At 43.3% G+C, this 54191-nt stretch overlaps 1 protein-coding gene across 1 annotated transcript; it reads right to left on the reverse strand.

Annotated features, from left to right (window-relative positions):
* Window positions 1–16541: 16541 nt before the first annotated feature.
* LOC109895999 (leucyl-cystinyl aminopeptidase) lies at window positions 16542–41308 on the reverse strand. Its single transcript, XM_020490164.2, has 22 exons — window positions 40990–41308; window positions 33480–33574; window positions 33166–33359; window positions 32909–33020; window positions 29245–29502; window positions 28654–28844; window positions 28334–28472; window positions 28011–28145; window positions 27741–27861; window positions 27272–27423; window positions 27011–27124; window positions 26785–26922; window positions 26522–26653; window positions 26077–26231; window positions 25838–25926; window positions 23596–23779; window positions 23035–23191; window positions 22738–22922; window positions 22427–22588; window positions 21848–21988; window positions 20186–20267; window positions 16542–20079 (listed from the first exon to the last, which is right to left on the reverse strand). The coding sequence occupies exons 1-22, from the start codon at window positions 41009–41011 to the stop codon at window positions 19948–19950; spliced, it is 3090 nt and encodes a 1029-aa protein (XP_020345753.1). The 5' UTR covers window positions 41012–41308; the 3' UTR covers window positions 16542–19947.
* Window positions 41309–54191: the final 12883 nt, after the last annotated feature.

Genomic DNA, 54191 nt, shown 5'->3' on the forward strand with positions numbered 1-54191 from the left:
AATATCTGTGTGGAGAAAAATTGTGTTTATAAATTAAGGACCATGACAAGAAAACCTGCCGATGAAAAGCAGAAAGTTTCACTGGAACTTTGTCAATATTATAATTGCAAAACAACATGAAGTTAAGGCCACCAAAAGTAGAGAAGACATGATGAGGAATAAAATTCCAGATAGAAGTGGGTCTTCTTAGGAATTGTTTTATCCAAATGATCTTGAAAGTATTATTTAAAGTAGTAAAATCCAGAAAATTCAGTCCACCATTCTCATAAGTGTTCATTACAACAGTTTTCCTAATGTAATGGGTACGGTTTCTCCAAAGAAAGTTGAAAAGCATCTGGTCTATCTCCTTGCTTATTCTACGGTCAAGATATAAAGATAGAGCACCATATGTTAGTCTAGAGATACCTTCAGCCTTGGTTATCAGGACTCTACCTTTTAAAGATAAGTCCCTCTGTAGCCATTGATTTAGTTTCTTCTGGGGTTTTTTAATAAGAGGGTTAAAATTTAGTAAGCCTCTAGACTTCTGATCCTTTGTAATGGTAATGCCTAAATATGTAAGTTCTTCTTTTACTGGAATACCATAATATGAAGGTGTCACACAATCTTTGACAGCCATGAGTTCACATGTATTAATGTTAAGATATAGACCAGACACTTTGGAAAAGGATTGTATCACATTGATCGATATGGGAATTTGATTAGCGTCTTTCAGAAAAAGTGTAGTATCGTCAGCCAGCTGGCTTATAATAATTTCTTTACCAGCTATGGAAATACCTTGTACAGGACTATTATTTAAAGAATTTGCAAGAAGTTGGGTGATTAATAAAAACAGGTACGGAGAGATAGGACAACCTTGCCTAATTCCTCTCTTTAACTCAAATCTAGGTGAGGTGCCATATTTCAATTTGATAGAGCTGTTACCATTTGCATAGAGAGTCTTAATAGCCTTACAGAAAAAATCCCCAAAGCCAAGTCTCTCAAGGGAGTGGAAGAGAAACTGATGCTCTACTGTGTCAAATGCTTTATAAAAATCTAAAAATAATATGAAGCTATCCTCAGTTATTAGGTCTGAGTAGTCAAGTACGTCTAATACTAGTCTGACATTGTTAGAAATATGTCTGTTCCTCATGAAGCCAGACTGTGTTTCATCAATGATTGCATCCAGAACTTCTTTAATTCTTTTTGCAAGTAGTGAGGCTAATATCTTATAGTCATTATTAAGAAGACAAATTGGACGCCAGTTATCGATGAGCAGCACTTCTTTTTTAGGCTTAGGTATCAGTGTTATTAACCCCTGACTCATTGTAGGAGGGAGAACATTGTTTTTAATACTCTCTAAAAAGACTTCAAATAGGAAGGGAGCTACTTGTTCAGAAAATAATTTGTAAAATTCTGATGTAATTCCATCAACACCTGGTGATTTATTGTTCTTTAGATGTTTGATAGACTCTATAATCTCTTCAACTTTGATGGGTTCATCACACTGTTTAGATTATATATCACTGATAGAGTGAACATTATTCAGTGAGTTAAAAAACATATCTGTGGATTCCTGACAGTACGTAGAGCTATACAATTTTCTGTAAAAATTGCTGCAGTATTTAGCGATTAATTTTTGGTCATCTGTAATAACACCATCAATGTTTAACTTATGGATAGTGTTATTTTTAGAGTGAAATTTCTCAAGTCTAAAGAAATAGGATGAATTCTGTTCTCCCTCCTCAATCCATTTTTTCCTAGATCTAATAAAGGCTCCTTCTGCTTTTAATTTATATATATTATCCAGTTTATTTTGTAACTCAATTAGTTCCATCTTCTCCTCCCCCAAGAGGTCAGCTGGGGACCTCTGAGAAAGGGAAGTTATCTTAATGATCACCTTTTCCTCCTCAGCTCTTCTGGTCTTAGCAAGATTACTACCATATTTTCTAAGATATTTGGACACCTCAAATTTAAAGAGCTCCCAGTTCTTGCAATAAGATTTTTCTTCACAAGCCCTTTTCCAAAAGTGTGAGAGCAGATCTTTAACCTCAAATGTAACTATATCATTATTTAATAATGAGCCATTTAGCTTCCAGTAGGATGTTCTACCAAGGTTCGTATCAGGGGTAAATATTTTGATATCAATGTAAATAGCCTTATGGTCTGTGAGGGGAGTAGTACAAATATTTGTAGTAACACACTCACTATCAATACATTTGGATATAAGCCAAAAATCTATTCTAGATTGTCTGGAGCCTGTTTTGTTACTCCAAGTGAAAGATCTTTCGGCCGGAAACCTCTCTCTCCATATATCAGTAAGATCAAACTTTTCCATAAAAAGTATTAAACCCAAATTCTGATTGGTTGGCCTACCTGGGGGCCATCTATCAGTTGAATTATCTATTGTAATGTTAATGTCCCCTCCTATCAATAATAACGAATTGGGAAATTTAGATAACCAATGAATATATGTTTCTCTATAGATTCAAGCAACTCATCATTCTCATGTTTGGTGTTGTACCCGTAGAAGTTTACAGTAATGAGTGTAATGTCATTGTAACTGATCACAAGACAAATAAAGTGACCAAAGGGGTCACATTCCGAGTGTAGAATATTACCACCAAAGGTATTTTTCATTGTAGTGACACCAGCAGAGCGTTCAGATCCATGGGAAAGCCAAATATCGTTGCCCCACTGTGACCTCCAGAAGTTGGCATCAGCAGAAATTGAGTGAGACTCTTGAAAAAAGCAAAAATCTGTTCGAAATTGTTTAGCAAATAGAAATAAGGCCTTGCGCTTCACACTGTTTCGTAACCCCCTAGCATTAAGAGATAATATAGACAAAGACAAAACAACAAAGATTATATAAAAGTATAAACTGTAGTAGGATGAGTCAAAGACGTAGGAGCAGTGAACGTAAACGATAAGGAACCGAGATCTGCACCATTTAAGTCAATTTAAAGTGAAAATAGCTTATTCCATAACCTTTGAAATTCAACTCAACTGGAAATTATGTTCAAGACCAAGGGTTCTTGTAGTAAGAGAGACTAAAAACCCTCTTTAGTGTAATCAGGAACTATTTAGAGAAATAAAACAAATAATAATTTAAATAAAAGGGTACCTACTATTTTAAGTACATATGAAAACTGATCATAAAATAATTGTATAACAAAATGTTTTACATATAAACGTTCCTAAGACCTTTTTGGAAATAAGTATTAATAACTAAATAGAACAATAACCATGTAAAGTCAGAGCAGACCTGTATGCCATTTAGGACAGTATCTTAGTTACTGTATACATAAAACATAAATTCAGCTTTCAATCTTCTTCGTAAGTTTATAAACAAAATAGGACTTCTGGTCATACAAGAACAAATTAATGAATTGAAATACCTGAGTATTCCTTTAAAATAGTCACCTGATGCTTGTTAGGTAAACCACATAAGGAAAATGAGAATACCATGGCTGAAACCATCAACCTGTTCCTTCTGGTGAGATTTTAGGGAGGAATATGGATTTCTGAACCGTTGATGAAACCTCGTCCTCCGACGAAGTAAGCAGCCTTCCCCTCACTTCGTGCTATCTTGATCGTTGGCCACAACTTGTTCCTTCTTTCTATGTCTTCCGGGCTGAGATGCTCGGCGAAACGCATACCATGGCTCTGAAGGAAGGCGTTCTTCCTAGCAGCTTTCCAGACAGCATCCCTGTAGAATCTGGTAGTGAATAGGATGATGATACCCCTGGGTCTTGAATCGCTTTGCTGTTGCTTCTTGCCGAGGCGATGTACAACGTCGATGGTATCACCAACTTTGTTCTTCTCTGCAGGCAAAACTTCTTGGCAGATACGGTTAGCCTCTCCTCGCACATCTTCATTCTCCACCTCTGGCAAGCCGTAGAGTCTCAGGTTTCATTTTCTTGTGTATTGTTCCAGATCAGTGAGACGTCTATGGTAGACATTGTTATTCTTTTCCACAATTTCCACATTTTTTAAAACTTTTGCCACTCTCGTTTTCACATCATTAATTTCACCACATGCAAACTCCACAGTCTTTTTCAAGCCTTCGATAACCATGGTGTTCGCGCCTACCATTTTCTCAATGGCGTCACACCTGGAGTTGATGAGTAAGGAGAGGGTAGCCACGATGTCAGAGTTCATGTTGGGTTTTTTGGAGGGTGGAGGTTTGCACGGAGTAACCGGTAAAGAGGGGAATTCGTCATCTTCAGCATTCGAAAGCATGATATTATCCATAGGCCAAGTGTAGTTATGGCAGTTGTCTGTAAGCACGTTTCTCTCTTGTTGATTAGCAATAGAACGGCTAACTCTTTCCTTTCTTTTTTTGTCACGACTTTGCATGGACATGCTGAAATAAATTATCCAATTATCATTCCAGTCACAGGAAAGGTCTTATATCTTGAACAAATAAAAATAATAATGACTAAACTTTAAAGAAAAAAAAACATTTTCACAATCTTTCTGAAGTTTGGTACGGAGCTCGGTAAAAAATCGTCTGTTCAAGCAGCCATCTTGGCCAATCTCTACTCAATATATGCTCCAAGTGGCCAGGGTCTATGCACTACGTAATCATTCTGCGCCACAGCGTGTAACGGTTTTACCCTTAGGTGACCTGGGCTATCCACTGAACGTGGCTTCTCACTCTCTTTGCCGATCCCCGCAGAGGAAATGCGCTAGAATTTGGCGCACGGCGGAACAAGGTCGATTGTGGAGTGCACCATCGGACTGCTGAAGGGCAGGTGTAGTTGCATTGATTCATCAGGTGGAAAACTCATCTACAAAACGTACATTTATTTTTAAAATGGGTCAACTTAAAGCAACATCCAACATTTTATATTTAGCATTTTATTGAAATTGCAAAGGTTCTGTCCCAGTAACTGAAAACAGTTTTTAATTTTCCCCCTAAGGTTACTGAGATGTCCCCTTGAAGCAATGCTAGTGTAAACTAATGGAATCAGCTGATATCTATAATTTCTACTAGCATTGCAACAAAATGCAAACAGATTAAGGGGACATCTCAGTAACTGTAGTGCAGGTTTGTTTGACAAGAACATTGGTGTGCAATTTCAAACCTAAATATAAAATGTTGGCCTGTTTTAAGAATGAATGGTTTCCCTCCCCAATCAAAGGTGATACGCATAATACTGGCACGTGGTGTGCTCCACAACATAGCCCTGAAGCATGGTATTGAAATGTATGCAGAGATTAGAATGGACCCCCAAGAGCCTCCTAACCCACCACCCAATGGAGCACCTGCCCCGGCTGATGCAGTGAGGAGGAGGCGGCAGCTCATAGAGATTGGTGGTAAAGACAATATACATAGCATAGTTTTTTTTCATGTTGTGGAAAACATTCAACAATTGCATCATGTAAATGAATAAAAACCCTGCGTATTTTTCCGAGTTCAGTCACAATCTGCCGAACCAATGTGTTCAACTCAGGATGAGGCGGTCAACACGTGAACTGTAGACGTGGACTCAGACGTGGAAGCACCCTCACTCCTGGCACCTGCTGATTTGAAAACCTCACGCACTTTATCCCTGGGTGTAGGGGGAACGGGCTGCAATGCAGCTTCCCTTGGTGTAGGGGGAACGGGCTGCAATGCAGCTTCCCTTGGTGTAGGGGGAATGGGCTGCAATGCAGCTTCCCTTGGTGGAGGGGGTACGGGCTGCAATGCAGCTTCCCTTGGTGGAGGGGGAACGGGCTGCAATGCAGCTTCCCTTGGTGTAGGGGGAACGGGCTGCAATGCAGCTTCCCTTGGTGGAGGGGGAACGGGCTGCAATGCAGCTTCCCTTGGTGGAGGGGGAACGGGCTGCAATGCAGCTTCCCTTGGTGGAGGGGGAACGGGCTGCAATGCAGCTTCCCTTGGTGGAGGGGGAACGGGCTGCAATGCAGCTTCCCTTGGTGGAGGGGGCACGGGCTGCAATGCAGCTTCCCTTGGTGGAGGGGGTACCTTCTCTTCATTACTTACCGTGATCCAGTCATGCAGTCGTGGGGGTTTTGCGCACCGACTTTCCGATGTTACTGCTAAAGATGTAAAAGTTGGTATTAAACCATATGAAAAATAAAAAACATAATAGAAGAAACTCGCCTTTTTTTAAACATTCACTGTCGCCGTCAGATCATGTGCCAGTGTGTGTGCTTTCACCGATGGGCTGGTCCATTTGGGAGCGCTCCGCCGTGATCTCGTCTTCCAATAAGTTTGCTTTTCTCTTTTGGTCCATGGCTTTTCCATCGCTCATCCATATATTTAAATATACATATTCATTCCTTTACACTTGTATGTAAAAGGTAGTTGTTGTGAAATTGTTAGATATTACTGCATGGTCGGAACTAGAAGCACAAGCATTTCGCTACACTCGCATTAACATCTGCTAACCATGTGTATGTGACCAATAAAATGTGATTTGTGCTAGCACTCTAGACGGGGGAAATCGCTGATTGTAAGGCACGTTCAGGTGCCGTTAATTTGACATACAGATTACAGGCGTGTTACAAATGGGCTTTATAGAACCTGCGTAAGCAAGGTTTTTTATGCTCTGTATCTTATGAATCAAACGTAAGTAGTTTAAGTTCAAGTATAAATCTATAAATCTAACATTTTTATAAACGAGGCCCCAACAGTGCTCCTTGGTGGGTTACCACATTCTTGATCTGGGGGGGGGGGGGGGGATCTCTGCTGGGTCCATCTTTTGGCAGAAGCTTGCTGTGACATGGTAAGGTTGGACCTAGGTGCAGAGAAGAGACCAGACAAGGAATCAGTGGTTAGGAATAAACAACACTTCATTGAGAAATGGTAGCCGCAGGATCACAGTACACTTAAAACCACAACAAACACTATGTCTCGAAACAACCACACACCGTAAACAATTCAAGCTTCTGCAAAGGACAACAGAAAACACACCTCTTTTAACAGGGAAATCGTAATGAGTAAATTGGACACACCTGAGTGTCGTTAATGTCTCTCGGACAGTCTCTGGAATCCTCTGGTGACAGGTGGACCCATGACAGTGTGTCCAAACCTTTGACTGGTACTGTACATAAAATGTACTTAAGGTGCATTCAAAGTATATGTAACGGCGTTCTTCGTTTATTGAAAGAGAGGACCGAAATGCAGCGTGGTGGTTAATCATGATCTTTAATGAAACAAATGACGGAATGATACATGAACTAACTAATAAATACAAAAAACAACAAATGGAACGTGAAACCTAATTACAGCCTATCTGGTGAAACTACACAGAGACAGGAACAATCACCCACGAAATACAAAGCGAAACTCAGGCTACCTAAATACGGTTCCCCATCAGAGACAACAAGAATCACCTGACTCTGATCGAGAACTGCCTCAGGCAGCCCAAGCCTAACTAGACACACCCCTAATCATAGCAATCCCAAATCCTACAAAACCCCAATACGAAACACAACACATAACCCATGTCACACCCTGGCCTGACCAAAATATATAATGAAAACACAAAACACCATGACCAAGGCGTGACAGAACCCCCCCCCCCCCCCCCAAGGTGCGGACTCCCGGACGCACCTCAAAACCATAGGGAGGGTCCGGGTGGGTGTCTGTCCATGGTGGCGGCTCCGGCTCGGGACGTGGACCCCACTCCATAAATGTCATAGTTCCTCCCCTTCGTGTCCTAGGATAATCCACCCTCGCCGCCGACCATGGCCTAATAGTCCTCACTGTCCTCACTCATCTGGAAGAGTCTAGTTGACTGGCAGATCTGGAAGAGTCTGGTTGACTGGTGGATCCTGGCTGACTGGCGGATCCTGGCCGACTGGCAGATCCTGGCCGACTGGCAGATCCTGGCCGACTGGCACTACTGGCGGATCCTGGCTGACTGGCACTTCTGTCGGATCCTGGAAGACTGGTGGATCCTGGCTGACTTGTGGATCCTGGCTGACTGGCGGATCCTGGCCGACTGGCAGATCCTGGCCGACTGGCAGATCCTGGCCGACTGGCACTACTGGCGGATCCTGGCTGACTGGCACTTCTGGCGGATCCTGGAAGACTGGTGGATCCTGGCTGACTTGTGGATCCTGGCTGACTGGCGGATCCTGGCCGACTGGCAGATCCTGGCCGACTGGCAGATCCTGGCCGACTGGCACTACTGGCGGATCCTGGCTGACTGGCACTTCTGGCGGATCCTGGAAGACTGGTGGATCCTGGCAGACTGGTGGATCCTGGCTGACTGGTGGATCTAACTGATCCTGACAGACTGGTGACGCTGGGCAGACTGGCGGCGCTGGGCAGACTGGCGACGCTGGGCCGACTGGCGACGCTGGGCAGACTGGCGATGCTGGGCAGACTGGCGGCGCTGGGCAGACTGGCGGCTCCTTGCAGACTGACAGCTCCTTGCAGACTGGAAGCTCCTTGCAAACTGGCAGCTCCTTGCAGACTGGCAGCTCTGGCTGCTCTATGCAGACTGACAGCTCTGGCTGCTCCATGTAGACTGGCTGCTTCATGCAGACTGGCAGCTCGGGCTGCTTAATGTAGACTGACAGCTCTGGCTGCTCCATGCAGACTGACATCTCTGGCTGCTCCATGCAGACTGACAGCTCTGGCTGCTCCATGCAGACTGACATCTCTGGCTGCTCCATGCAGACTGACAGCTCTGGCTGCTCCATGCAGACTGACAGCTCTGGCTGCTCCATGCAGACTGACAGCTCTGGCTGCTCCATGCAGACTGACATATCTGGCTGCTCCATGCAGACTGACATCTCTGGCTGCTCCATGCAGACTGACATCTCTGGCTGCTCCATGCAGACTGACATCTCTGGCTGCTCCATGCAGACTGACATCTCTGGCTGCTCCATGCAGGCTGGCAGCTCTGGCTTCTCCATGCAGGCTGGCAGCTCCAGCTGCTCCATGCAGACTGACAGCTCTGGCTGCTCCCTGCAGGCTGGCAGCTCTGGCTGCGCTAAACAGGCGGGAGACTCCGGCAGCGCTGTAGAGGAGAAAGGCTCTGGCTGCGCTAAACAGGCGGGAGACTCCAGCAGCGCAGGAGAGGAGAAAAGCGCTGGCTGCGCTGAACAGGCGGGAGACTCCGGCAGCGCAGGAGAGGCGAGGCGCACTGTAGGCCTGATGCGTGGTGCTGGAACTGATGGTACTGGATCGAGGAGAGGAGAAAAGCGCTGAACAGGCGGGAGACTCCGACAGCGCAGGAGAGGAGAAAGGCTCTAGCTGCGCTAAACAGGCGGGAGACTCCAGCAGCGCAGGAGAGGAGAAAAGTGCTGGCTGCACTAAACAGGCGAGAGACTCCGGCAGCGCAGGAGAGGCGAGGCGCACTGTAGGCCTGATGCGTGGTGCTGGAACTGATGGTACTGGATCGAGGACACGCACAGGAAGCCTGGTGCTGGGAGCTGCTACCGGAGGACTGGAGTGTGGAGGTGGCACAGGATGGGCTAGACCGTGAAGGCGTACTGGAGATCTTGAGAGCAGTGTTGGCACAGGACGTGCAAGGCTAGGGATGTGCACAGGAGGCCTGGTGCGTGAGGCTGGCACCAACTTCACCAGCCGACTAACACGCACCTCAGGACGAGTATGGAGCGCTAACCCAGGTGCCATCAAATCCCCAACACGTTCCGTCGGGCGAATTCCATGTAAAAAGCACCAACACAGCAACTCCCTCATTTCTCTCTCCTCCAATTTCCCCATTAACTCCTTCACAGTCTCTGTTTCGCTCACCTCCAACACCGGCTCTGGTTCTGGTCTCCTCCTTGGCTCTTCACGATAAACAGGAAGAGTTGGCTCAGGTCTATCTCCTGACTCAGCCACTCTCCCTCTGAGCCCCCCCCCAATACATTTTTGGGGCTGCTTTTCGGTTTTCGCTCTGCGCCGCCGTGTCTTTCTTTTCTCCAACTCCATTCGCCTATAGCCTTCTTCGCACTGCTCTAGCGAATCCCAGGCGGGCTCCTGCACTCACTCTGGGTCGGCCGCCCACCTGTCGATTTCTTCCCACGTCGTATACTCCATGCCATTGCTGTCCATAACGTCCTCCTTTCGCTGCTGCCTGTTAACACGCTGCTCGGTCCGAGTGTGGTGGGTGATTCTGTAACAGCGTTCTTCGTTTGTTGAAAGAGAGGACCGAAATGCAGCGTGGTGGTTAATCATGATCTTTAATGAAACAAATGACGGAACGATACATGAACTAACTAATAAATACAAAAAACAACTAACGGAACGTGAAACCTAATTACAGCCTATCTGGTGAAACTACACAGAGACAGGAACAATCACCCACGAAATACAAAGCGAAACTCAGGCTACCTAAATACGGTTCCCCATCAGAGACAACAAGAATCACCTGACTCTGATCGAGAACTGCCTCAGGCAGCCCAAGCCTAACTAGACACACCCCTAATCATAGCAATCCCTAATCCTACAAAACCCCAATACGAAACACAACACATAACCCATGTCACACCCTGGCCTGACCAAAATATATAATGAAAACACAAAACACCATGACCAAGGAGTGACAGTATATTTGTTTAGCTTTTTATCTAATATACTAAGAATATACTTATGTACAAAAAAAGTGTCCCAATTTAGATGATTTAAACTGTATTTAATATACATACCAGCATGGCTACCACAGCATTCTACAGTGATACGCCATCCCATCAAAACACATCTCCAGGCTGTGTAAGGGATTTTTGACCAAGGAGAGTGAAAAGCAGACAAGGGCTCAGCATATGTGGGAATCCTTCAAGACTGTTGGAAAAATATTCCGCATGAAGCTGGTTGAGAGAATGCCAAGTGTGCAAGACAAAGGGTGGCTACTTTGAAGAATCTCAAATATAAAATAGTTTTATTTATTTAACACTACATGATTCCATGTGTTATTTCATAGTTGATGTCTTCACTATGATTATACAATGTAGAAAATAGTACAAATAAAGAAACGCTTCAATGAGTAGGCGTGTCCAAACTTTTGACTGGTACTGTATATTTCTCATGAGTTTGAAGTATACTGAAATGGTATTAGAATTCCTGCATTTTCTTTACAAATAAAGTGTATTTATAATGTGTTTCAAGTATATTTTTTACAGATAGACTTCTTCTCATTAACCACATTTGATATTGTAATTAGCCATGTAAAGGATACCTTGATTGACCAAGTCATCTTCTCAGCCAATGTTAACATGCTATTTACCCAGCAGTTGTAGCGGCTATTTAAAAGTAAAATTTGATAACTGTGCACGAGTGGCATTTCACACTTTTGTTGTTCACAATAAATACAGTGATAAATTAACATGTAAATAAAAGCACAACATAATTTGGTTTGAATAAGCTAAATATGAGGAACAGTGTATTATAAATCAAAACTTCAGCTGCAGAAAAGGATGCATCTTCAAGCTCTATCAAGATGTTGGGGATCATGGCTAGACAGCCATTTTCAAGTCTTGCCAAAGCTATTCAAGCAGATTTCAGTCAAAACTGTAACTTGGCCACTCGGGAACATTCACTGTCTTCTTGGTAAGCAACAAGTGTAGATTTGGCCTTGTGTTGTAGGTTATGGTCCTGCTGAAAGGTAAATTCCTCTCCCAGTGTCTGGTGTAAAGTAGACTGAAGCAGGTTTTTCTCTAGGATTTTGCCTGTGCTTACAGTAGCTCCATCTCATTTCTTTATACGGTTTGGCCTACAAACTATTACGACCCCTCTAGGGAAAGATGAGACTCATGAACACGATGGTGTTCTCCGTTTTGCTCTACGACTGAAGTTGGTACAGTCGATCTGCCAACTTGTGTCTGTGCTGTCCGAACTGTTTGGGCTACATACTAATATGACCTCTGTGGAGAGGTGAGACGCTAACGAAACACATACATGTTTTGCTCACAGGCCTCACAAGACTCCTCTGAAGGTCCTCCGGTACCAGGTGAGAAAATGTATGGAAGTATACAGTGGGGCAAAAAAGTATTTAGTCAGCCACCAATTGTGCAAGTTCTCCCACTTAAAAAGATGAGAGAGGCCTGTAATTTTCATCATAGGTACACTTCAACTATGACAGACAAAATGAGGGGAAAAAATCCAGAAAATCACATTGTAGGATTTTTTATGAATTTATTTGCAAATTATGGTGGAAAATAAGTATTTGGTCAATAACAAAAGTCTCTCAATACTTTGTTATATACCCTCTGTTGGCAATGACAGAGGTCAAACGTTTTCTGTAAGTCTTCACAAGGTTTTCACACACTGTTGCTGGTATTTTGGCCCATTCCTCCATGCAGATCGATAGACAAACATTGGCAGTAAATAGGCCTTACTGAAGATGCCACCTTACCAACAAGTCAGTTAATCAAATTTCTGCCCTGCGAGAGTTCCCCCAGGCAAGTGTAAGTGCTGTTATTATGAAGTGGAAATGTGTAGGAGCAACAACGGCTTAGCCGCAAAGTGGTAGGCCACACAAGCTCCCAGAATGGAACCACTGAGTACTGAAGCATGTAAAAAAAAAAATCTGTTCTCGGTTGCAACAGTCACTACCGAGTTCCAAACTGCCTCTGGAAGCAACGTCAGGACAATAACTGTTTGTCAGGAGCTTCATGAAATGGTCTCCATGGCCAAGCAGCCTAAGATCACTACTTACAATGCCAAACGCTGGCTGGAGTGGTGTAAAGCTTGCCACCATTGGACTCTGGAGCAGCCTCTCTGGAGTGATGAATCACGCTTCACCGTCTGGCAGTCCGACAGACGAATCTGTGTTTGGCGGATGCCAGGAGAACGCTACCTGACCCAATGCATAGTTCCAACTGTAAAGTTTGGTGGAGGAGGAATAATGATCTGGGGCTGTTTCTCATGGTTCAGGCTAGGCCCGTAGTTATAGCGAAGAGAAATATTAGTGCTACAGCATACAATACAATGACATTCTAGACGAGTCTGTGCTTCCAACTTTGTGGCAACAGTTTGGGGAAGGCCCTTCCCTGCACAAAGCGAGGTCCATACAGAAATAGTTTGTCGAGATCGGTTTGGAGGAATTTGATTGGCCTGCACAGAGCCATGACCTCATCCCCATCAATCACTTTGGGATTAATTGGAACACCAACTGCAAGCTAGGTCTAATCGCCCATCATCAGTGACCGACCTCACTAATGCCCGTCGCTGAATGGAAGCAAGTACGCACAGAAATGTTCCAACATCTAGAGGAAAGCCTTCCCAGAAGTGTGGAGGCTGTTATAGCAGCAAAGGGGGGACCAACTCCATATTAATGCCCATGATTTTGGAATGAGATGTAAAGGCCCCAAAAATATTTAAGCCCATAACCATGTGTGTAAAGTGTATACTTTTGTTTCAAAGTAGATTTGTTTAAGACTACCAAAAAACACAGTGTGACCCTGATTTAGCCCACTGCAGTAAAAATTTAATACATCATCCACAGCATAATTATTAACTTGACCATGCTTAAAGAGATATTCAAATGTATGATTTGACATTGTCACCAATCTACCAATCAATGCCTTTCTTTGAGACTTTTGAAAGGCTCCCTGGTCTTTGATTCTGTGGTTGAAATACAATACTTGACTGAGGGACCTTATGGGTGATGTACAGTATGTATGGGGAACAGAGGAAGGGTTAGTCATTTAAAAGTCATGCCAACCCCTATTATTTCACACAGAGTGAGCATGTAACATGTGAGTTAAGACAAATTTGGAACCAAAACTCATCCTAGAGCTGGCCACCCGGGGGAGAAGAGCCTTGGTCAGGAAGGTGAACAAGAACCCGATGGTCACTCTGACAGAGCTCCAGAGTTCCTCTGTGAAGATGGCTGAACCTTCCAGAAGGACAGCCATCTCTGCAGCACTCCAACAATCAGGCCTTTATGATAGAGTTGCTAGACGGAAGCTACTCCTCAGTAAAAAGGCACATAACAGCCCGCTTGGAGTTTGACAAAAGGCACCAAAGGACTCAGACCATGAGAAACAAGATGCTCTGGTCTGATAAAGTATACAAAGGAATATATTAAAATATATCATTTTTTAACTTGGGCTGCTATACAGTGGATATTACCACAGTTGTGTACTTTTATATTAGCTTGGTTTATATTCTGCTAAAATTATATATAAAAAAAAAAAGCTCAGAGTTGTTGCTCTTTGAAAATGCCAAAATATCTCCACCACACTAGTCCTCATACACCATTGTCCCTGTTCCTAAGAACTCAAAGGTAACCTGCCTAAACGACATGGTCATGGCACACACAAACACCATCAACCTAGACACCCTGGACCCCAACAGATTTGCATACCGCCCCAATAGATTTGCATACCGCCTCAACAGATCCACAGATGCTGAAATCTCTATTTCACTACATACTGCTCTCTCCCACCTGGACAAGAGGAATACCCACAGTATGTGAGAATGCTGTTGTTGCTGACTACAGCTCAGTATTCAACACCATAGTCCTCGCCAAGCGCGGGACCCTGGGACTGAACTCCTCCCTCTGCAACTGGATCCTGGACTGTCTGGCGGGCCGCCTCCAAGTGGTGAGGGTAGATAACACATCTGCCACACTGACCTTCAACACAGTGAGCCCTCAGGGGTGTGTGCTTAGTCCCCTCCTATACCTGTTCACCAGCAACTGCATGGCTATGCACGACACCAACACCATCATCAAGTTTGCTGACGACACGATGGCGATAGGCCTGATCATTGACGAAGATGAGACAGCTTACAGGGAGGTCGTCAGAGACCAGCAAAACAAAGGAGCTGATCGTGGACTACAGGAAAACTACTCTCTGTAGTGGAGAGTCAAGAGCTTCAAGTTCCTCGTTGCCCACATCACCAAGGACTTAACATGGTCCTCTTACACTAGCACAGTTGTGAAGAAAGATCTACAGCGCCTCTTTCCAGGTTGAAAAGATTTGGCATGGTAGGGTTGTGGATCAGAAAACCAGTCAGTATCTGGTGTGACCATCATTTACATAATGCAGTGCGACATTTCCTTTGCAAAGACTTGATCAGGCCATGCATTATCATGCTGAAACATGAGGTGATGGCGGCGGATGAATGACACTACAATGGGCCTCAGGATCGCGTTACGGTATCTCTGTGCATTCAAATTGCCATAGATAAAATACAATTGTGTTCATTGTCCGTAACTTATGCCTACCCATATTATAACCCCACCGCCGCCACAGGGCACTCTGTTCACAACGTTGACATCAGCAAACCATTCGCCCACACAACGCCATACACCTGGTCTGCAGTTGTGAGATCAGTTGGACGTACTACAAAATTCTCTGGCAACAGCTCTGGTGGACATTCCTGCAGTCAGAATGCCAATTGCATGCTTCCTCAAAACTTGAGACATCTGTGGCATTGTGTTGTGTGACAAATCTGCACATTTTAGTGTGGCCTTTTGTCCCCAGCACAAGGTGCACCTGTGTAATGCTCATGCTTTTTAATCAGCTGTTTGATATGCCATACCTGTCAGGTGGATGGATTATCTTGACAAATAAATGCTCACTATAAGGAATGTAAACAAATGTGTGCACAACATCTGAGAGAAATTAGCTTTTTGTGCGTACTGATAATATCTGGGATCTTTTATTTCAGCTCATGAAACACGGGACCAACACTTTATATGTTGTGTTTATATTTTTGTTCAGTGTATATAGTCCCATAGCCAGTGTACATAGCCAGTGTACGACAGGAGTTGATTGGTGCATAAACATGAAAGAAATAGTTTAAGGTTGTGTTTTCATACAATATATCTATGTTGTATTAAAATGTGCCCTCATCCATAGACATGAGGAACAAGGCTGAGGACAGCAAGGCCTCACTGGGAGAGGGAAAGAGCATCCTCTGGTGGTCTAGTTGTGCAATTAACCATACACAATCCAATAACAGAACACCAGCTCCAAAACATTTTTTATAACTAAGATAGACCACAGCCTGTCATTAGCAATGGGACAAATGAGTCATAGTGGGTAGAACAAGCAAGATGGTTATAGCCAAGCATGAGCTAGCGAGATCATTTTGGCGCATTCTAGCATATATTTGCATATTTCCGTTAGGGAACGCCTACTCTGTGATGTGCGAGTGTTCAATAACTAAATTCGTATTTGCACTCCTAAACAACACATTTTTTTATCAACTTTGGCAAAGGGTAAAGTCTACAAATCTTTATCCACTCTGTTCTGCACAGATTTTAGTTTTGGGAGCAGAAAACCGTATTGAGATCAAATGTTTCATTGATGACATCATTTGGTAGTGAGTGGGGAACCCCACACGGACGCTTCTGTTATACGTCCAGTGAAATATCTGTCTCATTGTTATATCTGTGCTAGCTCTGTATATTCTACATTACCTTTATATCAATCAAATGTATTTATAAAGCCCTTCTTACATCAGCTGATGTCAAAGTGCTGTACAGAAACCCAGCCTAAAATCCCAAACAGCAAGCAATGCAGGTGTAGAAGCACAGTGGCTAGGAAAAACTCCCTAGAAAGGCAGTACATTTGGGTAAGCCTCAAGCGAACACTAACTTCTGAACACAGACCACGCTTAGCACACAAATACAGAACAGCGAAAGTCCAGAAAACATTTTATTCGTCTTTTTTTCATGACATGAAGAGCCTGACAATATTCAGCATCATTCAACCCCAGTGCAAAACAGTTTAAAATGATGAGCAACAATCGAGGTGGACTTGGCATAGGAATACACTGACAATTCTGCACCCAAGATAGATTTCATAATAGACATATCATAACGGCCAATACGACCTAGCTGTTCCAATGTTTTCAACATGACATTCACAACATTCAGAGTGAGACGTAAAACCCTCCTTCAGATTGACAGTACCAAACAGGAGACATAGCTACAGACCTCTGAGGCTTTACATTAGAAGAGAAGCTACATTAGAAGCTCAGATATTCATTTGTCATGTTGTTATGTAATAGAAGAGCTCCTTGAGGACATTCAGTGGTTGCCAACATCTGAGCCAATGCTGCTGCAGCAGAGAGGAGGTAGTTACCTCTAGACCAGTATAGGCTGCTGAGGAGAGGACGGCTCGAAATAATGTTGTTTGGTACGGAGGAATTGGAATGGCATTAAAACACATGGAAGCTGTGTTCGATACATTTGATACCATTATTATGGTCCAGCCATTACCAGAAGCCCGTCCTCCTCATTTAACTGTGCCCTAGACACTGATCCAAGGTCAGTTTTATATTTGATTAAGGTCTGAATTGTTGTGTAACTGATCATAGATCTGTTCCGACAGGGAACTTCTACCCAGAGTCAGACGGGAGGCTGATACAATCATCTTCTACCCAGAGTCAGACGGGAGGCTGATACAATCATCTTCTACCCAGAGTCAGACGGGAGGCTGATACAATCATCTTCCACACAGAGTCGAAAACAACAGGGCTACAATAGACAACGGAGTACCATAGAGCTCACACATAGTGAGACAACGTAACCTAGCCCACTAAGCCAGGCTAACCAACGACAGAAGACTGTTGGACTACAGATACAGCTAAAACTGCACTACCCAGGTCTATAGACGCAACACTGTTAGGTCACTCACTAAACTCCTTAAATGGAAAATACAGAAACAATCAGGCAACCCTGTACCTTAAAAACTTACATTATTATTTAAAGAAGTTGTTGATTTCATTATTACCACCACTTAAATTGAAAAGAACCATGGTGCAGCCACCCAACCCTAATATGGATCTACAGTTAGCTGTGTTTCATACAAGATCCTGAGCCCTTGAAGTGACCTCACATTCATCAGTACACTTTTTTCTTTAGTAAAAACAAAACCATTAAAAGCATTTGACCAGGACTCATACGTCTGAAGCTTCACACTACACACCATATATACAACCAAAACCAAACATCAAAAACGAAAGAAAAAATCTGCACGCACAGAAAACATGATCAAAAAGCAACGTAAGGATAGTAGTAGCATTACATCTTCACAAGCATTGTGAGAATGAAATATTCTGGACAGATTGCCTCGTACGCAAAGGAAAAGCGGAAAGCGGTCTTAACTATACTACAATCTGAATAAAGCTAGACAGCAGGCCAGACAGCAGGCCAGTTACTGAAACCATTGTTAGATAAACATGAATGTATGACATTAACTGTCAAAATATAACAATGAAAGTCACGTCAACAGAAGTGCCGGGGTGTTTAGTTCACCCAACGTTTACACCAGGGGGGCTGAAACTCTTGGGCTTGGTGTACCAAAATATATTCTGAGTGATGAGCTGCAGCACAAAAAAAGAAATCTAAAAAAAAAGGTAAATAGCTTTTTAGGTTCTTGAAACATGAATCACATCGTAGCCGTATAACTTGACACCTAACAACACATTCTGATTGCCAATATTTTAAAGCAGATTTTCAGCAATTCAACATGACTAATTTCATGTGATTGTACACATTTTTCCATGGGATGGTGAGACATTTTGCCACATTTAATGCTAATTCCCTGCAGTTCTACACAGTTTGCTATGGCTTATGCCATGTTCCTATGATATCTGTGAGAGTGAATAACCAAATGAAACGAGGGGCCCCCTGGAGGTCAGGGCCCCTGGGCATGTGCCTTGGATGCCCAGTCAGTAATTTGGCTATGATTAATACAAGGTTTAGATAGCTGGCTAGACTAACTTACCTAGCAATCGATGTTAGCTGACATGGGCTAGTTGATTGACTGTCAGTGACTGACATAACGAGAGGAAAACTGCTGAGGCACTACCAAATTTTGAAATGACACGTTATGTATTCTACTATGGTATCTCGTAACAGTAAGTTGTGAACCCGACTGACTTCCTAAAAAAGTCAGTCAGTCGGGGGCCCCCTAGTGGTCCTTGCGGGCCAAACCAAACGTTGTCCCCTGGTTTATACCAACAGACCAAAACACTTCTTGAGGTCTAACTAACAGACCGACAGTGGTAGAAATGTGGTAGAGTTTCACTTTGGGAGCATTTAAACCAGGTGTCTCAAACTCATTTTACCCTAAGGGCCGCATTCGCTCTTTAAAAACAAATATTTAAAAAGTGCCAAAATCTGCAAAAAAAATAGTCCTCTATCCATCATTTTGAGAATTTTCGATGCTCCCCGACTGTCTAGTTTTCATTTCAGTTATTATTAGTGAGCTGGACAGTCAATAAACGCTATAAATATAGCGCCATTAGCATTTTTACAGTTTCAATTTGGTTTTAGTCATTTTTAGTCCCACATTTTTGGGGGGACACCACTGATCTAAACAGTAAGGTATTTTCCTTCAACATATACACGTTCTGGCTGTAGCCTGCTGAGCGTGTCTACTGTACACTGTCACCTAACCCCTTTGTATTGTGTGTCAGCTCTGTAGCCTTACTCTGGCCTTCAACAGACATTCTCCCCCTCCTCCCCCAGACAGTAGGACAGTCATGTGGAGGCTGGAGTCAGGGCCAGGGCCTGAGAGAGCACAATTAGTCACTGAGCCATGAGAGTTTCACAGGTGACACATACTGATGACATGTTGCCAGCGCTGATTACACAGCATGTTCTCTTCCTGTATTCCTTGTCCTTTCTCAGGTGGATTCTACAGCACTAGGGGGTGGTGGAAGGGGTGAGTTGCCTCCATACAATGTGAAGCATGTTGAAAGATAGACACTCTGTTGTGTGTCCAGGCATGCTGTTGTGATGAAAGCGGTGTGAAGGTTTGGTCGACAGCATAGAGAGAGAGGAGTTAGAGTCTGATTGATACGGGGTCAGATACACAATCTCTAGAGCAACCCTGAGCTGGCTACTACAACTCATAGGACACCCTGTTCCCTATATAGTGAACTACTCTTGATCATAGTGAAAAAATAAAGTAGCCACTATATGGGGAATATGATGTCATTTGAGACACAAGCCCTACTATAGTGCAAACACTGTGGTTGCCATGGCAACATGCCCCTCGGCGCAGGTTGCCGGGAGCGACAGTTGCCAAGCAGCCATGTTAGAGCCATATTCTGAGTGTTGGGAGGTTCCTGTCCATCCAGAGCTGGTTCAGTCTGATGGTCTCTAAAGACTCCTGGACGCTACGCATCTGAGACCCCCGCTCCTTCAGACTGGAGAAGAAACCCTGGACCTACACACACACACACAGTTGACATGAGAGAAGACCAACATGCACTAGGCATCTGATACACAGACATATGATATAGAGTCGGCATGGTTCTGAGGTGTAAGCTCACCTCCTCCAGGTGTGTCTGAGTGGAGAACTGGGAGGTGGTGGACTTGATTATGCTTTGGATGGGATAGGACCCCACTGGGAACCTACACACACAGCCAATCAAAAACAGGCCATTACTTCACAACAGCCAATAGAAACTAGCCACTTCTCCACAAGAGCCAATTGAAACAGGCCCACTGCTATCGATTGGGAAACTATTGTTTTTGGGCCCATTGTTCTGTCGGTTGATGCTGTAAGTATGTAAATGTACACTGACTATACCAAACATTAGGAACACCTTCCTAATATTGAGTTGCCCCCCCTTTTGCCCCCAGAACAGCCTCCATTCATCAGGGCATGGACTCTACAAGGTGGCGAAAGCGTTCCACAGGGATGCTGGCCAATGTTGACTCCAATGCTTCCCATAGTTGTGTCAACTTGGCTGGATGTCCTTTGTGTGGTGGACCATTCTTGATACACACAGGAAGCTGTTGAGCATACTCTGTCCCAGATGCATATTATTATTAGTACGGGATAGAAAACACTCTGAAGTTTCTAAAACTGTTTGAATGATGTCTGTGAGTATAACAGAACTCATATGGCAGGCGAAAACCCGAGAGAAATCCAACCAGGAAGTGGGAAATCTAAGGTTTGTAGTTTTTCAACTCATTGACGCGACCTGAATGCGCTTTTGGATTTGTTTACAAAGCGCCCGAACAAAAGAAGATATTTGGACATAACTGATGGACATTATCGAACAAATAAAACATTTATGGTGTAACTGGGATTCCTAGGAGTGCATTCGTGTTGAAGATCAAAGGTAAGTGAATATTTAAAATGCTATTTCTGAGTAATGTTGACTACCCAATATGGCGGGTATCTTTTTGGCTGCTTTGTTGTCTAAAGGCTGTACTCAGATTATTGCATTGTTTGCTTTCTCCGTAAAGTTTTTTTGAAATCTGACACAGCGATTGCATTAAGGAGAAGTTTATCTAAAGTTCCATGTATAATAGTCGTTTCTTTATCAATGTTTATTATGAGTATTTCTGTAAATTGATGTGGCTCTCTGCAATATCACCGTGTGTTTTAGAACTACTGAACGTAACGCGCCAATGTAAACTCAGATTTTTTTATATAAATATGAACCAAACAAAACATACATGTATTGTGTAACATGAAGTCCTATGAGTGTCATCTGATGAAGATCATCAAAGGTTAGTGATGAATTTTATCTCTTTCTGCTACTCCTTTCTTTGGCTGGAAAAATGGCTGTGTTTTTCTGTGGCTTGGTGGTGACCTAACATAATCGTTTGTGGTGCTTTCGCTGTAAATGCTTTTTGAAATCAGATATGGATTAACGAGAATTCTATCTTTAAAATGGTGTAAAATACTTGTATGCTTGAGGAATTTTAATTAAGAGATTGTCATTTTGAATTTGGCACCCTGCACTTTCACTGGCTGTTGCGGGGGAAGGGTGGGGGGGGGGGGGGGGGGTGTTCCGCTAATCCTAGACAGGTTAACCGGTCTCCTCCCCTTCATCAACACGTATTGAAGTGGATTTAACAAGTGACATTAAAAAGGGATCATAGCTTTCACCTGGTCAGTCTGTCATGGAACGAGCAGGTGTTCTTAATGTTTTGTACACTCAGTGTATAATTGAGCTTATGAATAAGGTGGCACTCACTTCTCTATGATCCTGTCCCAGTTCTCTTTGACAAAGTCCCAGACGAGCAAGTGGCCAGCGAAGCCGTCACTCACGGTGCTGATGACCAATGGCAGCTCCTGGGTCTGGATAATCCCTCCCTCGAGCCCCGTGCTCAGAATCCTGAAGGAGGAGGTGTTTAGAGTGATGCAGAGACACACACCATAGGCCGCTACAAACATATCTGGGCACAGCTTAGGCACATTTGACATTTTAGTCATTTAGCAGACACTCTTATCCAGAGCGACATAGTTAGTCCATTCATCCTAAGATATGTGGTTGTCCCACCTACCTATCTCAGTCATAGTAAGTGCACTTTTTCCCCAATAAAGTAGCTATCAGTAAAGTCAGATCTAGTAAGGGAGCAAAAAGTGAAGTGCGAATGTTAGTTCACGAAAGCCTCGGGCATGAGGAGAGGGTGCGAGGAGGGGGTGCGAGAAGAGGGGAGAGGGTATTTAAAATACTCCTTGAAGAGGTAGGGTTTCAGATGTTTTCAGGAAGATGGGAAGGGACTCTTCTGTCCTAGCTTCAGGGGGAAGATCAGCTTGAGTACACCCTTACCATACGATGCTTCGTGGGTCCTGTGTGGAGGCCAGGGCCTGCAGTATCTTGCGTTTCTCAGAGTCATATGTGGTGGAACTGTATGCCTCCATGAGAGAAAGCCATCTGAGGTCAGCCTGGGCCGCTGTAGAGAACACCACTTGCTGCAAATCACCTGGGATCCTGGAGGAGACAACAGAGCACCACAAGATCACTATAGAATAGATATCTAGCTTTACTAGATTTTTTAAAAGTATATATATTTTTTAAACCAGCAAAAGTATATATATTCTTATATATAAACTCTAAAGTCAATTGGTGTGTGTACCTACTGTTTGGTTTGGTTGGAGTTGGTCCACTGGTCGTAGAGGGCAGTGGCCTGGTCAGTACAGTTCTGCCGTCCCAGACTACAGGCCATCTCTAGCAGGACTGACCTCAGCTCCTGTCTGGACACACTCTCCTCCTCTCCCCAGTCCTGACTGTCCATCAGCTGGCCAAAATGACCCCAAATGTACACCTGAAACACACATTACAAAGTGAAAGCACAGTCAGTGTGTCCCAAATGGTGAGACTAGGCTCCAAAACAAGGTACCTGACAATCTAGTGTGTGTGTGTATGTGTGCATTTACCTTCATGCGGGCCAACAGTCTTTGCTCCTGTCTCTTGTCCAGTAGTCTGTAGACAGAGCTGAGCTGTGACAGGGCCTCTGTCAGAGGAGCAGTCTCAGTCTCATTGGTGGTATAGTCCAACAGATTTAAAACTTGACGGAAGGACACACGACCCAGTCTGACGAGGGGAAGAGAAAAATAGACAATAGATCTGAATGAATTCTGTCTATTTGAGTCTGTTTTCTGTGGAACTAAAATGCAGACATTCACGCAATTGTACAAGTCCAGGCAGAGTATTAAGACAGGCCTCCAATTGTGACTTCTTTTTTTTTTAAAGTGGTCATTGCTGTTAAAATAATGTGTTCTCAGTCATCCTACCTGGTAAAATGAGGTTAAAAATAGATCTATGTATAATCTATTTATAACCTTATTTTACCAGGTAGGTTGACTGAGAATATTATTTTTTACAGCATCGACCACATAAAGAAAAATGAATCGAGTCTTTCTGAGAGACAGACATCCATCTCCCAGCTACTATGATCATTGAGCATACCATGCCACAGTACAAACACACACACTGACCTGGACAGGGCAAAGATGTTGTGTATGAGTGAAGCGCGGTCGTGGGGTGTGAGTGTGTTGATATCAGTCTTAAGAGCATCTATGAGAGTGGCCCAGCCCTCGTCTCCATAGTGAACTATATAGAAGCCCGTGTTCATGTAGTTCAACTTCAGCCACTTCACACTGTCCGACACATTCAGTGTCGCTAATTGGAAACACATAATAATGCACTTAGGCACATGGTCATGCTTTTACCTAGAACCTCAGCGCATACAACCAGCAGGCTACTATATACAGTGCCTTCGGAAAGTATTCAGACCCCTTGACTTTTTACACATTTTCTTACGTTACAGCCTTATTCTAAAATGGATTATTACATTTTTTATTAAATCCTCAGCAATCTACACACAATACCCCATAATGAGAAAGTGAAAACAGGATCAAGACATTTTAGCAAATGTATTAAAATAAAAAAACAGAAATACGTTGTTTACATCAGTATTCAGACCCTTTGCTATGAGACTTGAAATGGAGTTCAGGTGCATCCTGTTTCCATTGATCATCCTTGAGATGTTTCTACAACTTGATTGGAGTCTACCTGTGGTACATTCAATTGATTGGACATGATTTGGAAAGGCACACACCTGTCTATATAAGGTCCCACAGAACAAAAACCAAGCCATGAGGTCGAAGGAATTGTCCATACAGATCTGAGATCTGGGAAAGGTTACCAAAAAATGTCTGCAGCATTGAAGATTCCGACAAAAACCAAGCCATGAGGTCGAAGGAATTGTCCATACAGATCTGAGATCTGGGAAAGGTTACCAAAAAATGTCTGCAGCATTGAAGATTCCGAAGAACACAGTGGCCTCCATCATTCTTAAATTGAAGATGTTTGGAACCACCAAGAATCTTCCTAGTGTTAGCCGCTAGGCCAAACTGAGCAATTTGGGGAGAAGGGCCTTGGTCAAGGAGGTGACCAAGAACCTGATAAAGCTCCAGGGTTTCTCTGTGGAGATGGGAGAACCTTCCAGAAGGTCAACCATCTCTGCAGCACTCCAACAATTTTGGATGTAGTCTATCACAGTGCCATCCGTGCTAGGTAAAGTCCCCCCTTATCTCAGCTCGCTGGTCACCATAGCATCACCCACCTGTAGCACGCGCTCCAGCAGGTATACCTCTCTGGTCACCCCCAAAACCAATTCTTTCTTTGGCTGCCTCTCCTTCCAGTTCTCTGCTGCCAATGACTGGAACGAACTACAAAAATCTCAGAAACTGGAAACACTTATCTCCCTCACTAGCTTTAAGTACCAGCTGCCAGAGCAGCTCACAGATTACTGCACCTCTACATAGCCCACCTATAATTTAGCCCAAACAACTACCTCTTTCCCTTCTGTATTTATTTATTTATTTTGCACCCCATTATTTTTATTTCTACTTTGCACATTCTTCCATTCCAAAACTACCATTCCAGTGTTTTACTTGCTATATTTTATTTACTTTGCCACCATGGCCTTTTTTTGCCTTTACCTCCCTTCTCACCTCATTTGCTCACATCGTATATAGACTTGTTTATACTGTATTATTGACTGTATGTTTGTTTTACTCCATGTGTAACTCTGTGTCATTGTATGTGTCGAACTGCTTTGCTTCATCTTGGCCAGGTCGCAATTGTAAATGAGAACTTGTTCTCAACTTGCCTACCTGGTTAAATAAAGGTGAAAAATTAAAATAAAATTTTTAAAAAAATCAGGCCTTTATGGTAGAGTGGCCAGATGGAAGCCACTCCTCAGTAAAAGGCACATGACAGCCCACTTGCAGTTTGCCATGAGGCACCTAAAGACTCTCAGACGATGAGGAACAAGATTCGATGCTGTGATCGCTGCCAAAGGTGCTTCAACAAAGTACTGAGTAAAGGGTCTGAATACTTATGCAAATGTGATATTTCCGGGGGGGGTTTAATAAATTGGCAACAATTTTGTTTTTGCTTTGTCATTATGGTGTATTGTGTGTAGATTGACGAGGGGACAAAAACAATTAATTCCATTTTAGAATGAGGCTGAAACGTAAACAAAATGTGGAAAAAGTCAAGGGGTCTGAATACTTTCTGAATGCACTGTATAAATATGTATCACAAGCAATTAAAATCATAAAGGCTTGCTTGAATTAGGCAATTCATGAAGTTAGTCAAGCTCACTGACAACTACAGAGCTGAATGTACAGAGTTTTACCGGTCTTATTATTTTCCTGTCTTATTATTTACCTGTCTTATTTCTCAGCGTGAAGATCTGTCTGCAGGAAGGGGCAGAGCTACAGTTGTCATTCACATACGTCACAGGGATATGCCACAGGCTGAGGAGAACACAAAGAAAGGTTGGTCTGAATGTGTGTGTGTGTATGTGTGAGTGAGAGCGAGTGTGTGCGTGCATGAGAGTGCGTGTGCGTGAGAGTGCGTGAGTGTGCGTGAGAGTGTGTGAATGTGTGTGTGCGTGTATGTCTCACTTAGAGGTGTGTGTGGCGTTGTCTGCGGAGAGCAGGAAGGGTTCCTGCGTGAGCGTCACGTGACCACCCTTGCGGCTGACGGTGACTAATGGGAAGCCGTTTTGCAGCGTCCATGTTCTCATCATGTCTGACACACTCTCCTGCTGGGGAAGCACCTGGGCATGCAGCATCCAGAACCAACAATCAGCAATAATAAATATAAAGAATCTACTAATTTGACTACTCATCACCATGGGAGAGAGATGGAGTATCAGCATCAGTAGTACTAATACAACAGACCCCCACTTAATACAACATACAAGACACACACACTTAATACACAGACAGGGTGACCATTGTGAAAAGAGGAAGGATATGGCGGCAGATTTTACAGCCGCAAAATAAGGAACCTGTGAAAATAACTAATCAGGAAACGGAGATAGTGTCTCAGACAGACCACACCTACCTGGGTGAGACTGTTCCAGAGATCTTCAGTAACAGTGTTAGATCCTCTGTAGTTATCCAGGTATTTTATGATTCCTTTCCTGAACTGACCGTCTGGCAGAGTGGTTTTCAACATCAGCAGGAGGGAAGCACCCTAGAGACAGACACACATGGACAGACAGTCACAGACAGACACATTACTGATGTGACTACAGCACCAATATCCTTCGCTTTACTAATCAATAAAATGTTAAGCACATTTGTGAGTAAAGCTCAAGACTGTACCTTCTCATAGGTGACAGAGTCAAACATCTCAGACACCTGCTCAGGTGTGGTCACCTGGGACGACACTGACACTGGGTGGGAGGAGTTTAAAGAATCTTTGGCCATGGCCTTAAAGCGCACCCCCAGGAACACATTGTCCTGGAGACAGAGAAGAAGGATCATCAATCCACGGTTATCTAAACCTACACTGACACAGCACCTGCATGTGTGACCTGGTGCTGCTTACTAGGTCCAGCTGTGGGAACTCTGTCATTAGGGACGTGTACTGCCAGTAGGTGGCGAAGCCTTCGTTCAGCCACAGGTCATTCCACCAACGCATCGTCACCAGGTTCCCAAACCACTGACACACAACATTACAACGGAATTAGAACAGTTTTATGACCAAACATCAAAACAGCATTAAGACTGCTGAGATACATACACATATGTTCCATCACCTTATAGTAGCCTACACACACACACACAAACACATCAGACAAACACACACCTGGTGAGCGAGCTCGTGGGCTACGACGTTAGCGATGAGTTGTTTGTCGAGAGGAGAGGACTGGTTTCCCACCAGCAGGCTGGTCTCTCTAAAGGTGATCAGACCCCAGTTCTCCATCGCCCCTGCCAGAAAGTCTGGGATAGCAACCAGGTCTGGAGGAGGTGGAGAGAAGGAAGGAAGAGTAGAGAGAGAGGGACGGAAAGGTGGAGGGGTAAATACCAAGGCATATTTTGTGTCTCATTATCGAAAATATTACACTTTTCTCACACATTTTCAAATGAATCTACAATACAAGTCAAGGGTTCTGAATACATTCAGAAAGTATTCAGAACCCTTGACTTGTTCTACATTTTGTTACATTACAGCCTTAATCCAAAATTGATTTTTATTTTTTATTTTATCCCAAATCGATGAGTTTATTGTGTGAAGGCTGAGTGTCTGTGTGTTGTGTCTTTGAGTCACCTCTCACCTAGTTTCCTCAGAGGGTAGTCGATGTGAAAGAAGGTGTTGTAGAAGTGCAGCAGCGTGGAGGCTGTGTCCAGAGCATAGTGTGTGTGTTCCTTCTTCTCTGGCACAGAGTACACTGACACCTAGAACACACACACACACCATAGACATGGAATAAATACAATAGATCCCAAAATAGGGGGATAGGCACAGAGTAGACAGTTGCATTCCAGTGTTTTGCAGGTCATATAAATAGTGTGAATAGATTGTGAGGCAGGGATTCTGTACGTACCAGTGTATTGGAGACGTTTCTAGTAATGCTGGTGAAGTTGGCTACGATGAAGGCCACCAGGTAGGTGCTCATATTAACGGCAGTCTGCTCAAACTCATCCTCCAATAGGCCGCTGGGTAATGTAGTCGTCTTAGCCTGGGGAACACAACAACAGTTATATTAACAGATTATTTAATCACTGGCATTCTTCATGTCAAGTGTCTCCAGTAATCACTTGATATCACGTATTTGATTTTGTAATGTATTGATGCAGGTTTACCACTTAAAAATACACTGGTGCAGGCAAACTCTCAAGCACACACACACACACACACACACAGTACCTGGGGCATGTTGGACAGAGTGATGTATCCAGGCTCCCTTGTGATCCTGACCAGGAAAGTGGCTTTAAAAGCCGGCTCGTCAAAACAGGGGAAGGCCTTCCTGGCTGCCTGGGGCTCAAACTGGGTGGCAGCTAGGACCCTGAGGAGAGGGTGGCCAGAGTCACACACAGAGAGGCTCAAACTGGAGTTGTAGTTTACTACGTCAACAAACATTGTCAAGTTTACACACTATTACAGAATGCATCTCACTGCATTCACCTGGAGTTATGTTATTTTTAGAGCAAACTTTAGTACATAGTTTTTAAAATAATTTTGCTTACCTCTTGGCTCCAGTCTTGTCGTTGTAGGAGCTGTTGTAGAAGCCGTCATAGGTGTGTGAGAGGTTGGCTGCGTAGTCCAACGTTAACACACACACCTGGCCTACCTTCAGATCCTCTAGGAAGCTGACAGCTATCTGCTGCCATGGTTTATACTCCAACACCTTCACCTCAACACTCTTATCCTCTCCAACCTGGAAGGGTTATAGTAAAAACAGCATTTAATAAGGTAAAACTTCATCTAATAAAACATTATTGAGCAAGGAAAACATCACCATCTAGGGAAAACATCACCATCTAGGGAAAACATCACCATCTAGGGAAAACATCACCATCTAGGGAAAACATCACCATCTAGGGAAAACATCACCATCTAGGGAAAACATCACCATCTAGGGAAAACATCACCATAGGGAAAACAATTTATCTTCACAGGGGAAGCAAATCTTACTCTCTCTACACTGCTAGTGAGACAGTTACACACTGTGCATTAATATCAGAATAATTACAGTTAAAAATCGAAACCTATAAAGATTTATTTCTCTTCATATTATTTTCGAGTAAATAGCAATGGCACGGCTGATCATAGACTACCTGGAAGGTTGCCTTGGTGATAATGAGTTCAGAGCTGTGCAGAACTATGCGCTTGGTGTCGTGTAGTATTGTCATGTTGATGACAGTGCGGCCAGTGAAGGTCATGGAAGTCAGGTTAGGGGTCAAGGAGAGGTCATAGTTCACAGGCCGTACACTGGCTGGGAGTCGGAGCTCATTCCAGGGAAACAGCTCCCCATTGGTGCTGTTAGGATAGGATGGCTCCATAGGAATGGAGGAGTTAGCCTTACCACAGCCAGCCTGGGGAGAAAGAGGATCAACACAGTGAATATACACAGTTACTTCAGAAAGTATTTGTTGTGTTACAGCCTGCATTTTAAATTGATTCAATTGACAATGTGTGTCACTGCACTACACACACACACACACACAATACCCCAGAATGTCAAAGTGGAATTATGTTTTAAATTTTTTTTTACAAATTAATTCCAAATTAGAGCTGAAATGTTTTGAGTCAGTAAGTATTCAGCCCCTTCGTTATGGCAAGTCTAAATAAGTTCAGGAGTAAACGTGCTTAACAAGTCACATACCGTATCAAGATGCATGGACTCACTCTGTGTGAAATAATTGTGTTTAACATGGTTTTTGAATGACTACCTCAACTCTGTACCCCACACATACACTTATCTGTAAGGTCCCTCAGTCGAACAGTGAATTTCAAGAACAGATTCAACTACAAAGACCTGGGAGGATTTCCAATGCCTCGTAAAGAAGGGCACCTTCTAGATGGGAAAAATAAAAAGAAGCAGACATTGAATATTCCTTTGATCATGGTGAAGTTAATAATTACACTTTGATGGTGTATCAATACACCCAGCCACTATACAGATACAGGAGTCCTTCCTAACTCAGTTACCAGAGAGGAAGGAAACCACTCAGGGATTTCACCATGAGACCAATGGTGACTTTATAAACAGGTACAGTGTTTAATGGCTGTGATAGGATGGATCATTAACATTGTAGTTACTCTAAAATACTAACCTAAATTACAGAGTGAAAAGAAGGAAGCCTGAACAGAATATAAATATTCTAAAACATGCATCCTAAGGCACTAAAGTAAAAGTGCAAAAACTTGGCAAAGAAATGAACTTTATGTCCAGAATACAAAGCATTATGTTTGGGGCAAATCCTACACATCACTGAGTACCACTCTTCATATGTTCAAGCATGTTGGTGGCTTCATCTTGTTATGGGTATGCATGTCATCGGAAAGTACTAGCAAGTTTTTGGGGGATAAAAATAAACGGAATAGAGCACAGGCACAATCTTAAAGAAAAACTTGGTTCAGTCTGCTTTCCAACAGACACTGGGAGACACAGTCTCCTTTCAGCAGGACAATAACCTAAAACAGGGTTTGAATAATTTGAGAAAAATTTGCAAATAATGTACAATCCAGGTGTGCAAAGCTCTTAGAGACTTACCCAGAAAGACTCACAGCTGTAATCACTGCCAAAGGTGATTCTAACATGTATTAATTCAGTGGAGTAAATACTTAGGGAAATGTGATGTCTGTATTTCATTTTTTGATAAATTTGCTAAAATGTCTAAAAACTTGTTTTCCCTTGTCATTCTGGGGTAATGTGTGGAGATGCGTGAGAAAAAAAAATACATGTTTGAAATCAAATTATATTTATCACATGCGCCGAATACAACTGGTATAGACTTGACAATGAAATGCTTGCTTACGAACCTTCCCCAACAATGCAAAAATAATCCTAAATAAAATAGTAACGAACACGAGAGGAATAAAATAAAATACACAAGAATGGAGCTATATACAGGGAGTACCAGTACCAGATCAATGTGCAGAGGTACGAGGCAATTTAATGCATTTTAAATTCAGGCTGTAACACAACAAAATGTGGAATAAGTCCAGATGTATGAATACTTTCTGAAGGCACCGTGTATACAGTTGAAGTCTGAAGTTTAAATACACTTAGGATGGAGTCATTAAAACTCGTTTTTCAACCACTCCACACATTTCTTGTTAACAAACTATAGTTTTGGCATGTCGGTGAGGACATCTACTTTGTGCATGACACAAGTCATTTTTCCAACAATTGTTGACAGACAGATTATTTCACTTAATCACAATTCCAGTGGGTCAGAAGTTTACATACACTAAATTCACTGTGCATTTAAACAGCTTGGAAAATTCCAGAAAATAACGTCATGGCTTTAGAAGCTTCTGATAGGCTAATTGACATCATTTGAGTCAATTGGAGGTGTACCTGTGGATGTATTTCAAGGCCTACCTTCAAACTCAGTGCCTCTTTGCTTGACATCATGGGAAAATCAAAAGAAATCAGCCAAAACCTCAGAAAAAAAATTGGAGACCTACCCAAGTCTGGTTCATCCTTGGGAGCAATTTCCAAATGCCTGAAGGTTCCACGTTCATCTGTACAAACAATAGTACGCAAGTATAAACACCATGGTATCACCAGCCATCATACCGCTCAGGAAGGGGACGCGTTCCGTCTCCTAGAGATGAACGTACTTTGGTGGGAAAGTGCAAATCGATCCCAGAACAGCAGATGATGCTGGAGGAAACAAGTACAAAAGCATCTATATCCACAGTAAAACGAGTCCTATATCGACATAACCTGAAAGGCCGCTCAGCAAGGAAGAAGCCACAGCTTCAAAACCGCCATAAAAAGACAGACGGTTTGCAACTGCACATGGGGACAAAGATCATACTTTTTGGAGAAATGTCCTCTGGTCTGATGAAACAAAAATATAACTGTTTGGCCATAATGACCATCGTTATGTTTGGAGGAAAAAGGGGGAGGCTTGCAAGCTGAAAAACACCATCCCAACCGTGAAGCACGGGGGTGGCAGCATCATGTTGTGGGGGTGCTTTGCTGCAGGAAGGACTGGTGCACGTCACAAAATAGATGGCAGCATGAGGCAGGAAAAGTATGTGGATATATTGAAACAACATCAAGACATCAGTCAGGAAGTTAAAGCTTGGTCGCAAATGGGTCTTCCAAATGGACATTAACCACAAACATACTTCCAAAGTTGTGGCAAAATGGCTTAAGGACAACAAAGTCAAGGTATTTGAGTGGCCATCACAAAGCCCTGACCTCAATCCTATAGAAAATGTGTGGGCAGACCTGAAAAAGCGTGAGCGAGCAAGGAGGCCTACAAACCTGACTCATTTACAGCAGCTCTGTCAGGTGGAATGGGCCAAAATTCATCCAACTTATTGTGGGAAGCTTGTGGAAGGCTACACGAAACGTTTGACTCAAGTTAAACAATTTAAAGGCAATACTACAAAATAATAATTCAGTGTATGTAAACTTATGACCCACTGGGAATGTGATGAAAGAAATAAAAGCTGAAATAAATAATTCTCTCTACTATTATTCTGACATTTCACATTCTTAAAATAAAGTGGTGATCCTAACTGACCCAAGACAGGGTATTTTTACTAGGATTAAATGTCAGGAGTTGTGAAAATGTATTTGGCTAAATGTATTTGGCTAAGGTGTATGTAAACTTCCAACTTCAACTGTATACACATACCATCTTGCCCTTTTGGCACTGGTACCACTTCCCGTACCTGTGGAGGCCAATGCAGGAGCCACACACTTTTCACATAACCCCCGACAAACCCCCGACACTCCAACACACACACCCCTACCTTAGTGAAGGTACAGCCAGGCAGGAAGTAGAGAGCCATCGCCATGGATGCGACCAGTACCAAGATGAACACGCCCACCACCAGCATTCGAGCCGAGGGGCAGGAACATAACCTGGCCAAAAAACAAAAAACAGTATTTACAAATCTATAAATATAATATTACTGTTTATGTTTGTTTTTAATTTACTGTGAAGTGTACTGGGATGTTTAAATTCACTTTAAATAAAGTTTGATTGGGTTTGAAAAGTAAAAAGGACCTGGGTGGAGCCTGTCTGTTGTAAGGGGAGGAGCTAGAATTGTGGGTGGAGCTTCTGTTCATGAAGGACATGCCGAGTAGGCGGGCTGACGACTCATAGTCCTCCTCCTCATCGTCCAGGTCGTTCTCTCCCAGACCTCGCACCAGCAGACGGGAGCTACGGGGCTCGTACACCACCTCATCTGGTTCCAACGCCTGGAGGGAGGTGGAAGAGGGGGGACAATGTGAAAATCTGGAAAAAGTCAAACAGTTAGAAGAGACGATACAACTGATGGGTGGATGGGTTAATGTCAGTGCTGTATAGTATGTAATTACCGGGAAGGCTGTAGAGTCTTTAGCCAGGTCCACCACATCAGGTTCCTCCTCAAACATAGTGTTCTCTATCATGTTCCTGGGCAGGGATGCTCGCTCTGGTTACACAAACAAAAAGGTTAATACACACACACACGTTCAATAAAATGTGTGTGTGGCTCCATTTCTATTGATTATCCCCTGTGTCTCTACAGACAAACGCTCAACTCTCTAATTCAATAATAACAACAGTTGTCAAACTGTATAAGTATTAAGCAAGTATATAAGCAAGTATTCTGAAGTCCCAGCGTGTGTGTGAATAGTGGGTGTACCGTGTAGGCTAAGTGAAGAGCAAGTATTCTGAAATCCCAGCGTGTGTGTGAATAGTGGGTGTACCGTGTAGGCTAAGTGAAGAGCAAGTATTCTGAAGTCCCAGCGTGTGTGTGAATAGTGGGTGTACCGTGTAGGCTAAGTGAAGAGCAAGTATTCTGAAGTCCCAGCGTGTGTGTGAATAGTGGGTGTACCGTGTATATTCCATTGTGTTTTCCATTGTGGGAAAGCGTGCGTGTTGGTAGGGCCGAGCTGCCTACACTAAGTTAACAAGAGAATGAAGCCATCAGTTTCCCCTATCTCTTCCTGCAGCAGACATAATTCTGATTCAGAGGTCAACTGGTCTGCAGCACTGCAGACAGTCTTGCTCCTAATAATATGGAGCTGAATATCAGGCCTATGTAAATAATACCCAGATCAAAAGAAGAACCATAACAACCTTAGATTTTCTGACTCACACCAACCCGACAGACCTAATGCCATGTTAGAACAACTAGTATTATAGTGTCAAATGAGGTGTTCTATAAATGTGGTATCTGTTATTCAGACCAAAATGACGGCACCTCAAACTGAAACAGCAAGGGCTGTAACGGAAGCAGCAGTGAAATGGAAAGTGTCAGCAGCAGCTCACCACACTTTTCCTGTTTTCACCAAACATACACAGACATATGTTTGTCCTATAGCTTACACCACTTAACTAGAGCCACGCAGACCTGAAGTTTGAGGCCAGTGCAGGGTATATAAGGCCAAGTAGGTGAAGCTGTGTTTGAGTGAAAACAACCTGACTGTCTGTCAGCTGAACAAGGCATAACCTCTGGACATTTCAGCTCCATACATAGGCCTACTAGTGCACTCAATGTCCAGGACAGGATTCCCCCCATCAGTTAGGCTTTTCACAAAGGCCTTGTGCATTCTGAATTGTGGCAGGCTAGGCTAATGAAATAACATACTTGGAATATTTTTCAAATAGTCAATTATAAGCTTTAATGAAAAAGCCCCCACAGAGAAAGACAGCTGTGTCTATTGACTAGTAGTGTGTGTGTCTGTGTTCTAATCCGAAAAGACAGAAGTCCTTTATTTGCTGTAATAAAGCTGTTGAGCCATAAAGAAGACAGCACAGAGCTAGAGCAGGAGAGTACAGTCAGTGCTACTGAGCCGACAGAAAGAACCTTCTGGTCCTTATCAGGTTAAGCACACACGCACACACATACACACCTGTCGTGTCTTTGGCTATGCCAGATTAAGTGATATGACATGCTATTCTATAAAATAATTTCTCTGTAATTAATATTACCTGATTGAGCTAATCATGTAAATGTAATTAACTAGAGAGTCCGGGCACCACAAAATAATATTTATAGAGCTTTTATCTTCCGAATAAACTCTTAAAGACCTAGTAATATTTTACATTAATAGCAGTCAATATTAATCGTCATCTTAATTCAGTCTCATCTGAAAGTTGTAAATTCTTGGTTATCTGCACGAACCCTGGCTAACAAGTTGAATCAACAATACAAAATTGGGTTTAATTATTTATTTACTAAATACCTAACTAATCACACAGAATTACACATACACATATTTAAATCATAACTTGATTACAAATTACGTCATAAAGGAAAATGTCCCTAGCGGGCGGAACAGATATGACAGCTGGTTACACAAAAGAAAAGGGCTGGGTTTGAGTGAAAGAGCGGGAAGACTGAGGAACAAAGGGCGAAGCTGTGCTATCGTAAATACAGTATCTTATGCATTCTAAATTACCGCCCATTTGGAAAAGGAAAATGCAATAAATATTTACACTGAGCTGCGCTTCGGTAGGTTGGTGGTAGATGGAAGGCCGTGTTGCCCAACCGAGTAAATTGAATACGTTGTAGTAACGTCGTTGTGTGATAGACGGGATACTCTGTCTGTTCCTTCCTAACCCTCGTTTGCAGCGGCTGTTGCTAACTCAACGGCTAGGAGGTATCACTTCTGTGGTGAATAAGAGTTCAAAGTTCATACCATTCGCAACCAAAGCTCACGATGATGTTGGCTTCGTTCTGTAGTTATTATCTGAACCATTCTGACATCGGACCGTCGTCCTCACATCCTCGGAACAAGAGGTTATATTGTCGTCAAGGCTTTATATAGGAAGAGAGAGGAGGGCGTGTTTGAATTTTTTATAGCCCATGTCCCTTCACAGGGTTGAGCAGAGCCCTACCTTATGAAAACCCAAATCTCACATTTTAGAAGCTAAAATCACATTTCATCCCATCACGAATAATTTCATATTCAAACATTTAAATTGAACAACAATTCCATGTGAATCCGATAACTCTGATGTGTAGACTTTCCACTGTAGAGTTTATGTCATCTTTTCATTGATGAGAATGTCTCAGATGACAACCGAACTGACATCATATTCATTAAGTACCACTGCATTTGTTGAATTGGTCGGATTACCAGAATATAGTTAATTTCCCCCCACCTTCTGATGTTCCCAGAATCTCTCTGTTAACCAAGGGTTTTGCAAATGTAACATCAGTAGGGTAGAGATGAAAAAAGGGGGAAAGAGTTATTTATGACTGTCATAAACCTACCCCCAGGCCAATGTCATGACACACCACAGAGATGGGATAAGGAGCCCAATCAAATGTACAGGCCTGAACAAGTAACCAGTTGACTGAATTAAGAGGAAAATAAAATATGATTGAGTTGGGTAGGATAAACTCAACTGTGACATAACGAGCCTGCCTTCTCGGGTGTGTCACTTGCAGTTGCTAGTGCGTGTGTTGAACAGGGCTCGGCGTGTCTCCAACAGCTCGATGTGCTTTTAGAACAGATAAACAAATGCACTAAGCTAAAGCAGTCACAGACTGTCAATAACACTACACACTGCTTGGCCTAGGCTGGCCTGAGTAACCAAAACAAGAGGAGATAGCATCTTTGAGTAGCAGAAAATTGTGGACTACATATCCAATTCTGACTCATTTGATCAATGATTGTTGTTATTTACAGGAGATACATGTAACATCTCCACCTACAACTAACACCAAATGTCTATTACATTTCACAGGGATAGACATTAAGGTCTGAGAAAGGCACTTGCCCATGAGGCGAGTCAGAAGTATTTTTGGGACAAAGATTAAGATCGCCTGCCCAAAAATGCTATTTTCACCTACACACAGGAGAGGAACCAGAAAGACCAAACTACTGGAATTATTTGCATTTTGTTGTTATCAGTGAGTGATAGCAGTAGTAGCAAAGGAATAGAAATCCACAAGAGTAAAATATATTTTAGAATGCTGGCTAATACATGCACACATACAACGGTCCTCTGATGACGACTGGAAGAAAAAAACATCCAGCTTGCATCACATTAGAAATAAACTCAAGACAGGCTTTACCTTGGCATATAACCCAGTGGGCTAAACCAATCTGAGTTGTGTTTCCTCACTTTCCTGAGTAGTAGGGTTTAATATTTTCCTGGTATTTTACAAATGTTCCATGCATCCCGAGAATAAATCCCCTTTCACCCGGGATAAAACTGTATTTTCGGCCAAAATCGTTAGTGTCATTCTAAAGCATATAAATATGTCTGAATTTCATTAGAGCTTTGATCAGCATGAAAATTAAAGTCTGATGCTACCTGAGCCATTCATTAAAGACATTTTATGACCCCTACATTAAATACATTTTATGAGCCCAAGCCCGAATGATTGTGCCATCATTCATATATCACCTATGATATATAGGATACCACACATTACACACAACAGAAAAACATAAAAGCCCATAGACATAAACATAGCCCATTGGGTAAATAAATTAAACAAGTTCCAGGAGGCTAATCTTTTTTGGTCTGGACTGTATTACGTTACTGTATTGTATTATACAAACTGGAATTACGCACGTCATTCAGACCATGAAGCTGGGAGAGAACATGCGATGCTGGTACAGCATATGCAGCCTACAAAGTTAGCATTATAGGCTAGCGAATTTGATTAGAATTTAGAAATATAATAGGGCCTATTTAAAAAATATACAAAATAATTAAGTATTAGTAGGCTGAAATGTACACTACCGTTCAAAAGTTTGGGGTCACTTAGAGATGTCCTTGTTTTTGAAAGAAAAGCGAATTTTTTGTCCATTAAAATAACATCAAATTGATAAGAAATACAATGTAGACATTGTTAATGTTGTAAATTACTATTGTAGCTGGAAACAGCTGATTTCTTTATGGAATATAGGCCCATTATCAGCAACCTCCCTTCACAGAACAGCGCAAACTGGCTCTAACCAGAATAGAAAGAGGAGTGGGAGGCCCCGGTGCACAACTGAGCAAGAGGACAAGTAGATTAGAGTGTCTAGTTTGAGAAACAGATGCCTCACAAGTCCTCAACTGGCAGCATTCATTAAATAGTACCCGCAAAACACCAGCCTCATTAGTGAAGAGGCAACTCCGGAATGCTGGCCTTCTAGGCAGAGTTGCAAAGAAAAAGCCATATCTCAGACTGTCCAATAAAAATAAAAGATTAAGATGGGCAAAAGAACAGACACTGGACAGAGGAACTCTGCCTAGAAGGCCAGTTTGCCGGTATCACCTCTTCACTGTTGACGGGTACTATTTAATGCAGGACTGATTCACTTCATTGAATATATCTATTGTTCCCTGGACAGCAAATAGATGGCATTATAGCGCAGCTGTTTAACAGAAAGGCCGAAATGGAACGCAACTGCTCAGCTACGGCGACTGACACATATCAGTTTACTACTAGCTAATTTTGCAGTCTGGTCGACATGGATCATTGTAAAAAAAATAAACGTAAATCTATTGACAATGAAAATGAGGGGGAAGAGCTGGAGAACAACGTGACAGCTATGATAAAACAACCACCAGAAAATCAGGAAGATAACGGGGGGAAACGCAGCTAGCTAATGTGGCTCCGGTGGCTAAAAGAAGGATACGGTCGATTCAAGAACACAGAAAGTTCCAAGAGAAATGGACAGAAGATTTTGTGTTGTGCTGCATGGTGGGACTAGCTCACTTTGTCTTATTTGCCAGAAGGCAGTCAATTGTTTTAAACGAGCAGATTTATAGCGACATTTCCAGTCACACCATGACAAAAAATATCTGCCACAAAGCAACCGCCGAAACAACAAGCGCTACTCAAAGGACAAAAACAAATAAACAGATCTAACGCTGTTGCAGAGAAAAACGACAGAGGCAACACATGAGATTTCTAGGATACTCGCAAGAAACAAGGCGGCCTTCACAGACACGACAATGTAAAATAATGTTTTTTTGGCCTCAGCCTAAATATTGTATGCTGATTTCACAAACAGGGAAGCTATTTTAAAGCAAATTAAGGGACTGCAACTCTGCAAGAGAGAGGATATTCCCGTTTCATTGAATCATTTATCAGGAAGCACTTGTGGCTAAACTCAAAGTGTGACGTATCGTGACGTACAGAATTTGATGCAGCAAGTCGTGCGCGTGGTGAACATTATTACTGCGAGGGCACTGAATCACCGGCAATTCTGCCAGTTGCTGGAGGAAACCCAGACAGAATACAGCGACATGATATTTTATAATGCGGTGATATGGCTGTCTGGTGGCAGAGTTTTGGAAAGATTTTTCCTCAAATCCGTGAATTTGTTGCAAGCAATGCCAGAGGAGCCTGAGCTGGATGATCCACAGTGGATATTAAAGCTGGCTTTTTGAACTGACTTCACCTGAACAATGAATCCCCAACTCTAAGGGAAAGCTAAAACTCTATGCAAAATGCTGCGTGTGGTGCATTTCAAAATAAAATCACCACACAGTTCATACCTGACAAGACTATTTCTTAATTTCCCATTACTCAGAGCAGTCACCACATCCGACCCAGACATACTGCAACATTTTAGCTATGATGCATTTGTGCATGTGTTGGAAGAGTTTGAGTTTGAGTCTAGATTCAAAGATAACGTTATTAAGAACCTCTTTCATGTGCCAGTGTCATTGCTGGCCCCAGTCATCACAGCCCTCTGTCCTGACCGTGCTGGACTAGAGAGTGAGATAGTGTCATCTCTGACCCCAGTCATTACAGCCCTCTGTCCTGACCGTGCTGGACTAGAGAGTGAGATAGTGTCATCTCTGACCCCAGTCATTACAGCCCTCTGTCCTGACCGTGCTGGACTAGAGAGTGAGATAGTGTCATCTCTGACCCCAGTCATTACAGCCCTCTGTCCTGACCGTGCTGGACTAGAGAGTGAGATAGTGTCATCTCTGACCCCAGTCATTACAGCCCTCTGTCCTGACCGTGCTGGACTAGAGAGTGAGATAGTGGAGGCCAATGACACATTACAAGGTGAACTAAGATCAGATGTTTCTGGGGCCTTGTGTCAGACTCATAGTATCCACGTCTGAAGCAGTGTGTGCAAAGGGTGACAATTTTTGTCAGCACTTATTCATGTGAAACAACATTTTCAACAATGAACATTGTGAAATAAAAACATAAAAACAGATTGGCCAATGCATACCTGGTTTGCCTCGCAAGGACAGCAACAACAGACTATACATTTAGAATGAATTCAGTCAAGGAGCAGAAGGGACATTTTCACTCATCCAACTTATGGGTCTTATACATGTGATGTAGCCTATTTGGTGTGTGTGTATGTTTATATTTACATGTGCTCAATTTCTCTGAATTTGCTCTGAATTGATCATTGTTAATATTGGAAATAGAAGTACAACAAATGAAAGATGTGTGCAGCCCACTTACAAAAAAATTGTGAGTAACACTGCTTTAATGGATTAAATATATAGGCCCTCGGCTGAAAAGAGTCAAAAGTTAACTCTTGGCTCAACCGGACTGGGGAATGTGTCCCCAAGTGAATGTCACACTGAGAATTAAAGCTACAGATCACAGTCTACTCAGGCAAACTCTGTCAGAGATACACTGGCTATTTTAATTTAGCTATACTCCAAGGCCAGGCGTAGCTAGTCATGTTTCTATCAGCTAACGTACCCATCATTACAAGTGTATGAATGCTGATTAGTTGACCCAAAACTGCTGCCTGGCTGTCAACAGCCTGACACTTGTTGACTTGGAACGTTATGTAGGTATCCGTCCGCTAGCTAAAATGCTAGTTAGCCAACTAACTAACGTTACTACAGAAATTGTGGCTGGCTGGAAATTATGGGGAGCAGCTAGGAAGCGTCATCATTATTCCTTACCACTGTCAAATGGGTCCTCCATGACAAGATATCTGAAAGAGCCGAGCTGTCCTCACTTCTGGCTGGCTGGCTGAGCTATCAGACCCGATCAGTCCACTGTGTTGCTGCAGTCTGTGGGCTAACTTGGCTGGTAGCTACTTATGACACAATAGCTAGCTGCCACAAACACGGTTGGTGAAGTTATTAGCGTGTGCGATCAAATTAATTAAATATGATCAACCATCCAAACGACATTCTGTCACCAAACTATTCGCCATGCATTTAAATTACTGCTTCCTTCCTTCGTCTCCGCCCGGCAATGACTGTAGGGAAGAGAGGCCCAACTCAGCGGAAAATCTGTCTCCCTCCAGCAGGTGGCGTTGTTTTGCCCACCAAGCAAGGGAGTTTTTGTATAGAGACGAATGAGAGTGTCGACTTTAGTCAAAAACAAAACATTGTGGCTTATTTCATACGTGAGGTTTAGTTGATCGAATATAAGTTTCGTAATGCTTAAATTCGTACGAGTGTACTGACAATTTTGAGCAAAAACACTATATCGGATCTCTCTCCATTGAATACATGCGATTGACGTCAACAACCCTCATTGAATATTCAATAAATATTACAATAATATGCTGCTTTGTGGACAACTCCTGTTGTTTGGGCAGAGAGACATGTATCTTGTCAGTTTATCCATACTCTCTATCTTTCTCAATTTCAATATAAGGGGCTTTATTGGCATGGGAAACATATGTTAACATTGCCAAAGCAAGTGAAACAAAAGTAAAAACTAAATGTAAAAAAAATACAGTAAACATTACACTCAGAAAAGTTACAAACAAATAAAGACATTTCAAATGTCATATTAAGTCTATATACAGTGTTGTAACGATGTGCAAATAGTTAAAGTACAAAAGGGAAACTAAAATAAACATAAATATGGGTTATATTTACAATGGTGTCTGTTCTACAGTTGTTGCCCTTTTCTTGTGGCAACAGGTCACAAATCTTGCTGCTAAAAATGGCACACTGTCGTATTTCACCCAAACGAAATGGGAGTTTATCAACATTTGATTTGTTTTCTAATTCTTTGTGGGCTTGTGTAATCTGAGGGAAATATTTGTCTCTATTATGGTCATACATTTGGTAGGAGGGTAGGAAGTGCAGCTCAGTTTCCACCTCATTTTGTGGGCAATGTATTTGTATTTTGTTATGGATCCCCATGGCAGCAGCTACTCTTTCTGGGGTCCAGCAAAATGTATGCAGTTATACAATGTGCCTATGTTTGCATTGCTTCACAGTCCCCGCTGTTCCAGGTGTTTTTTAATCTGTTTTTTAAATCTGATTCTACTGCATCAGTTACCTGTAGTTACCTGTAGTAGTCATGACTCTATGTAGTACTGTGTGCCTCCCATAGTCTGTTCTGGACTTGGGGACTGTGAAGAGACCTCTGGTGGTATGTCTTGTGGGGTATGCATGGGTGTCTGAGCTGTGTGGTAGTCATTTAAACAGACAGCTCGGTACTTTAAACATATCAATATCTCTCGTAAATACAAGTAGTGATGAAGTCAATCTCTCCTCCACTTTGAGCCAGGAGAGATTGACATGCATATAATTAATGTTTGTGCTATGTGTACATCCAAGGGCCAGCCGTGCTGCCCTGTTCTGCACCTGACCACACGACTGAACAGTGGTCCAGGTGTGACAGAACTAGAGCCTGTAGAACCTGCTTTGTTGATAGTGCTGTTAAGAAGGTAGAGCAGGGCTTTATTATGGACAGACTTCTCCCCATCTTAGCTACTGTTGTATCAATATGTTTTGACCATGCGCATATCCTGTCTTCTCTTGAGAGAGGTCTGCCTACGGAGGCCTTTCTCAATAGCAAGGCTATTCTCACTGAGTCTGTACATAGTCAACGCTTTCCTTACGTTTGGGTCAGTCACAATGGTGAGGTAATCTGCCACTGTGTACTCTGTGTTTAGGGCCAAATAGCATTCTAGTTTGCTTCTTTTTTTTACATTCTTTCCGGTGTGTCAAGTAGTTATCTTTTTGTTTTCTCATGATTTGGTTGGGTCTAATTGTGTTGCTGTCCTGGGGCTCTGTGGGGACTGACGAGCGGCTCTGGAGCGTCCGGACTGGAGGGAGGCTCTGGAGCGTCCGGACTGGAGGGAGACTCCGGAGCGTCCGGACTGGAGGGAGACTCTGGAGTGTCCGGACTGGAGGGAGGCTCTGGAGCGTCCGGACTGGAGGGAGGCTCTGGAGCGTCCGGACTGGAGGGAGGCTCTGGCAGATCCGGACTGGAGGGACATACAGGAGACTTGGTTCTTAGAACAGGCACAGTGCTCACCAGGCTGGAGAGATCTACTGGAGGCCTGGTCCTTGGAGGAGGCACAGGATAGACCGGTCCGTGGAGGCGCACTGGAGGTCTCGAACTAAGGGCCTGAACAACCCATCCTGGCTGGATGTTGATTTTAGCCCGGAACTTGCAGGGCGCAGGCACAGGACGCACTGGGCTGTGCAGACCCACGGGAGACACAGTGCTTAGGGCTGGTGCCATATAACACGGACCGAGGAGACGCACTGGAGACGAGATGCGCTGAGCTGGCTTCATCCCTCCTGTCTCGATGCACTGGGGACACCTTGTGCTTCACTGCATAACACGGTGCCTGCCCGGTCACTCTCTCTCCACGGTAAGCACGGGGAGTTGGCTCAGGTCTCCTACCTGACTTTGCCAATCTCCACGTGACCACCCCCAATACATTTTTGGGGCTGCCTCTCGGGCTTCCTTGCCAGCCGTGTTCCCTCGTACCGCTGGTTCACCTCTCCTGCTGCCTCCGCTCTCCTGGCTGCCTCCACCTGTTCCCATGGTAGGCGATCCCTTCTGGCCAGGATCTCCTCCCATGTCCATTCTTCCTTCTTACCACGCTGCTTGGTCCTTTTGTGGTTGGTAGTTCTGTAACGGTTATCGTTGGTGGAAGAAGGAGAGGACCAAGGTGCAGCGTGGTACGTGTTCATGATCTTTTAATTACACTGAACACTAGAACAAAACGGAACAAACGAAACAGTCCTGTCTGGTACAGAGACAGAAAACAACTACCCACAACTCAAGGGCGAAACCAGGCTGCCTAAGTATGGTTCTCAATCAGAGACAACGATTGACAGCTGCCTCTGATTGGGAACCATACCAGGCCAAACACATATAAATACAAACATAGAATAACAACATAGAATGCCCACTCCAACTCACGCCCTGACCAACTAAAATAAAGACATAAAAAAGGAACTAAGGTCAGAACGTGACAGGAGTCTGTTTGTGTTTGTGAACAGAGCCCCAGGACCAGCTTGCTTAGGGGACTCTTCTCCAGGCTCATCTCTCTGTAGGAGATGGCTTTGTTATGGAAGGTTTGGGAATCACTTCCCTTTAGGTGGAGGCTGAAGAAATTCGGCTTGTCACCAAAAGCACTCACAAACTTCTACAGATGCACAATCGAGAGCATCCTGGCGGGCTGTATCACCGTCTGGTACGGGCAACTGCTCCGCCCTCAACCGTAAGGCTCTCCAGGGGGTAGTGAGGTCTGCACAACGCATCACCGGGGGCAAACTACCTGCCCTCCAGGACACCTACACCACCCGATGTTACAGGAAGGCCATAAAGATCATCAAGGACATCAACCACCCGAGCCACTGCCTGTTCACCCCGCTATCATCCAGAAGGCGAGGTCAGTACAGGTGCATCAAAGCTGGGACCGAGAGACTGAAAAACAGCTTCTATCTCAAGGCCATCAGACTGTTAAACAGCCACCACTAACATTGAGTGGCTGCTGCCAACACACTGACACTGACACTGACTCAACTCCAGCCACTTTAATAATGGGAATTGATGGGAAATGATGTAAATATATCACTAGCCACTTTAAACAATGCTACCTTATATAATGTTACTTACCCTACATTATTCATCTCATATGCATACGTATATACTGTACTCTATATCATCGACTGCATCCTTATGTAATACATGTATCACTAGCCACTTTAACTATGCCACTTTGTTTACATACTCATCTCATATGTATATACTGTAATCGATACCATCTACTGTATCTTGCCTATGCTGCTCTGTACCATCACTCATTCATATATCCTTATGTACATATTCTTTATCCCCTTACACTGTGTATAAGACAGTAGTTTTGGAATTGTTAGTTAGATTACTTGTTGGTTATTACTGCATTGTCGGAACTAGAAGCACAAGCATTTCGCTACACTCGCATTAACATCTGCTAACCATGTGTATGTGACAAATAAAATTTGATTTTGATTTGATTTGAATTGAACTGTTTTTTTTCTGGATTTTGATCATTAGCGGCTATTGGCCTAATTCTGCTCTGCATGCATTATTTGGTGTTTTACATTCTACACGGAGGATATTTTTGCAGAATTCTGCATATAGTCTCAATTTGGTGTTTGCACGATTTTGTGAATTCTTTGTTGGTGAGCGGACCCCAGACCTCACAAGCATAAAGGGAAATGGGGTTCAATAACTGACTCAAGTATTTTTATCAAGATCCTAATTGATGTTTAGAATTTTATGTTCCTTTCGATGGCATAGAACGCCCTTCTTGCCTTTTCTCTCAGATGTTAACAGCTTTGTGGAAATTATCTCTGGCGCTGATGTTTAGGATGAGGTATGTATAGTTTCTCGTGTGCTCTAGGGCAACTGTGTCTAGATGGAATTTGTATTTGTGGTTGTGGAAACTCAACCTTTTTTGGAACACCATTATTTTAGTCTTACTGAGATTTACTGCCAGGGCCCAGGTCTGGCAGAATCTGTGCAGAAGGTCTAGGTGCTGCTGTGGGCCCTCCTTGGTTGGGGACAGAAGCACCAGATCATCAGCTAACAGTAGACATTGGACTTCAGATTATAGTAGGGTGAGGCCGGGTGCTGCAGACTGTTCTAGTGCCCTCCCCAATTTGTTGACATGTACAGTGGGGCAAAAAAGTATTTAGCCAGCCACCAGTTATGCAAGTTCTCCTACTTAAAAATATGAGAGAGGCCTGTAATTTTCATCATAGGTACACTTCATCTATGACAGCCAAAATGAGAAAAGAAATCCAGAAAATCACATTGTTGGATTTTTTATGAATTTATTTGCAAATTATGGTGGAAAATAAGTATTTGGTCATTAACAAAAGTTTATCTCAATACTTTGTTATATACAATTTGTTGGCAATGACAGAGGTCAAACGTTTTCTGTAAGTCTTCACAAGGTTTCCACACACTGTTGCTGGTATTTTGGCCCATTCCTCCATGTAGATCTCCTCTAGAGCAGTGATGTTTTGGGGCTGTTGCTGGGCAACACAGACTTTCAACTCCCTCCAAAGATTTTCTATGGGGTTGAGATCTGGAGACTGGCTAGGCCACTCCAGGACCTTGAAATGCGTCTTACGAAGCCACTCCTTCGTTGCCCGGGCGGTGTGTTTGGGATCATTGTCATGCTGAAAGACCCAGCCACGTTTCATCTTCAATGCCCTTGCTGATGGAAGGAGTTTTCACTTAAAATCTCACGATACATGGCCCCATTCATTCTTTCCTTTACACGGATCAGTCGTCCTGGTCCCTTTGCAGAAAAACAGCCCCAAAGCATGATGTTTCCACCCCCATGCTTCACAGTAGGTATGGTGTTCTTTGGATACAACTCAGCATTATTTTTCCTCCAAACATGACGAGTTGAGTTTTTACCAAAAAGTTATATTTTGGTTTCATCTGACCATATGACATTCTCCCAATCTTCTTCTGGATCATCCAAATGCTCTCTAGCAAACTTCAGACGGGCCTGGACATGTACTGGCTTAAGCAGGGGGACACGTCTGGCACTGCAGGATTTGAGTCCCTGGCGGCGTAGTGTGTTACTGATGGTAGGCTTTGTTACTTTGGTCCCAGCTCTCTACAGGTCATTCACTAGGTCCCCCCGTGTGGTTCTGGGATTTTTGCTCACCGTTCTTGTGATCTTGCGTGGAGCCCCAGATCGAGGGAGATTATCAGTGGTCTTGTATGTCTTCCATTTCCTAATATTTGCTCCCACAGTTGATTTCTTCAAACCAAGCTGCTTACCTATTGCAGATTCAGTCTTCCCAGCCTGGTGCAGGTCTACAATTTTGTTTCTGGTGTCCTTTGACAGCTCTTTGGTCTTGGCCATAGTGGAGTTTGGAGTGTGACTGTTTGAGGTTGTGGACAGGTGTCTTTTATACTGATAACAAGTTCAAACAGGTGCCATTAATACAGGTAACGAGTGGAGGACAGAGGAGCCTCTTAAAGAAGAAGTTACAGGTCTGTGAGAGCCAGAAAACTTGCTTGTTTGTAGGTGACCAAATACTTATTTTCCACCATAATTTGCAAATAAATTCATTAAAAATCCTACAATGTGATTCTCAGGATTTTTTTTTCTCATTTTTTTTCTGTCATAGTTGAAGTGTACCTATGATGAAAATTACAGGCCTCTCTCATCTTTTTAAGTGGGAGAACTTGCACAATTGGTGGCTGACTAAATACTTTTTTTGCCCCACTGTATGTAGAAGAGGGTGGGGCTCAAGCTGCATCCCTGTCTCACCCCACGGCCCCACTCACGCCCTGATCTGTTTCACCTGTCCTTGTACTTGTCTCCACCCCCTCCAGGTGTCGCTCCAGAACCCACTGGATTCTCCAATTACAGTGAATGAACTACAGGACAACCGAAAAAGGCATGTGGTGTTGATGGTATCCTAAATAAACCACAATTTCCAATTGGCTATACTTAAACTCGTTAACATCATCCTTAGCTCTGGAATCTTCCCCAATATTTGGAAACAAGGACTGATCATCTCAATCCACAAAAGTGGATACAATTTTGACCAATAACTACAGTGTGATATGGTCAACAGCAACCTTGGGAAAATCTTCTGCATTATCATTAACAGCAGACTCGTACATTTCTTCAGTGAAAACAATGTACTGAGCAAATGTGAAATTGGCTTTTTACCAAATTACTGTACGACAGACCACATATTCACCCTGCACACCCTAATTTACAAACAAACAAATCAAAACAAAAGCAAATTCTTCTCATGCTTTATAGATTTCAAAAAAGCCTTCGACTCAATTTGGCATGAGGGTCTGCTATACACATTGGTGGAAAGTGATGTTGGGGGAAAAACTAATTACATAAAATCCATGTACACAAACAACACGTGTGCGGTTAAAATTGGCAAAAACACACATTTCTTTTCACAGGGCCGTTATCAGGAATCAAGGTAAGACCCAAGTGCCGACTGTGTGAAGCAACAATGTTTATTGTAACAACAGGGGCAGGCAAACGACAGGTCAAGGCAGGCAGGGGTCGATAATCCAGAGTAGGAGCAAAGGTACAGGACGGCAGGCAGGGTCAGGGTCAGGCAGAGTTCAGTAATCCAGAGGTGGAGCAAAGGTACAGGACGGCAGGCAGGGTCAGGGTCAGGCAGAGTTCATTAATCCAGAGGTGGAGAAAAGGTACAGGACGGCAGGCAGGGTCAGGGTCAGGCAGAGTGGTCAGGCGGGTGGGGTCAGGACAGGCAAGGGTCAAAAACCAGGAGGGCGAGGAAAAGAGGCTGGGAAAAAACAGGAGCTGACAGGACAAATGCTGGTAAACCTGACAAACAAGGAGAACTGAACCAGACAGACAGAAAACACAGGTATAAATACACAGAGGATTCAATGTAATTGGAGAATCCAGTGGGTGCTGGTAGTCTTTCAGAGTTGATTCTAAGATTTGTATTTGATCATTAATATGTTTTTGCTGTTTGTTCTTTGATATAGGGCCAAAAAGATTGGAGAAGTGGTTTATCCATACATCTCCATTTTGGATAGATAAGTCTTCGTGTTGGTCACGCCCTGACCTTAGAGAGCCGTTTTATTTCTCTATTTGGTTAGGTCAGGGTGTGATGTGGGATGGGCATTCTATGTTTTGTGTTCTATGTTTCTTTATTTCTATGTTTTGGCCGGGTATGGTTCTCAATCAGGGACAGCCGTCTATCGTTGTCTCTGATTGGGCATCATACTGAGGTAGCCCTTTTTTCCTCCTTCAGTGTGGGTAGTTAACTTTGTTAGTGGCACTTAGCCCTGTACGCTTCTCGTTTGTTGGTGACATTTTAAAATAAAAGGAAAATGTATGCTCACCATGCTGCACTTTGGTCCACTTCTTTTGACGGCCGTGAAAGTGTTTAGTGTTTGCCAAATTTCCTAGAAGTGGTTTGAGTCTATGGATTCTTCAATTACATTGAGCTGATTCCTGACATGCTGTTCCTTCTTTTTCCATAGTGTATTTCTGTATTGTTTTAGTGATTCAAGACCCAAGTTTCTGGGTCTCTATGTTTTTGGTTGGGTAGGTTTCTCAATTTCTTTCTTAGGTTTTTACATTCTTCATCAAACCATTTGTCATTCATTTTCTCTCTGATATATATATATATATATATATATGAAGGTCTCTGGCAGTAAATTGACAAGAGTTTTTTATCACATATTTACCAGCATTCTATTGGTTGCTGCGGAGACAGGGCGGGGCTAGGAGTGGTGGCTCGTAAGGAAAAGTCAGAACCCTTGCTGTATTTTATGAAAAACAAAAAGGTGTACGTGTCAAATGGGAAGATTCTTTCAGAAATCTCTGGGGGAAAAAACTGATTGTGGTGTTTAAAACCAATAGTGATACAGACAGACGGGTAAGTAATATATTCATATATGCATTGAAAGACAGTTCGACCTCTGTGTAGGACCCTGACCGTCTCTGTGGCTACTAGTCCATTAGGAGAGGAATCCATACACTCAGCATTCTGAGTTGCATGGGCGGGGGGGGGGGGCTATTTGTCTCACACTGGCCTGTCTCTCTCTCTCTCTCGCTCTCTCTCTCTCTCTCTCTCTCACACACACACACACACACACACACACACACACACACACACACACACACACACACACACACACACACACACACACACACACACACACACACACACACACACACTGTACAGGAGGTCAGGAGTCACATGCCGTAAGATGATGTCCCCATGGCCCAAAGCCAGCATGTGACTGAGCTTTGGCTACTTCCCTGTCATTAACAATGAAAATAATGTGTGAGTTGAGATAAATAAAAGAGATGATTTGGACAGCAAAATGTACATGATATTGTTATGAGACGCAGTGATAATTTATGAGATGGAACTGTTAAGCAGGCATAGTGTGCCTATAAAGGCCAATACAGCACGGCTAAGAACGCTGCCTGTCCAATCAGCATCGAGGATCCTAACAATCAGTTTTATAACAAGCGATTGCTAACAGTCAGTCACCACACACAGTTTAGCGTGTCACAGCACTTCAGAAACATTACATGTGTATGCATCTGCAAATGTGCATTTGCTTGGAAGTTCATTATTGGTCAGTGTAGCCAAGATATTTGAATTGCTAGAGCACTGGAGGTAGTGCTCCTGCCCTGCAACTGTGTGTCTGATTTCAGGAAGTAGTTGTTTTTGTGACCAGAGACAGAAGAGGAAGCGAGACATTCACTAAGCAGACCAGACCCAGCTGCCATTGCATTGGTGCCTATGGGAGAGCCACCCCATTAAGCAGACCGGAACTGCTATTTATTCAATAGTAAACGGTCTGAGTGGGACATCTTAATTTATCCACAATCTTTGGCTGTACTGCTCCAACAGCTTTTTCATATTTTTCAGGCCCATCCACTGGTTTCCTGGCTATTGCCACGACAACAGAGAAGAGATTGAGGTTCTCATCGCCTGTTCCTCCATCCTCCATCCCTGATCCCTGATGACTGTGTCATCACGCTCTCCGTAGCCGATGTGAGTAAGACCTTTAAACAGGTTAACATTCACAAGGCCGCAGGGCCAGACGGATTACCAGGATGTGTACTTAAAGCAGGCGCTGACCAGCTGGCAAGTGTCTTCACTGACATTTTCAACCTCTCCCTGACCCAGTCTGCCCAAGAACACAAAGGTAACCTGTCTAAATGACTATCGCTCTGTAGCACTCACATCTTTAACCTTAAAATGCTTGTAAAGGCTGGTAATGGCTCACATCAGCACCATCATCCCAGACACACTGTACCCACTCCAATTCATATATGACGCCATCTTTATTTGCATCTACACTGCCCTCTCCCACCTGGACAAGAGTTTGAGTTGATTTGATTTTTACAGGGACAGTGCACATTAATCAACGTTTCAGTAAACGTGCCGGTTTTAGCCAGCCGGCTAATTTTCAACCGCTGGTTATTAAAAACAATTACAATATAGACAATCATTAAGCAGTGAGCACATGCAGAGCAACATAGGACAAACAAGACATAGCATAGAGACAGAGCAACATAGGACAAGCAAGACGTAGCATACAGATAGAGCAACATAGAACAAAAAGCAACAAGACAAGGGGAAGACCTATGTGAGAATGCTGTTCATTGACTTCAGCTCAGCATTCAACACCATAGTGCCCTCCAAGCTCATCACTAAGCTAAGGACACTGGGACTGAACACCTCCCTCTGCAACAAGATTGTGGACTTCCTGACGGGCCGCCCCCAGATGGTGAGGGAAGGCAACAACAGATTCCGCAGGCTGACCCTCAACACGGGGGCCCCTCAAGGGTGTGTGCTTAGTCCCATACTGTACTCCCTGATCACACACGACTGCGTGGCCATGCACGACTCCAACACTATCATTAAGTTTGCTGACGTCACAATGGTGGTAGGCCTGATCAGAGACAACGATGATACAGCCTACAGGGAGGATGTCAGAGACCTGGCAGTGTGGTGCCAGAACAACAACCTCTCCCTCAACGTCAGCATGACAAAGGAGCTGATCGTGGACAACAGGAAACAGAGTGCCAGGCACGCATCCATTCATATCAACGGGGATGTAGTAGAGCAGGTCGAGAGCGTCAAATTCCTCAGTGTCTACATCACTAAGGATCTATCATGGTCCACACACACCAACAGAGTCATGAAGATGGCACAACAATACCTCTTCCCCCTCAGGAGACTGAAAAGATTTGGCATGGTCCTTCAAATCCTCAAACGGTTCTACAGATGCATCATTGAGAGCATTTTGACTAGCTGCATCACAACTTGGCATGGGAACTGCTCAGCATCCGACCGCAAGGCACTACAGAGGGTAGTGTGTATGGCCAAGTACATCACTGGGGTCGAGCTCTCTGTCAACCTGGACCTCTATACCAGGCAGCGTCAGTGGAACGCCCTAAAAATTGTCAAAGACTCCAGCCACCCAAGTCATTAGACTGTTCTCTGTGCTACCTCATGGCAAGCAGTACCGATGCACGTCTGGAACCAACAGGACCCTGAACATATTCTACACCCAAGCCATAAGACTGTTAAATAGTTAGTTAAATAATTAACCAAATAACTGCCTGGACTATCTGCATCGACCCTCATTGCAACTTTCTTGACTCATCACATATGATGCTGCTACTGTTTATCATCTATCCTGTTTTCTAATCATTTTATTCCTAGTTATAAGTACAGTCGTGGCCAAAAGTTTTGAGAATGACACAAATATAAATTTTCACAAAGTTTGTTGCTTCAATGTCTTCAGATATATTTGTCAGATGTTACTATGGAATACTGAAGTATAATTACAAGCATTTCATAAGTGTCAAAGGCTTTTATTGACAATTACATGAAGTTGATGCAAAGAGTCAATATTTGTAGTGTTGACCCTTCTTTTTCAAGACCTCTGCAATCTGCCCTGGCATGAAATCAATTAACTTCTGGGCCACATCCTGACTGATGACAGCACATTCTTGCATAATCAACACTTGGAGTTTGTCAGAATTTGTGGGGTTTTGTTTGTCCACCCGACTCTTGAGGATTGACCACAAGTTCTCAATGGGATTAAGGTCCGGGGAGTTTCCTGGCCATGGACCCAAAATATTGATGTTTTATTCCCCGGGCCACTTAGTTATCACTTTTGCCATATGTCAAGGTGCTCCATCATACTGGAAAAGGCATTGTTCGTCACCAAACTGTTCCTGGATGGTTGGGAGAAGTCGCTCTCGGAGGACGTGTTGGTACCATTCTTTATTCATGGCTGTGTTCTTAGGCAAAATTGTGAGTGAGCCCACTCCCTTGGCTGAGAAGCAACACCACACATGAATGGTCTCAGGATGCTTTACCGTTGGCATGACACAGGACTGATGGTAGCGCTCACCTTGTCTTCTCCGGACAAGCATTTTTCCGGATGCCCCAAACAATCGGAAAGGGGATTCATCAGAGAAAATGACTTTACCCCAGTCCTCAGCAGTCCAATCCCTGTACCTTTGCAGAATATCAGTCTGTCCCTGATGTTTTTCCTGGAGAGAAGTGGCTTCTTTGCTGCCCTTCTTGACACCAGGCCATTCTCCAAAAGTCTTCGCCTCACTGTGCATGCAGATGCACTCACACCTGCTTGCTGCCATTCCTGAGCAAGCTCTGTACTGGTGGTGCCCCGATCCTGCAGCTGAATCAACGTTAGGAGACGGTCCTGGCGCTTGATGGACTTTCTTGGGCACCCTGGAGCCTTCTTCACAACAACTGAACCGCTCTCCTTGAAGTTCTTGATGATCCGATAAATGGTTGATTTAGGTGCAATCTTACTGGTAGCAATATCCTTGCCTGTGAAGCCCTTTTTGTGCAAAGCAATGATGACGGCACGTGTTTCCTTGCAGGTAACCATGGTAGACAGAGGAAGAACAATGATTCCAAGCTCCACCCTCCTTTTGAAGCTTCCAGTCTGTTATTTGAACTCAATCAGCATGACAGAGTGATCTCCAGCCTTGTCCTCGTCAACACTCACACCTATGTTAACGAGAGAATCACTGACATGATGTCAGCTGGTCCTTTTGTGGCAGGGCTGAAATGCATTAGAAATGTTTTTGGGGGGATTCAGTTAATTTGCATGGCAAAGAGGGACTTTGCAATTAATTGCAATTCATCTGATCACTCTTCATACCATTCTGGAGTATATGCAAATTGCCATCATTGAAACTGAGGCAGCAGACTTTGTGAAAATTAATATTTGTGTCATTCTCAAAACCTTTGGCCACGACTGTACATATCTACCTCAATTACCTTGTACCCCTGCACATAGACTCAGTACTGGTACCCCATGTATATAGCCATGTTACCATTACTCATTGTGTATTTATTGTAAC

The sequence above is a fragment of the Oncorhynchus kisutch genome, linkage group LG8 (assembly GCF_002021735.2).
Source record: "Oncorhynchus kisutch isolate 150728-3 linkage group LG8, Okis_V2, whole genome shotgun sequence".
In the NCBI taxonomy this organism is placed as follows: Eukaryota; Metazoa; Chordata; class Actinopteri; order Salmoniformes; family Salmonidae; genus Oncorhynchus; species Oncorhynchus kisutch.

What these genes read in the sequence shown, in the direction of transcription:
- LOC109895999 (XM_020490164.2), bottom strand. Translation starts at nt 41,011, where the DNA reads ATGGAGGACCCATTTGACAGTG. An exon ending in AACTCCAACCAAACCAAACA is followed by an intron (nt 22,589 to 22,737) that starts GTAGGTACACAC and finishes TGTCTCCTCCAG; the next exon opens with GATCCCAGGTGATTTGCAGC. An exon ending in GACCCACGAAGCATCGTATG is followed by an intron (nt 21,989 to 22,426) that starts GTAAGGGTGTAC and finishes CTCCTCCTTCAG; the next exon opens with GATTCTGAGCACGGGGCTCG.